The following is a 60948-nucleotide window of genomic DNA, read 5'->3' on the forward strand; positions in this document are numbered from 1 at the left end:
TTGAAATAAAAAGTTTCTCTCTTGCGGACTTGAGAGTGAGAGAGGTTGAAGAAAGGACGTGACGCTAATTCTACAGTCCTAGTTGGAACCACGGCTCAGCGCCTGTTGGAAAATGAGGTGATTGTATTAAAGATGTGAATGTAGGGCTTGAAGACGCTCATGGCCGGCAAGCCACCCATGTCGCTTACGATCATCTTGATCACCTCGGCAGGCACTTCACTGTGTACTTGCTCGTTCTTGTAGCCAGTTATGTTATCGCATGCGGGATGACATAACACGTTGTCCACAGCGTCGAGGCTATGTCGACGTCTGTATTGCCGCGTATCAGCCCCGAAAAGTTGGAGTGGCTACCCCCTGGTGGGAGGCCTGGGTGACGTCACGGCAAGGACTTTTCGAAGCCCGTTGCCCCGCGCCTACACAATGATGCTCACGCTTCGTGCGCTGTTCCGCTGTTTGCATGCACTCGCTTTCTGCTCGTTTCAAGCTGCACATGAATGAAAAAAACAGAATCGGTAATGTTCCTGGTAAAATGATAAATGTTTACTTTTGCTTCTGCACAATCACGCGTTCAATCGTAAGTAATGTGAAAGGGGTGAAAGGGTCTTTGTCGTGCTGCTAACCTCTATGAGACATTACATTCCTGGCCATGGCAGCCGCATTCGCACGGGTGTGAAAAGCAAGAACACAGTTCTGCTTGGGTATAGCAAACTCATGGGCGCATGGTCATGGGATTTTGTGACGCAAGACACAATATTTACATTATTCGGTTGAGCTATTCATGGGTGATTCCTGTAGAAGATATGACGGTTTACTCTCCTCTAGAGTTATTTGTATATGAAGAGTCCGCATATCTAAGGACACTTTTGGTGGTGCTCCAAGACCACAGTCAAGATCTGCGCACGCTTGCATGATCAAGTGTCGCAAAATACCTCGTAACCGCTCGCCCTAGAATACCACCATTGTGGCTGTTGTGTCTGTTTTTTTTTGTGTGTACCTGCCTACTCAACACGTTGTTCAGTGTCATGTTTCTCTCGCAATAAATTTGGAGCTTCAGTTCCCTGAAATTATTGACGTTGAGTGCAGCTGAGGTTATGTACGGGACTCCGGCACTGATTGTTCCCATCCCGGATTTCTGATACTTTGGCACACATATGTTCCCATCCCGGAGTCTATGCCGAGTTGTAATCACATTAGCACCACTTAGCACATTTTCCATAACACTCATTTCTTGGTGTACGCAACAAAACAACTATTTTCACAGTTATTCTGCCGTTAGGACGGAAGTCTGCCTATCCTAAGCAAAATTATGCAAACTTTTTACAGCCTCGATAACTTATAGCACAGGACTCTGCTTATAGTTATGAAACCTTTCCCTCTGTATCTTGAGAGATTTGCGTCATGCAAGTGATGAGCTATCACTGTATCGCTAAAGGGCGGGTATGAGGACGGCGCAGAAAAAAGAGACAAGTGGCAGCCGAGGAGGAGAGTCCTTGCCGTGACGTCATATCACTGCGATCGCAGCGACGCCAGTGTTCGTTCTCGGGGCTAATAGGGTGTATTCACTTGACGTCACCCGCAAGGTGCGCTAGCATCGACCTGAATGCCGCCATCTTGGCTGGCTCGGCGGTTCGATGCGCTTTCGGTGGCAGTTTTTTTGGTGCACGTGTGGACAGATTGATTTAAGGCATATACGCACGTGCATAAGATGAACCTGCACGATTGCGCTGCCTGGAAAGTGTGCAGCGGCGTAGACCCACTCGAACTTCAAGACACTCAAATCCACCGCAATGTTGAACTGCTGCCGGGGGTCGACTTCAGCGACATACTATCCTGTTCATGCGACAAGTTTTGTGCCACGTGATCAACTAAACGCTTACAAATCCATGGAGGGTCAAAACTATCTTAAAAGCGAATGGGTGCAGCAGCCGGGCGTGATGGTTATCCCAAACAAGACGATATCGGTAGCCAGAACGGTAAACAGACATGATGCCATGCTGGCGTTGTGATCGTGCCGTAGACACGGTAACGGGATGTTATGGCAAGAAAAGGATCGCAGCAATTGCTGCAGCGGCTGTTTCATTAACCATTGCGTACCCGGAGCGTGTTCATGTGTAACCGAGTGATCACAGCCATTTAGTGCAGGCGTACACAGTTTTGCCGTACAGCATGATCGCTGTCGTCGGAAAGATAAGCAGACTTCCCGGTTATGTCTAATCATATTTCTTCTGTCGTGCTAGCGCGAGTGAATCCGGTAAACACAATAACGCAATGACAGGGCAGGAAGTATAATAAGTGGTTAATGCGGCGTAGTCACTCTGCCTCGGCGGTCTTCTGACATTGAACTTATAGCACCTTCGGTATAAGAAACTTGCCGAGGCAACATTCTGGACCTGCAGGCTTCTTTTTCGAGTGGTTGTTACAAGCAAGTACGACACAGCTCATAATAGTCGCAGCTGGCTGGCGTGCAGCCACGGCACGTATCGCCTCACCGCACACCCAAATACCTTATTCAAATACTTTTCTAGCAAAAAATGCGCACCGCGCCCTAAACGCTTCTGTCTGTGAGCCAAGAAGGGCGGCTTGCACTGCTGAGACCATCGACACTTCTCTTAGGGCGCGCGCCGTGAAGACAGAGAGCACACTGAACGTAGCCTGGTACTGCGCTCACAAACTCGTGAACGGCCGGACCATCCAGATGGTGTCTGCTTGGCGATGGTATCACCCCTTTGCACATCAAGGTTCAGCGCATGCCCCTTATAGGCCTACGCTGTCGGCGCACTTAACGGCGTCCCCTGCACACGTGGCGAAGTGAATTTCAAACAATTTGGAGTCACCTTCGGCCAACACGCGTCCATCATCCAGCCTCGTAAGACATGGAGAACACCAAGTCATTCTGGCGGATCACGTGGACGAGTGGATGGTAGTCGAGGGTCTTCCAGGGGTGTTGTGTTCATCTCCCTTGCCTTGCGTTTCAATTAGTTTCTTTCACTGTTACAGTTTTGAGGCTGAATCGCCTGTTACGCATACCTGCATAGCATGACCTGTAGTATGCGGCTATGTACCACACGCAAGATGAAATATCCACGAAGTGAATGATGATGAGTGGGCGAAGCTCCGGAGGTAAACCTGGTAAACCATGAATCCTCTGTACATTTTGCCCACTCGATTTTATTACATCGCTCACCCTAGCGTACGTCGCCGCACTAAATCGAACGATTGCCTTCAACCAATGACACGCGCCATATGTGACATCATTCCTATTTTATAAGATCTCGCGTCTTTCATCAACTACAAGTACCGCTTTCTAGTTTATAACATCTTGCATCTTTTCATCATCAGCTACAAGTACCACCATCTAGTAAACACTACAAGAACTAAACAAGAGGTGGCTACATACAGGCTACAGGGGACGCACAGCCCACGCCCTAAGGAGCTTCGCCCCTAAAAGGTTTGATGTATGCGACAAGCCATTGTTATTAACTTCATGACCAGTGAATCATGTTATAACTACGCCACTTTTGTTGGAAATAAGTAGGCAGCTCATAGTCAATTGATGGAGATAGAAGCCAATCAAAACACCCAGCCATTGTCCCCATCTGACAAAGTCAATTCTAATCACAAAAATGGCCACTTTGAGTCGCTGTAGTTAGCAACAAAGATTTCTCCAATGATGTAGCATAACAGTTTTTGGTTTTGCTGCTTCAGCGTTCCCATGTACAAGAAGCAATGAAAACTACAATTGGCGTTACAGGGCCTCTTGAATGTAAGCACATGTAATGGATTGACGACTATCGTGTTTCAAGTCAGAATGGGTACATTCACTAAACTGTTGAATTCGCAAACACTTGGTTCTCAAGATTCCGAAGGTTGCTGCAAACTCAATCGCTGTTTGCCTTGCCTCATACTAAGGTGAGATGGCTATTTTAAACAATGACAGGACAGAAAGCTCACATCACCAGAGGGTTTTTTCTTTATTCAACAGATTAAAAGAATGCTGCCAAAGTGGCACGTCTCAATGATTTAGATTAGGGGAAGCTTTATAATAAAGAATGATATGTGAAAATGTATAAAAGAAACGTAAAACATTATTACCGTCATTAAAAATACACTCATTTAGCATGCTAAAGCTCCTTGGTTTTAAGTTACAGAAGCATGTTCACAATTTATAACCAGGATCATTGCATGCTTTATGAAAACATGAAGCGTATCCCTCGTACCAGTTCCATGATCAGAATTGAACTCTAGAGATAGCCAAAACCACATAAGCATCATCACTCTTTTTAATCATGTAAACTTGTCATGACTCCTATCAGATAAAATCAAACTGGGAAATCCCAGAGTCATGTCCACGCCTAATAGTTATGGCATGCATACGTTGAAATGGACCTTATAAGACATGATATTGAGGGTAAATGTGATGCATGATGGACGAAAAAAAAAATCGTCCCTAGAAGTGGCTTTTCATTAAGATAATAAAACTAACATGCGACAACATATGCGTCATGTATTTCAGCCTCACTTAATAGCCAAGCAGGCTGCACATAGTATTTACCAGCACCAAGTGATGGACACTGGGTGCTTCACAGGGGCAGTCTCGAAACAGGTCAGTGCAGACTTCCACAAGTGAAAAAGAGTAGATGTCATAAGAAAGACCCTAATAAATGCCCACACGAGCCCCCTAGAGTTCCATTTCCCAGTCGCGCCGCTCCCGCCTTGTAGGACTGCCGGGGCGCCGGAAGTTTGTTTCCCTTAGCGGTGGCCTGCTGGTCGTGGAGGTGTTGTGTGCCACCACTGTCCGGCGGCTGCGTGTCACCACGGGGCTTTCGCGAGCTGCAGCAGCGGCTCTGTTAAACACTTCTACGCTGCTCCGCACCATGCCTGCGTTACGCTGGCGAATCTGGATGATGCTCTCCCGCTTCGTCGAAGGAGATGGCTCAAGAGGAAGGTCTGGCAGTGCGAAGTTGAAGTCGTCGTTGCATGGGGCCGGAGCTATGCGCCTGCTGGGTATTTTAGTGGGGGCCGCCATTGTCATCTTCTCCTGCAACGCTGGAGCTTCGGTTGGAACAGGAGCAGGTGTCACCGGGGTACGCAATAGACTCGACTCCGGAGCAACATTTGTAGAGTCTGCGTCGAGGCTTTCGTCTACATCCATGGGCTCGGATTCGTCCGCCACCTTCTCACAAAGCCGAACATCTGGATCTTCCTTCGGCACTTCCTCGGCAGGTGTGAGTGGCGCCTCGATAACTGCCTCCAGGCGAGAGTGTGGCTCTTCAATGCTGCCTCCTCGACGAGGCTGGAAGTTGCAGTGTTCTAGATTGGTGGAACCCGTGGAGACCAGCTGAGATACGAACGCTTCCCTGCGTGCCTTGACTGCGGCGAGGTGAGCCATCGCGGGTGCGTTGAAGATGCATTCGCCTTGCGAAGTGAAACGCAAGCTGCTCTTCAGGTTTTCTTTGCCGACAGGTGGCCTGTGTTGGCTGCCTGCGTGTGAAAGTAATAACACGACTGAAGTGTCAGCGATTCGTTAGAGGGGCACCACAACATTATGACCTTTTACAGCATAAATCTGCAATGTCGCAACAGACATTCCACCGCCTTTTTGCTGATGGGCTGAAGACTGTGCCAAAGTCAGGGTTTCGTGGTTGAGCATTATGTTCGAATTTACCCCACGAGTGAAAATTCTTGTCATCAAATAGAAACAGTAGGCTAGAAGAGGTGGAGAAAGAGATGGCAGCATTTTATTTCAAATTGATATGCAAACCATAGAACCAACATAAGCAGGTGAACTTGTAAGTTTTTGCACTATGATAATTTCAATGTTACAGTGAATATTAGAGACAGATTGCAAGATTGAAAACCAAGAGCAGAGGGGGCAGATTACAATGGTAGTGCAAAGAAACAGCACACAACAAGGCAACAAAGATGCAAGAAGCGAAATTGTGAATTACCCAATTAAAATTTTACTAAAGTGCTACAAGTCTGCCCTTGTTTTCGTTAACGATATGTATCCCTTCCATTAAGTGCAGTCATTGCGAAGAATTTCGTTAATTCTGTGCCAAATCGTAACTTAGATAGCACGTGACCGCTACCAATTGAAGCGCAATCAATGCCGATTTGGATTAGCTTGCCGTTTGGTATGTTATTGCGGAATGTTTGTGAAAGACATGAAGGTTCGGTGTCGAAAAGATCGCACTCGAGCACTGAACCATCAACAGCATGGGTGATATGAAGTTCACATTCACGGCCGGGAGATCTACAATGATGAAAATTCGCCAAGCTTATGCATGACAGCGCACTTGCAGCAAAAGTGAGAGCTTTCATAATAAAACCACAAAAAATTTTCAATTTATGGACGAGGTAGTAAATGCGATACCTGTAGCAAGCTCGATAAACACGACATTTTTCCCAGACAGGAAACTTAAGCGCACTTGGTAAGAACGGGATCGCACGTGCCATGTTGAGCCACGCGCGGCCGGAACCTCGCTGGCGACGCCGATACGCTGTAGCCGCATTAGCGCCAGTGCAAAGGCTTATCCGTCGCAGAGGACACCTAGCTCCTCACTAATGTAAGGACGACAAAGCATTTTTCACACCTATGGAGCAACAGAAGCTTCTATATACCGTATTAACTCGCATAATCGGCGCACTCGCATAATAGGCGCACCCCTAGTTTGGTCGCGGAAAATTCGATTTTTTTAAATTTCCGCGCATAATAGGCGCACCCCGAACTTGGCCGTGATCAGAAACGATTCTACCCCCAGCAGTACAGTTGGAACGCGGTCCCCGTACCCTGAAGAAAAAAAGAAGGCAAATCGACGAGCAAATAAAAAAAATTCGAAGTGCAACGACCTAACCAACGTGTTTGTCGAAATAAAACTTGAAAAAAAAAAAAGCGTTCATGAGCGAAAAAAAAAAACGGCTGTTCCATCAATTACTGATACCCCCTAAATCGCCGCGCTTTTTGGAGGTCACGTGTACAACGCCGGGGGCTCGATCGCCATCACCACCATCAGAGAAAAAGAAAGAAACGCCATTTTGCAAACGCATTTTGCAAGGCTGTACACCACCTGGATAGCTGGAGGACAACATCAGCTGACTACAGGTGGCAAGATTAAGAGGCCGCCTGTGGAAATGCTGTGTGCTTGGATCGTGGAAGCGTGGCAGGCGTTCTCCGACGAAGTCGTCAGGAAAAGCTTCAAGAAGACGGGTATCTCGAACGCACTGGATGCGAGTGAGGATGACATGTTGTGGGGTGCGGATGATTCGGACACCGAAAACGAATCCCCGCTCGGCGAGGATGAATGTGTGATCTCCGACTCGGACTCCGAATAGGGAAAAGGAGGAACAGCTACGAATTTTGTGTAAATAAATTTTACGTGTGTGTGTGCAGTTGACGGCTCTCGCTTGTTCATTAAAAGGTACGTAGGTATGTTTGTTTTATGCTGAATTAATTGGTAAACGATAAAGTCGCCTTTTACTTGACAAGTGTGCAGATTTAAAGCGCGAGAACCGAGATGAAAAAATTTTCGAAAATTTTACCCCGCGTAATTGACGCACCCCTAACTTCGAGCCGGATTTTCTGAAAAAAAAAGTGCGCCTATTCTGCGAGTAAATACGGCATATATTAGGATAGCAGGAAAAACAGTTTTCAAGAGAATAAACAAAACCCAAGTGGAACCAAAGAGCCAGCAACCATACTTATCATTTGCACCAGACACAAAGCTTTGCCTACTTTGCTTCACTTACTGAAGTGGATGACCCGTACATTCTTATTGCATGGAACAAGTAAGGCTGATCTTTCAAAAACAGATTCACCTTTATTTAGCTTTACCTAATCCTGGCACATTGTAAAATGCACAATAAAACTGCACAGTCTTCGGCAGCTGCTCTCAAAGCACATTAAGAGTTTGAGTTACGTGGCTTCTTTTGAGATATAAAGCACAAATGGGCACTAGGGCAGAAAAATAAACATGGTTGATTCCTCTGTCACAGGAATCAGTATAACGCAAAAGTAAAATGTGTGCTTATCAATTTATTAAAGTGTTTACTGCACAATGATATAGAAACCTCAGTCAATGTCTTGGTGTTTGGCAGCTACAGCACAGTTTACCGTAAATGCACACACATTGATGCTCGGTGGTAAGTCTCCATCCCGACGATTAAACAGACCCTTGTGGTAACTGTAGTAAACTGCGAGGGCGTAATCAGAAAAAGTGATGCGAGAGCCATGTTGATGATCCAACACATAACATGCAATAAGGTTGCTAGCATGTGACATATGAAAGAGTCATTGAACATCACCGCTGGCCGTAACGAGGGAAATGCAATGCCTGCCGCATGTCTCCTCTGGCCCAGCCGTGACCTCACTCTGGGCGAACGTAATCAGGAAACACTGTTTTACAGCCAGGAGAGGTAGGCGCACGTCGAAAGGCTATTTTTGATAGGGATGGTTGCTATCAGCAACACAGACACTTGGGCTAAGGCTGTCATTTCGCATTGTTGAAATGTTGAGAAAACTGACAGATTCCCAGAAACAATACTTTGCAGGACCTAATCGTGGAAGCCATGGTCATGATGCATTACATCCCTTTTTTTCTTCCAGAGAGCGACCCCACCTTGCCAATTGGCGTCACTCCTTCTCGTGGTGTCGTTTCCCCTTCCGCATGCACTTCGGTCGATTCAAATACTGTCATCGACTGCGTCATGTCAGTGATGTCCGAAATGATGAATCGAGGCAAGTTTCGAGAAGAAACAGATATACAGTCGCCGACCGATCTTTCGGACTTCAATAATTCGGACTTGTTGGATATTCCAGACTTCGTCAATGAACCGTCAAAAGTTCCATAAACCTAATGCATTTTTCTACCAAATTTTCAGAAAAATTTGCACTTGAAAGTTGAATTTGTCGAACCAAATCACTCATTTCGAGTGGAGCCACCAACCGACACGAACGCCGCCATGTTGAATTTTCAATTTATGCGGCTCGAGTAGGTTTCCAAATAGCTATTACCGCCTCCGAGATGGGAAAGCGCTTGCCGATCTCAGAGGTAAAGCCCCCCCCCCCTTTTTCAATGTGACAAGAGACACCATTTTTTCCTTTTTAGTCAGCACTATCCTCATTACAGAGTACGGGGATAAGCAAAGCGAGCAATGAAGGAGTAATTCTTTGTTCATTCTTGTGTCTTGTTGGTTAAATCGCAATTCCGCACATGTTGTGTCGTGTCACATCGTGACACTGTGCTTCTCGTGTGTGCGGCATCGAATTCTACAAGCTCGATGCCATGGCTCTGCCATCCGAGTTATCGTGAGAGCCGAGTTGTGTGAAGAAGCATGGCAAGTACACGACGCCGATGTTAGAGAAGGAAGCAGAGATTGTCAAGCTTACTGCAAGTGGGCATTTCCAGCTTGATGTAGCTGAGGAATACCTCTCTAAGCAAACTGTGTCCGATTATGTGAAAAACCGAACTAAGTTAGTGACAGCAGTGGAGACCTCAAGCAACAAATCCCAGAAGAACAACAGTAAGGGGGTTCACCAAGCCCTTGAAGAAGCCCTGAAGTTGTGGTTGAAAAGAGTTCTGGCCAAGAACTTGCCCCTGTCAAGAGATTTATTAAAAGAAAAGGCCGAGGCATTCGCTCTTAAAAAGAGCATTGAGGATTTAAAGTTTATGGACGGACGGGTTTAAGCGGCACAGAATTTTGTTTTAAAAATTGAGCGGTGAGAGCGGAGCGATAGATTGGGTAGATTATCGTTTCACCAAGCTCAAAGCCTAGACCAACGAATATGCACCTTCAGACACCTTCAATTGTGACGAGACAGGGCTATTTTCAAAACGCTGCGAGGATCACTCTCTGGCATTTTCAGGTGACCCTTGTGCCAGCAACAAGCTCAGCACAGAGCGCAACACAGTGATGGTTGGTGCCAATGAAAACCGGAACAGAGAAGCTCCTTTTTCTTGCAATAGGAAAGACGCGACACCCAAGATGTTTCAGGGCAATGAAAACCCTCCCTGTCGGATGTGACAGCAATTCGAAAGAGTGGATCACCCAATCTTTGAGCAGTATGTGTTAAGACTTGAGCGCAAGTTTGCGCGTTGTGGGAATTGAGGCTAGCCCGCTGCCATTGAGTGGGCTTTCCCGCCTATTTCTGCCGTTCTCATGTCCCGACATGGGTCCCCTCCTCCACTGTCTGCCGTGCTGGGAGAGTGAGGAGTGACATTTAACCCCTCTCACCCGGTAGCGAATGTCGACTGTGGCACCACGCGCAAAGTCTCTCGGAACGTTTTGTGCGCGTCGGGAGTGAAAGAGAACCTTTCTGGTCTCACAAGGGCTAAGCACGCATTTCTTTTCTGACCATCGGCTCCCATTGTTTGGGGCTCGTTAAAACTTCGCCGCGGGCACAAGGCGTTTTTGGCGAACGCTTGCCTTTTGTCACCCTTTCTGAACGCTAGGCCGAAGAGCGGCGCGGTGTCCTAGTGCATGGCCAAACTGCCCCGACCCGTATTTCTCCGAAGCCAACGCAAGTGCCTTTGCTCTCACTTGAGCAACCGGGCCCTTTGTCCCCGTGTCCCCGGAATCACTTTGGCCCACAGAGACGCACTCGCAGCACCCCTGTGTAGTACTTATAGCCCGTAGCGTGGATAAGCCCATTTGCTTTCCCGCCGCGACTTTGCAACGGGCTCTGTACTGTGTTTTGGTGTTGCCGCAGTCAATAAAGTGTTGTGACCTTGAGCAGTACTGTGTTCTCGCCACTGCGGCTTGCTAAGACTAGACCCACGCTAGTGGCCGTACTCCTTTGGGATACGTGTACACTACAGAGGCACCCAACGCTGCATCAAAAGGTCCATTCGATTCGCCTGCACCACGTGAACCAGTTCACAGGGTGCTGCACTTAGCAATTCATTTCAGCACTGCAGCAGTGACGACCTCTGAACCCTGCCATTCGTTTCAAAAGGTGCAGAAGAGATGCAGCATTAGTTCACGATTTTCATGCACCTCCTACGCTGATGATGCCCGCTTGGTGCAGCCGCGCGTGCAGCTGAGCAGACGACGCAGCACTTAGGCATAGGCGCCGTACCCGCCTCTACTAACGCGGTGTGTTTTACCAAGGCGTTTGCGCCTCATAAACTGTCCACATGTGCGGTTTGGCATCTTTCAGTGTTAGCTGAACGGTGTAAATTAAGCGAACAGAAATAAGGCCTGCACCTTGTTAGCACATTGTCATTCGTTTCGGGGGTCGCGCGATGCCTGCACCGCTGAACTCGCGCTGCACAATTTCTGAACTTCGCGTGCACAGCCATAAACCAGTTTTAATTGGTGCAGGTGAATCGAACCGACCTAAAAGCTCCAAGCTTTTGTTTGCTCTTAGCGAGTTAGTTCGCCTGCGCAATTCAGGCTGGTTGCAACATGCCTGCTTCGAGGCATTTTTTCCGCTGACTTTTTTAGGCGAATGCCGCGTTGCACAAAGAGGCCCTCGCCTCTATCGACAAGCACCCTTCGGCACCCGTCTGTGTCATCACCCCCTTTTATGGTGAACACACAACCAACGTGGTAGCTGACGCGCTATCTCGTGCCCTCTGTCCAACGTGGTAGCTGACGCGCTATCTCGTGCCCTCTGTTGTCTGCCGAGACCCTTGATTCCGGTGCAATGGTCGCTCGCGGTGCCTTGGCACATGCAAGCGTCGGGGGCGAAAAAGCGGCAAAAATGGGGAGTCCCCATGCGGACAACCTTAGCTGCTATCCAGGTAAGCGGTGCACTGCGTAGCGGCCAAGCGGGGGAGCTTTTTGAAGGCCATAGTGCCGAGAGCAAACCCGTGACGCCGTGCATGCGGCTGTTGCTGTGATCCTGAGTGGGCACGATACCAAACTCCCCCATTTTGGGAGAACAGGAATCGCTTTCAGCAGAGAAGAGCTTTTGAAGGCTCAGCAAAGTTATCAGTTTTGTCATGAAATGTGTGACGATCTCGGAGAGATGGAGCGCCGTGACACTGCTTGTCCTGCAGCGGACGCTGATAGCGACTGTCTCGGAGGGACGGAACGCCGATACGCTGCTTGCTTAGCCGCGGGCGCGAATAGGTGGGCTCGAACGAGCGTGTGTTGCCGAGTCCCCAGCGAATTCATATTTGCTGGACCATGAAGGGCTCCTGCTAAAATATATAGCCACTGACAACTAGTCCATCAACCCGTTAAAGGTGGTTTTGCCCAAAAGTTTGAGAGTCGCAGTCCCGCGATCCTCTCACGACGAACCCATGGCCGGTCACCTGAGTAGCTCGAAAATTTTTGGAGAACTGAGCCGCGTTGTGACCTGGCCCGGCATGAAGCGCGAAATTTTTCACTATTGCCGTTCTTGCAGAGTCTGTCAAATGGCGAAATGAAGGGGTGGCAAACCGCGTGGTCTGATGAAACCGATTGTCAGTGAGCGTCCGTGGCAAGTGACCACCTGCGATCTAATGGGACCATTTCCCAGAAGTAAGCAGGGGTTCATTCAGCTGATGGTAGGTGTTGATCACTTTTTGAAATGGGTGGAATTGTTTCCTCTTCGGAAGGTGACAGCGTGAGCGGTGCTTGAGAAGCTGCAGGAAGTGTTTTGCCGGTTCGGTTTCCCGGAAAGGCTCATCACAGACAATGCTTCGTATTTCACCACTCGGGTGTTTGGTGTCACGTGCCGTTACCTCGAAATTGATCACTGCACCACTTCACCTTACCATCGCCAGTCCAATTTGATGGAGCGTGTCAATCGTATGCTCAAGATGCTGACGTCCTTTGCCGGAAGTCAAAGGGATTGGGCAGACCATTTGAGTGACTCTCGCATGTTCGCTATTCGAACATGCGAGAGTCGCTCAACTGGTTTCTCGCCCGCCTTCTTAAATTTTGGAAGGGAGTTGGCAAATCCGGTGACCAGCGTCATTCAATGCCAGCTCAGGGACGAGGAGATGCAGGCAGACTGCTCCGCTTACACGTAAACACTTCAGGACAGGCTTTGTCGAGCTTTCTGCAAAGCAAGGCAAAGTTTGGCATCAGCCAAGGCTCAGCAGTCTGCCCAATATGACTGCAACCATAGCAACCTAGTTTTTGAGGTGGGCGATCATGTCCTGAAGCGTTACCACGTTTTTAGCGATGCCAGTAAGAGGTTCTCAACCCTCGCTCGCTTCTAAGTGGCTAAGTCCGTACCAAGTGGAGGAAGCCCCGACTCTACTCGCGTATTTGCTGAAAGATCCCCATTCGGGAAAACTCGGCCTTGCCCATATCGCAGACCTGAAACCCTTTGTATCACGGTCTGACGAGCTCGCGGCAGCGCCCTGCGGCACTTCGCGCAAGCAATGGAGCACACCCGGGGCGACAGACCGCATTCGGACCCCGCACCGGTATATACTGAAAAAGCGGCCACCTTTGTGATTTCGTGCCGAACGGCGGACTTCTCCACAATTGAAGGCCTTCAGTTTACTGTCTAGCCTCAGTATTGGTCAGTTTCCTTACGGCCAGTTCTTGTAAAGTCAAACCCACCCAGTTTGCTGCCAGTGTTTCTTTTTTTTTAAGTGTTCATGTGTATTTTACGTTTCATGTTTTTATGTTCTTGTAGCCAGATATTGAGTGTCATTCTTGCTCTGTTTTACTTTTTCTTTCATGTTTATATTGTCTGCGGTGAAGGGAGTTGTGGCCTTGAATATTGAGCTATGTGTAGAGAGAGACAATGCATGCTTTGCGCCTTAGCTCGAGCAGCCGTCGGCAATGTATTTGTGTACATGCATGGCACTTCAGTCCGTGCCCGTGAAGAGCGTGCATCGTGGTTTCATCTCGTCGATGTGGACACTAGAGGTGCTCGAGGCACTGACCTACTGACGCTGTGCTCTGCTCTCGGTAGTCGTCTAGAAGCCCTGCTGCCCCTTCCACCTTGGTTCCTACGCGAGGAGCACTGACAACAGCTATATGCTGCCAGCCAACGCCAGGCAGCCAATTTCGGTTCAGCCTCCCTGATCCCAGGAGAGGCCCGACTTCCCAGCGAGGTTCCCCCGTCTCCATCGAGAAATACGGGGCCTCCAAACGACCACCAAAGCAGCGTTCGTCGGACTCGCGACTAATCAAGAGCAGCCACGAGCTATCAAAGAGCCACCTTCCGTGCCTCTGACCTCGCACTCGGGCATCGCACCCTGAGGACATTGTCACGCTTTTCTACCCTCCACGTGGTGGACGCTATCCCGCCTTAGCACCATGAATACTACCCTTACTTCCCTGTGCTCCCTTTCGCAAAAATTTTTTATAGTGTCGTGTTTGTTGCGTTATTAATGTTTCTTCTTTCATCATTTAGCAGGAGTTTCAGGGCTGCACTGAGGTTAGCTGTTGCTCATAGCAGTGTCATTTTAACTGCATGGGTAAAGAGCGGCTGCCTTTGCAGACCGGTAAAGGAAAAATTTAGGAGAGGGGAATGTGGGAATTGAGACCAGCCCATCGCCTTTGCGCGGGCTCGCTAGGACCGGACCCACGTTAGTGGCCGTACTGCTTCGGGATATGTGTACACTACAACGTCAGCACAGAAAAGTTATCCGTTTCATAGAAAACTGCGACGCGCATGGGAGCATGCCTAACCACGAGGCCATGCAATTGAAATTTTTGCCACTGAAGACAGGCCAACTCCAGCCTGTCTCAAGGCGACATCAGAAATATCAAAGCACACTACCGTGCCCGCCTGATCAATCGTACCGTGCTATGCCTTGACAGAGGCAAAGCCTACAAAGTCAACATCCTGGCCGCCATCTATATGCTAGCCGAGGCATGGAAGGCGGTGAAGCCGGAGACCATTGTGAATCGTTTTAGGCATGCAGGTTTCGGTGACACTGAAAAGACCGAGGCGGATGATCTGGACATTCGCGATCTGGACAGAGCAATGAATGGCGGTGAAAACTTAATCTGCAATCTGCGAAGTGGTGGAGTGGATTTTCCTGCCACAGTGACAATTCGGGGCTTCACTCGTGCAGACGACGATGTTTCGTGCACTGAGCCCACAGAAGACAAAATTCTGAAGCAGGTTTGCCAGAGAGCGGCTCTGATGACGACAACGAAGGTGACCGCCCGCAGCCATCGGCGGCACAGATCATCCACGCGGCGGCCTTCATAATGGGCATTTACGGCGAGGATGTCACCCTGGCGCAAATACAGGCAAATGCAATTTCTGTATGCAATACAATACAGGCGTAAATGCAATACAAGCGTAATATGAGGCAAGATATCATCAAGGACTTTTTTAAGCTAGCCAGAATGCAATGAATTTCACTTTTTGGCAAAAACAAAGTTTTCGGACTGCGATTTTTCGGACCATTTCTTGGCCGTATCCAGGTTCGAAAATTGGTCAGCGAGTGTAGCAGTTGCGGTTGGAAAGCCTCTAGAAAATGTGGCAGTGGTGCTTGTCGATGGCATGCCTGGCATCGTTTGTAGGAGACAGAGAGGTCTTGAGTGTGACTTCCGTTGAACGAATGTTTTTCTCTGCCATAGAATCATGCATGTTTTTTCAATGCATAGGTTGAAATGAAGCTTACCAGAAACAAGTTTGATGTCTTGGTGTAGGGCGGCACAGAACGCTTTCGTATTAGAAGAATAGAGTGCCATTCTACCCGGCGAATTTGGTGAATTTGACGTGTACAAAATCCGCCTTTGGAGTCACGGGATGCCGAGACAGTTTTGTAGCATGCTGCAGCCTTCCCCAGAATGCTGTTTTTGGGCAGCATCAGCAACAAGTTTGTTATGTGCATCAGCATTTTTCCATGAAGACTAAAAAGCACATGAAGAAATGTGTGTTTCGCAAAAAATTACACAAAGAAGATATTTTCCTTGATCTGCACAATTACTCATGTTCCTTTACATGTCCTGCAGGGAGCTTTGACTGTAAAACTCAATGAATCCTTCACAAAGGTACTCACTTTTACATTTGATTTGAACTGTGTATAATGTGCATTCATGTCATTCCAATTGAATCACTTCTCAGAAGCTAGAATGTCTAGCACAGAGCTCAAGACAATCTTTTTCAGGGGTACCTATACGTTCAAATGCGGCCCCGTTTAGAAAATTTAGTTTGCTCAATTCATTTATTAATACACTGGGCACTTTTTCAAATACATTATCCCCTTCTGCCACTCCATACACCAGAACACAGCGAGCTCAGTGTGTGCCGCCATATTTAGGAAGCACGTCACGCCATTTGTCGAAAGCGCGGCAAAGCAACACCCTGGACTTCCGTGCTGGCAGACACTTGGCAAATGAAATGCGAAACTTTGCAACCCAAGTCCAGCCTTAAGCATGTTTCGCGCTTTTGCTATCTCGGAAATTTTTGTCGAGTGATACGTCGAGAAGACCTTTATTGACAGTCCAGAATGTGTACCGCATGTGCAATGCTGCCTGCAGAAGCTACTTGCTCAACCTGAACAGCGGAAAGCATGGCTACCCAATCAACCTGCCACATGCTTTGACTGTCGCTAGTGGATATTTGTGCTTTCATCCAACACACTGTACTTATAGAATCCTGTTCCGTATTGCGCCCATGCACCGAATGTGCTTATGATTTTGCAGTCATGCCTGGCACTTTCAACACACGCGGCGCAAAAGTGCCAGCCAGAATAAGATCTTTTAGTGCTACAGTGACGCCGGCTGAAAACGCAAATTTGCCTAGCGACAGTCGAGGAGTGTTGCATTTATACTGCACCGAAAGCCACGCTTTCTACTGTTGATGTTTCTTTGCATTACGATAGTGTGTCGTTACATTTGTGCGAAATGTACACAGTGCGAGTATGCACACGCTATTCTTAATACGGTAAACCCTCATTGATTCGAAATATTCCCGCAGTCTCATATTTTGTAATGCAAGTCCGAACAGATAACTTGAAGTGGCGGTCGGCACCATTGTGGTTAATTCGAAAACTTTGGGTGGCGTGTGCCGATTCCCAATCCCGATTTCACCTAAATTCTAAGGAAACGACGGCCCTCTAGGGCGAGAAGGCCCCACAATGTAGCGATACTAATGAGTGGCAGCTGAAGCACCCCAGCCTCGCTACTTGCAGAGCAAAAACAAGCAAGTCTCGTGGTCAATCAAAATGTGCGCCTGTCTGAAAGACCTGCTTTACTGCACCACAGCAGGAACACGCGCGCAGCATATTGAATGTTTCTCACAACGTCAGCGTGTCACGGTTTACCCAATCTTTCGGAGATTGTAAAGAAATTAATTAAGGGTATGCAAACCTCCGATTGCCAATTTATCCGACAACCAGCGGACTTACACTGCTGGCAGAGTTTTTGCCTGCAACACCTACTTCAAAAACTAGAAGCCAAAGTTTCAATAATCATGTTTCCCAGCCAAAAGACATTGCAGATTTCGAAGCATTCACCAGCATTAAATAATTTTACCAGAAAGAATGGGCTCATTGCGCGAGCATCATGACGTGCTGACGCAATGAGCAGCAGGAGACATGCCGCCCGCGTGTCACTACTGTGTTGTAGTGAAGATGTCTTGTTCTTTGCAGGTGCGCATTTCAGTTGATCGCGACAGTTTTTTTCGGCAGCAGCAAAGAACCTCACAGTAAAATTAAGACCAGGCATTGCTGGGAAGCATAACCCTTGGAGCCGGCAAAACAGACAACCAGCCCCGATAACATTGAGTTCCATGTTGCTTGCATTGCATTTTTTGTATGTTCTGGCAGCTTAAAAAAACCCGCTTAATTAGAAAATTTTTTGCAGCCCTAGTGACTTAGAATTAAGGAGGTTTTACTGTATCTAATGTTATTTGTACGCGGTCTGCGAAACAATACAGCAGTAATTTGGCACCACATACTAGAAGTATACTGCATGCAGATTACTACTGTAAAGCCAAACAGCTAGTGTCACGCTTAAATGCATTCAGTAAGTGTACTTACTTGTACACTTCTACTGGGCTCCTAGTTTTTCCTGTTGATTTCAATTATCCACTGGTGCCAGTGCTCCGCGTTTTTCGTTGCAAATGGAAAGCAGCGCCACCCCAAACACCGCACCGGCCCAATTCCTGCACCATGTAGCGATCTTCCCAATGAACAGTATTTTTCTTTTGCGCCGATTGTTTCGCATCGAAAGACAGTGCAGTGGTGCCCAGACAACTTCTTGTAAGTGGAAGCGGTGTCAACTGGTGCTTTTTTGCATTTCAAACTCTGAGAGGTGCCACTTGCCAAGTTAACTTGGTGCAAGAGGTACACAGCTCGGCAGTTCAGAACAAAACGTCGTCCGAGTGAGAGAGTATGTCGCCGGCAGCCTAGATGCGAGATAGGTGTGCTATGGTCTGTAGAGGGTGCGGGAGGTTCTACTCCAATGCTTCTGAAGACATTACTGCTCCCTAGGTGGTGCAAGAAGCTTTCGTCTAGGCACGCAGTGACCTGCTGGAAACTAGTCTGGCGGGAATCGATTGATTGATATGTGGGGTTTAACGTCCCAAAACCACTATATGATTATGAGAGACGCCGTAGTGGAGGGCTCCGGAAATTTAGACCACCTGGGGTTCTTTAGCGTGCACCCAAATCTGAGCACACGGGCCTACAACATTTCCGCCTCCATCGGAAATGCAGCCGCCGCAGCCGGGATTCGAACCCGCGCCCTGCGGGTCAGCAGCCGAGTAGAGTCTGGCGGGAAACAACCCTGCTTTAAAAGCTGGAAGAGTGTACAGCCTGTGAGGAAAGCAGAGGCTAGAATACTGCACAGTCTTAGTAATTAGCCTGATACTGCAACAGTCTCAATAAGTTGGAACATTTAGGTGCACCAAGTTGTTCAGTTGTCAGGAGAGCAAGTTCCCACAAACCTGTGCTAGAGTGCCTCCTGGTTCCCTGCCCGTGTCGCAATGGACGCGGGGACGGCAACCCCGTCCGCAGGGAGTTGGGCCGACCACGGCGGAGGTTGGTCTTGATCGACGATGTCGTGTTGGTGCCGCGGAAGAAGTGCACCGTCTGTGGTGCGGCTGGCTCAGTCTTGGGCTCTGGTTGTTTGATGGTGTCGGAAGAGTCACTCTCTTCCTGGACTGCAGCAGCTGCAATGACCACCACGACACTTTGCAACCACTGTCGCATGCAGGACAAAGAGGAAGGCATGCCATGGTGCCAGTGCACATTTTACAATAAGACCTCAATATAACGAATATGAATATAAGAATTATTGGTTATAACAAAGTATATAAAAAATAGCTTTGTATTAGGTACAGTGTTATAAAATTTTTACAACAAAATTTTGGAATAACATACTTATTTTCTTGTAAGATGCAACTTTTTTTTTATTTAATGAGGTTTGGGTATATTTCTAGGAGAACCCCTCACCGGTCCTTCAAATTTTACTTGCACACCGGAAGTTGCAAGGTGCTGCCCAAGAAAAATTTTTGCAACAATTTGAATTTGCTCAAAATACAGTAGACTTGATAACTCAAACTACAGGGAACTTCGAGATTTTGTATGAATTATAAGAAGTTTTCATAGATAAGACTCGGGACAGCATACCAACTTGTGCTGAGATATTTACCGTCTCCCAGTGCTTCAGAAAGATCATAGACAGCTCTACATGACTGCCAGTGATGTTTCAGACAAAGTTGCATATTACACAAAAGTAACTTCATTATAACCAAAAATTTGTTATAAAGGTATATCCTTTACATTATTGCAACAATGTTCTTCATTTACTTTGTTATAACCAGCATTTCATTCTATCTGGGCTCATTACATCTGGGTTCATTATATATAATTTCAGTGCATTCCACGAGTTCCCGCGAGAGTAAGAAAGGCCATTTTTAGCAAGGGAAAGCAATCAATGCAATAGCGAAAAATTGGTTATGTAGTCAGTATAGAACCCCAGCTGCCTTTCCGATGCAGGCGATAATGCTTGTGACTCGGTTACTTAGATTTAGGTGCACCTTATAGGACCCCATCTGGTAAAAATTTCTGAATCCCTCTACTCCATCACCCCTCATAATGATATCATGGTTTCAGGACACTAAACCCAAGCAGTTATCAAAAATCCAGTGCGGTGCACTTCAAAAGGTGCCAGTAGTCGCAATATTCTCGAATCAGGGTTGCCATGAAAGCCTACCTTTTTCCAGAGGATTCACACTCGCAGGCACATTGGCATCTCCCGGCTTTGGACCAACATTGTCCTCCACCTGCAATGGCTGAAAAGCGAAATGTTTGCAGGCTTTGTTTTGTTATGTGTTTTTTTTGTTGGAAGAGAACAAAGTAACACAGTGCGGCAGTGCTGTAACAATGCAACGTTCTTCAGACAGCACCGAGATACGAAATGAAAAGCAGTTATAGAGCGATAGAAACCAGTGTGTACCCATGCGTTTTCTTGCGAGCAACAACTAAGAGAATTTCCACATGCCAACACTAACAGAAAAGGAATAGACAGCACAAGCATTCACCTTCGCATCGCTTCACCTGTGTCTTCCATCGAAGTATCAGTGATAGTCCCACCCATTTATTTTTTTGTTTAGTTTCCTATAAAATACAAAGCTCAATATAATATTGGCTCTTCAACACGTTGAGTGCAGCATGGGTGCCTGTTGGGTCACAACCTGTGCTCCTCCTATGCAAGCGTGATGTTCCGAGCAGGCATCTGCTTGCCGATGTGATAACTTAATCAAGCATATAGGGAGAAATCTCGATACAACGAATCTCAAGGGACTGCTAGAAATCATTCATTATTTTGAAAGTCGTAGTGAAAGTATTAAAGATATGCGCAAAAATGCGTAAAGGCAAATGCGCGAGTCACCTACCTGTGCTGTGCATACATTTGTGACGTTCAAATAAGCACGAGAAAACAAACAAACATGAATATTACAAAAAGAGTGCATGTTTCTTTGAGGAAGAGGCAGCCTGACTATGGGCAGCTAGACTACAGAAAGACGAACTCGAACTGTTAAGCGTGCGCATCCTTCTTACGCACTGCAAATATCGGCGGTCAATACCGATCGATCTTTTACGTTGGTCCGTGCGTGCTGTTTCAATGTCAGCTTCGCACTCGTCGCCATTTTCTTATCACGATAAATGGTATGGATCTCGCCACTTGTCAGCAAAGCTCACATGCACGCTTTGTCCTGGCACTGAGCGTAGTGTTCGAGTGTTAGTGCAGTACACGAGGGTTATCAACAACTCCATTCATCAACAACTTTAGGTGACTCGCATCGCATTCTTCACTGTCATAGCATTCTTTTCGTGGTGCTTCCGAGCTCATCTTGAACATTCAACCACCAACAAAAAGGCTAGAAAGCTGCTCGCAGGTCAAGCTGCCCGACGAAAACAAGGGTGACGGGGCGAAGCCCAATGTGAAAGACAAGTCTGCAAGACAAGTTCCAGGCGATAACGATGAAGATAGGGCTATCGCACATTTGAAAAGGGTGGGCAGATAGAAAAAAACGCTAGTGTTCTGATGATGATATTGGCAGCTACGGAGCTGGACACTATTTTTTACAGCCGCTAGTAGCTTTTTTAAATAGTTATTCGTTATTTCGAAATGTTGTGAAAATGCAATAGGGAAAAAATTCGATACATTATTCTGGAACATTCTGTATCCTGAAATTCGTAGTACTGAAATATTTTTACATTAAACCAATGAGGACTTGGAGTGAGATTTTTGAAAAAGTCCTTAATGTGAAAAAAAACCTTCATACTGAGGTTCGCTACAGCGAGATTGTACTATATGCAGAGGTAGGATTCCTGTTGCAAAAGGTTATAAATAATCAGAAGAAATTTTTCTGGTGCTATATGCCATTGCCCACCGGCGGGTCCCTCCGCACATAAAACAAGACCCCAGAAAAGCTTAACGTGCAAAAAAAGGTAATTGAATTGCCTTGCTATTGATAGCGTCGCAAGTATACTTTTACGAGTTTTTATATACAATGAAGTGTTAACGTATGATCCAAAAGTTGTGGGCATGGATCACACCTGCTGAAAGTTTTTCCCCAGTCCACATTGCTTCATTTTCATTTGTGTCAATTATTAGATTACATTTGAAAATAGCCTTGCTTACATTTTTCTGGCCTCATTGTCCTTTAGGTTCATTTAGTTGCGTCTCACAAAGAAATTACCCCTGCCCAAGTTCCCCTCCATTCGTTGCAAGCAATGCGCACTCCTACAGCAGGACAAGCTTCGGACACTCACCGGCAGCGAAGCAACCTCCTCGCGCAGTTTGTCGAGCAGCTCGGGAGTGGCACACGCCTGCTGCTGGTGCCGGCTGAACGCCTGCCCCTCCTCGCGCTTCGCCCTGTCGGGAAATGGCACACACCAACTTCGAAGAACTTTCTTTCTGCCCTCTTCACGATTGTACAGTTTCATAACAGCACATTAAAGAGACATCTGGCGCAAGTTCGTCACTATGGGTGCTGTGATATGTCGGGCTTCAGCCAGCGTGGGATTGATGGGTAGTACACAAGAATTCGCCCAGGCTTCATTCTTTCAGTTCCGGGTGACCTGCACCCACTTTGTCAAAAGACAATGTTCAGTATTCCCACTTCGTTGCCTTAGTCCTTGTTTTTTTGGGCAGACCAAATTGAATCGGCTCACCAGGTTCACGATAAGTTGCTGTAATTCAAAACAGGCCAAAAGAAAGTATCCCAGGGAATCCACAAGTGCCTACAAAGCCACAAGCACAAAGACTAGGCAAACTTGTGTGTACTCAAACCTCGATATAATTAATCTGGATATAATGAAATATCTGTTATAACGAAGAAAATTAAAAATAGTCTTGCAATAGTTATAGTCTTAGATCAAATTTGCGGCTCAGGTGCAATTTTGTTATACTAATGAGGTTTGAGTGTACTATGCTTCATTGCCATGGCGACATCGAACAGGGAATGTTGCTGGCGGCAATGTTCTGACCACAGGAGATTTTTTTCTGTGCAGCCTCTTCACCAGCGACAAGAAATCTCTGCTAAACCATTGCTCATCACTTAAAGGCTGTACATAATCCTGGAAGTGTCTGGGTGAAATTTCCCTAACATGCCTCGCACTGTGTGGTATGTATTAGATGCAGATGAAATATGCCTGGCATGTCCTTCATAGGACATTTAAACTTTCATCTCCAGAAGACATCTGAAGACTAGACGCTCCACACACATTGGGACATGATAAGGTCATCCCATGGGCGGAGAGTTTTCGCCACATACTATAGAGATGAACTGACAGACATCCAGACTGACCTCTTCTCTCTAGTGCCTGCTTTTTCAAAACACACTACGCTAATACTGCTATAGCAAAACAGCTTTGTTTGACTAATCAAACAGCAAGATCAATATAAAAAAAGCCGCACACTGCAACAGAAGCAAAGCTGATTAATCCTGGAACCTAAAATACCACAAACATATAGAGAATTAAGAACACTACACCCAGGCAATTAGAAGGCATAAGCGTTAGTCACATAAAGTCACACCCAACACAAACACCACTTTGTTCTTTATAATAGTACATATTTTGAGTGCATCTTGATATCCATGGCAAAAAATATCCGCTTAAATTATGTGAAAGAAAAGTGAACACTGGACCCATGGTAATATAGAAAAGAGCTCCGAGCCCACATGGCAATGTACAGCACCATGCAATGGAGTTTTCAAAAAGCACTAGCGTCGAAAAAAACAAACAAAAAAACACGAACTAATAAGCAGAAACAGCACAACTGCACCCAGCCCCTAAAAAGCAAACAACTCCCCACTACCTTGGCACAAGCGAGGCCCGACAACTATGAAAACGCCGTAACAAGTTAGGCTTACGGCACAGTGCAACGCATTTAGATGTGTCGCAACAGAATCCATAATTTTAACAGTCAGGTTGTCCATTCTTGCTGAGAAAGTTAAACTATCCGGTGGAAGAGCTTATCTGACTCAACATGCATTTACCTGTAGCGACGCACATCTATTGCAAGGCACATAGCTCGCATGAGGGCGTTGGAACAAAAAGAAAACGTGGCATGCAAGCGAGGCGAAGAAACAAGACAAGGTAACTCGAAGCCGATGGATACGAAGTATACCTTCCAGAACCCCGGGAATCGCGAGAGAAGGAAAGCCTGGAAGAGAAGAGAAGGCTTTCATGGTGAATAGAAAACTAACCTTTCCATCGACCTGTAGATCAAACACAAACCTTGACAACACAAATTTCAATAAAAATGAAATGCTTTCCATAATGAAGTATCACAGTTCTAATAACTATCTACATAGACAGAATTTTTACTTCTATGCAACAAGGCTTGTTCATCTACAATTTCACTACAAAGGAACTAGAAAGAGTTTTTCTTGTATTGGTACACTACTCGCACACCAAAAATGCCTAACTTGCTGTGGGGAAGGCACTCTGCAAGAGATAAAATTTGCGAAAAAACGGGATAGGTCGTGAAGCCACTTTGAAATCCCCCGCCACCCACACCAGCTGCCGTGACGAAATATTTTGCCTGTCTACTGGGGTACCAAGTTCACAGCGGAGCACCACACGAGTTCTGGTGTATTGAAAAAAAAAAAAAAAACTGCCACCTACCAGAGCATGCGTTTCATACACTCAAACATCATAATAACAAAATGGCATCTCACAGAAAAATGACTTTATTGTATCAAGAAACCATTATAAAGGCACATTCATAACATTATCTATTTGAAGGCCATTCTCTACTTTGTTATAAAAGATATTTCATAACATCTATATTTGTTATATTGAGGTTTGAGCACATGTAAAAAACTTTGACGGTGCCTAGTGTGATAGTGCCCCTGTCACATTTCTCACTCAAAGTTCGCAAGCTGTACTTTTCACAGGGAGCTCGGGCTTCAAGCTCGAGGCATAAGGTCGAACCCAGGTCCCATGCGACAGTCTGTGGTCAAGCCTGGCTTGGACTTTGCTCCGTTTTCTTAAAGGAACACAATGAAGCATCGGATCAGTTTAAGCTGATATGGTTCTTTGAGAACCATATCAGCCTATATAGCTGATTTGGTTCTGAGAATTTTGATACGATTCATTTCACCATCACAGGTTTACTAACAGAGGAGAAAAGCAAGGTTCTAGTTGCATTACTAAGTATCCACGCTGAAATCTTTGCACATGATGTCGCGGATTTCCAATTGTATTTGTCAAATTGTGGGGACACTGGCTCAACAAAATTTTCTGTGGCACCCTCGGAGGTCAATGTACTTCAGATTTAGCAATTGGGAACTGCATAGGCCCAGTAGACACTGTCAGAATCTAACGCCACGACGTCTGTTGTGTGAAAATTGAGGTGGTGGTACTACCCACATTTTTTTTTTTTCTGCATCTTCCTGATGCACAACAGCATTTTATTTATATTGTCGCGGTTCAACGTAAGCAGACCGCTGACACATTGAGTCCGAGAAGCGATGAAGTGTTTTTATGCAGCAGCCAAGAGCAAAGACAAACAAAGGAACGTCGTCATCTTTGGTCAGTGTCCTTTTTCACGAGACTGGCGCGCACATCGTCTTCATTCTCCGTCTATTTTGAGCCCGGCATTTGCATCCCCTTAAAAGAGCATCGCCCCCATGTTATAGCTGAGCTAGTCATTCGTGCATAAAGTCACTTTGTGCAAGGAACGGTGCTTCGCAGAGTCACTTTCTGACGTATGGTTTAATGCGCACTACGTGCACAAGTTCAGATCAGTGCTGGCAACGCCTTGTACAGTTTGGGCTATCCGGGACGAACTCGTAGGTAACGTCACTTAGTCGTTGCAGCATTCAAAAGGTCCGAAGTATTTCATGAGCAACTATTCGGATAGCCCCGTCTTCGTACAGGCATCCACACCTATACCCTGTCCCCGTTTTCGTACGTTACAGGTTACGTAGGTTATAGCGACCTGCGTTGTACTCTTGCTGTTGGTATATTCGCATACGTGCGAGCTGCCTGGTTTCCTCTGCACGCTGAGTGAACGCGTCAACACTCGTTTTGTTGTCATCGCATTCATGTGGCCGCATCGTGTCCAATATCACCCTTGCTTCTCGTCCGTGAACAAAGCTGAATGGGGTCATCCGTGTGGTTCCTTGTTAAGCAGTATTGTATGCAAACATTATGTAAGGGAGAATCTCTTCCCAATTTTTGTGCTTGATATTCACATACATTGAAAGCATGTCTTTCATAGTTTTGTTGAGCCACTCGGTTAAGCCTTTGGTTTGTGGATGATAGGCTGTCAACTTACGGTGAATAGTACCGCTGAGCACCAACACATGATCTAAAAGTGCAGCCGTGAATATGGTTCCGTGATCCGTTATAACGACTGACGGTGCACTGTTTCTCAGCACAATGTTCTCTATGAAGCATTGGGCCACCTCCTCTGCTGTGCCTCTCTGGATAGCTTTTGTCTCGACGTAGCAAGTAAGGTAGTCGGCCGCCACTATAACCCGGCGGCTACCAGCACTAGAGGTGGGAAGTGGGCCCAAAAGGTCCATTCTAATCTGATCAAAAGGCGTTGGCAAGATCTGGACAGGGTGTAACAAACCGGCTGGTTTGGTCGGAGGTGACTTGCGCTGCTGGCAATCGAGGCAGGTCTGAACATGATGCTTCTAGGAAGCGGTGAGTCTAGGCAAGTAATACCTCTCCCGAACTCTGCCCGGATTTCGTGTGTAGCCTAAATGTCTAGATGCGACCTCATTGTGGCACGCTCGCAATACCTCAGAATGAAGAGCAGTAGAGACGACAAGCAGGTAGGTGGACCCGTCTGATAAGAAGCTGATTTTGTAAAGGACATTGTTTCGTACAAAGAATGACGATAGTCCTCTTTCAAAGGCTTTGGGCACGTTCTGGATTTGTCCTTCTAAATAATTAATCAAGCCAAGTAGCTCAAGATTGTCATACTGGTGATCTGCGATGTTTGAAATGTCGAGGATTTTGAGAAATGCCGTCTCTTCATCAAGAGAAGCAGCCAATTCTATTGGTGATCGAGACAGGCAGTCAGCGTCCATGTGTCGTTTTCCCGAATTGTACAGCATCGTCATACCAAATTCCTGTAGTCTAAGGCTCCAGCATGCCAATCGCCCGGAAAGATCTTTCACACTTGTTAACTAACACAACGAATGGTGGTCACTGATATCCTTGAATGGGCGGCCGGACAAGTATGATAACTGCCCACACCACGGCAAGGCATTCTTTTTCAGATGTCGAGTAATTTACTTCTGTGCGTGACAGCTCTGCTAGCGTAAGCGACCACTCTTTCCTCGTCGCCCTGGCACTGCACAAGAACAGTTCAGAGGCCAACATTGCTGTCAGTAGGGGCTGTCTCATCAAAATGAGCAAGCACGGGGGTCGTGTGTAGACGTTGCCGCAAGTCATTGAAAGCAGCTTCCTGTTCGTCGCCCTAAACAAATGCAACGTCATCTCTCGTGAGATGAGTTAGAGGCGACGCAATGTGTGCAAAATCTGGAATAAACTGCCGATAATGTGCGCAGAGACCCAGAAAACGCCTGGCTGCCTTTTTATATGATGGTGTTGGAAACTGTGCGATGGCGGCAACTTTCTCGGAATTTGGACGAACTCCTGCGTAACTGACAACATGGCCAAGAAACTGTAGTTCCTCAAAGCAGGAGTGGCATTTCTCCGGCTTGAGTGTCAGGCCTGCGGCCCGTATGGCCTGCAAGATCACCTGCAATTGTTCAAGGTGTTCGTCAAACGTTGCAGAAAACACAATGACATCGTCAAGGTATACTAGGCAGGTTCTCCATTTAAGCCCAGAGAGCACGGTATCCATGAGACGCTGCAAAGTAGCAGGCGCCGAGCACAAGCCAAATGGTAAGACTTTAAATTCGTACAGTCCGTCTGGCATCACGAAAGCATTTTTTTTTCACGATCCCTGGGGTCGACATCAATTTGCCAATATTCACTGTAAGTCCATAAAAGAGAAGTAACGTGCGTTTCGAAGCCGGTCGATCAAATCATCTATGCGGGAAAGCGGGTACACGTCTTTTTTCGTCACCCAATTTAGCTTTCGATAGTCTACACAGAAACGCAGGCTGCCTTCCTTCTTTTAGACTAGAACAACAGGTGACGCCCAAGGGCTTTTAGACGGTTCAATCACGTCGTCTTCAAGCATTTTCATTACCTGCTGTTCTATTGCTTCTCGTTCTTTTGAAGCCAAATGGTACAGAATTTGATGGATTGGTCTAGCCGTGTCCTCTGTGAAGATTCGGTGCATGGTCAAGGACGTCCGGCCAACTTTCGTGGTCGACCCAAAACAGTCGTGTAACTCTGCTAGCAGCGCAAAAAGGCGTTCCCGCTGTTGCCTAGTTAAAGTAGGGTTGACGTCGAGGTTAGGTGCTAGGTCATGTGGGTATTGTGTAGGCGTTGCTTCGAGTGCTGAAAAGCAGTCACAAACATCTTCCACCTTGTCAAAATATGCAATAGTTGTGCCTTTTAGAAGGTGCCGTCACTTGGAGGTGAAATTGGTCAATAGCGAGTTCGTTTGGCCGTCAGTGACATTGACTATTCCTCATGCTACTGAAATCGTGCGAGTGAGAAGCAGCGAGGTTAGTTGGTCGGCAACTCCTCCACCGTCGAACGGTACATCACATGCTACTGAAACGAGGGTGCATGATCGAGGCGGCACAACTATGTCGTGGTCTTTGAGACAAAAGGATTTGTGCTCTGGTGATGAAGAATCAGTCAGATGAGCACTCTCGTAAAACGAAACCACGCAATCTGGGATGTTGATTACTTGGCCATGCTCCCCGAGAAAGTCCATTCCTATAATTAAATATTTGCAGCACTCTGGGAGAACGATGAAAAGTCGCAACAAAGGAGGAATCTCCTATGCAGACTCTTGCTGTGCATCTTTCAGTAGGGAGCACCAAATGACCACTTGCTGTTCTTATATGTGGTCCTGTCCACGGCCTTTTTACTTTTCCAAAACGATCGGCCAGCTTGCGACTTATGGAAAAATCAGCACCCCTATCATCTAAAGTCGTCACTTGCTCTCCATCAATAAGTACATTGAGGTCGGTGCTCACCGTTTCGTTGCTGTTAATATCCGTCGGTGTCGGGTCGTTCTGTAGCGGCAGTACTGGGTATCTTTTATTGTCTTGTGGTCGGGCTGCGACTTTACCCCGAGAAGTCGCGGCCTTTAGTTTCCCCGGTAAGGGCTGGGCGACCTTGTTCCCCGAAGGTCAGCAAAAGTATGTCGATTCAATGAGGATGTCTGTGCAGGGGATGGAGAGCGTGACCAGTGAGCCGAGTTGGGCTGGCAATTGGGAAGCAACTCGTGATAGGGAGACCACGTCGTTGGAGGTTTTCGAAAACCAGGGTCATCATGGCAAACAATGTAGTCGGTGTTGGCACGGCAACCGTCGTACCCTAGCCGAGACGAGCGAAGAGATGTGTCGCAGTGCCAACAATAGCGAGCTATATGGCCGGCACCACCACAGTTGAAGCAGAGGGGGCACCAATCGACAGTGTGCCAAGCGTCCGTTTTGAGAAATTGTGGGCGTTCCATGTCCTCTTACGGTGGCGAGTAAAGTGTGGCAAGTTATGGCTGGTAGCATGAAGACATTAGAGACATGGGCCGACGTCTGAAAGCCTCCTGCAAAGGTTGCGACGACGATGCGGCAGTAGGTGGCTGGTAGTATGACGCGATAGGCGGGACAGATGGAGGACGGCGGACAGTGTCGGTGTAACTCATTTGACGCTGCTAGCGACCGAGATCAGCTGGTGAGAAAGCGTGCCCGAGTTCGTCGCCAACGAATGCGGCAATGGCGGTCATTGGTGCATCTACTGGCGGTGTCCAAAGCTTCTAAAGTTCTTCTCGAACAATATGTCTGATCAGGTCACGTATAGAGCCCTGATCAGGTCACGTAAAGAGGCGTTGATTGGGGTGGTGGTGGACGAGCAATCACACTGTCACCATTTTTGGTGCAGAGCACGCTCAATGACAGTGGCTTCTATTATAAAATCGGCCACGGTAGTTGGGGTATTGTGCACAAGTCCGGCAAACAGTTGTTCCTTCACGCCGCGCATAAGGTAGCGCAACTTCTTTTCTTCGGACTTATTGGGATCAGCCCGACGACACAGGCGTGTCATGTCTTCAGCAAACATTGCCACAGTTTCGTTAGGTTTCTGAAGTCTTAACTCGAGCAACTGCTCAGCCTGCTCTCGACGGTCGACGCTAGCAAAGGTGTCAGTCAGCTGCTGACGAAACTCATCCCATGTAGATATACGGCCTCCTCGATTCTCAAGTTACATGTGAGCGCTGTCATCGGGGGTGAAGTACGTGCGGGTGAGCTTCTGTTGAGCATTCCACTGGTTAATGTCGGCAATACGTTCGTAATGTTCAAGCCAATCTTCAACATCTACATGTGGGGCACCACTGAAGCAATCAAGTACAAGTGGCTGAAGAAGCGTTACCTAGGCTGGATTGGAAACAGGGCTGCCTTGTATCCCTTGGACCACCAGTGGCTGGCTGGCGGAGGCCATTGGCAGAGGTACGAAATGCCTGGTAGAATGAGTGTCCAAGGAGGTCAGCTCAGGAGACAGGCCTAGCAACCGTCGACTGAAGCAGTGCACTGTAGTCGTAACAGGTGACTGCATGTCGGGACTTGAAGAACGGCTCCCAGATGGGGTGCAGAGCATCGGTAGCTTGCAGTCCAGCACCTCCACCAGTGTCGCGGTTAAACGTAAGCATACCATTGAGACGTTCAGTCCGAGAACAGACGGCATGTTTTTATGCAGCAGCCAAGGGCAAAGACATAAAAAAAGCACATAGTCTTTTTTGGTCAGTGTCCCTTTTCACGAGACTGTTGGCGCACACATCGTCTTCGTTCTCTATTTCAAGCGCGGCAATATGCATTGAAACATCTTTGGCCATCAAATGCGCAACGGAAGCTGCAATGACACTGTGCATGGAGTTGTGGCTGAATTGGTATGCAGAGCAAACCAAGTTGTATCCACAAACATTGCAAGCGAGCTTTGTTTTCTCTGTAATATGACCCTTGGTCCATGGATGTGTTGGCGGCCTCAAGATAAAGGTGCACATATTGATGCTGTGGCAGTGCGATGTTTGGCACAGTGCGATCGCCAGTCAGTCTGGCACAGTGCGATTGCTTCTCAGTCTGGTAGAGTTCAGTGCCATATATGATAATTTTACTAGAATGATGCAGTAAATCAAGCTTGGTGCACTTCCTAGCAGGAGTGGAATCGCTGAGATCATTTGTTTCATACTACCATAGTCAGAAAATTTTTAGCACTATTCACTACAAAACATTCCTTTGGCTACCCCACAGCTACCATAAAAAGGACGACCTTCGATAACTCTTCGATATAGCCAAGCTTCTTAATGAAGTACCTATTTTATTTACTTATACTAAGGTTGAGAAACAATTTATCTGAATACAGTGGACAGTGCATTTTTTAATCTTTACATACGCGTGAATGCACCCTATTGTACCAATCGCCAGTATATAACCACCAACGTTTTAAAACATTACTGACAATCATTCAGCAATGCCCAAGATACTGCTGCGCCCCTGAGGAACCCTAAGAATTACAACACAAGTTGGCATGTTGCCCAAAGTTATATTTGTGAGAACTGATAAGACAAACAAAATCACAATTCCTGATGCCCCTCTCCGAGTTTAGATTATGAAGAGCCTACTGTAGTTCTGTTCAGCAACAAAAGCCTGCATTCAGTACACAGCCCGAATGCAGGCGATCCGAGACACCACGGGAGGAACAAACCGAGGACAGCTTGAAGCCAAATAGAGCTAATACACATACTGCATGACGAGGCTCGTCACTTATGGTTTGTCACTTGTCCCGTGATAAAAGCATGCAACATGCTTGATGCGAGTGCAGCCACTCTTTAGGGTGCCCGTGACACTAAACTCAATGGCGAGTTTGTGTCATTTTTACAAAGCTATGTACAGTTCATAGTGTTGCACAAAGTGGCGACGAACTTACCGACGACCGGCATGGCATGCTTAGGGTGTAAATTATTTTTTAAAAAACAGGCCTGTGTGGAAGGTGCAGCACAGTTGCGGTGAATGCTGGAAGAGCAGTTTGTCCAGAACATTTTTCGAACACTTTTGAAGCAACTACTATTACAGGTACTTTTGTATGGCACCTACTACACCATAAATCATAATTTTTGTGTAGTGGGGATGCGCCCCCTTAATTCTTCAGAAAAGCGTGGTACCCACTACAAACTTGGAAAGCACTTGGAAAGCATTTTGTTGACTCTGTGGCTGACAACAAGGAAGAATTCTGCCAGAGGCTTCTGTAATGGGTTGGAGCATGCAGCTAAGTCGTTACACAATTTGCATTGTGCGATACCTGGTTGTTACTTTAGTGTTCCAAAATGCTTTATTACATGCATTACTGTCATTCTTTACAAGACATGAAGACTGCACACAGTCAATATGCAAGAAAGTCTCAAGTACTGTTGTATCTCAATGGAAGAGTACTGGGCTGCCACGCAGAAATACCGAGTTCGATTGCCATTCGGTCATCAGCGTTTTGCGTTCATTTCGTTTTTTGTTTAGTTCATGTGATAGTGCTTCCAAACTCCGACTACAACAGACCACTATGGTGCCATAATCTGCCCTTGTTGGGATCTCATAAGAGCTTCCGCTATAAGAAAAATTGCCACATTAGTAATAGTGCTATGAATCAACTTGCCGCATTACCATGACATGACACTGGGTGCACCACACCTATCACTCTGCAAAGAAGATGCACACCTTACACGAGGAGTTTCGCTGACACTGTATCGCAGCGGTTGTTAACTGCACTGCTCTACGCATGCCCATTCTTTTTTTTTTTCACAGATATATGTACAGCACTCCGCTATTGAATCACTGTTGAAAGTCAGTGCTCTTTTATATCTGTTTTTTGCTACCATAGTTACGCTGTAACTACTTCTAGGTTGCACTAATTGTATATTCAGTTATGCCCCATCGACTTCCAAGACCTTACCCCAAGCCACAAATGAATGGCACCAGTGCAGCATAACACGACTGCTGCACAATATAGTGCTGAAATAGGAAAAAAAAAAGGACGCTTGAGCTTCTTTTTCAAGTGTAGAATGCAAGAGCATAATCGGGTCCCGTTCGGGCTGCCTTTCTAATTGCTAACCTGACCTCACTTTTAGGTTGATGCCTCAACTGTGCCACTAGGAAAGGGACGTCTGTGCATTTCAGATTAGCCACTTCAAACTGTCCTAGAATGCTTACCGCATATAGGGTTGCTAAGTGCCCCCCATACATCTGCAAAACAATGCATGCAATCGCTAAGCTGCTTGTTTTGCTATTGCTGATAATGATTATTTACGCCCACACACTTTGCAAATAGCGGGCCTTTCAACTGAATTGATTATTGGGCGAATTACACGTTTCGATGCCTGGTGCGATCCTACACTTCTGCCACGCAGTATAATATGTGTGAAGGAGACTCCCCGGACTATATGACCTTCTTGTAGGGCTTTTATAGCAAACAGTTTCAAGAAGTGGCACAGCTCTGTGGTTCGGGTTACTGTTGGTAGCTACTTTGCGACCATGTCTGGCAGCAAGAAGTTCACATCCACCCCTTGGCTACTGCCTGGCTACTATGAACTTCCATTTTGGCACACTTACTGACAATTTTTTTTTGCATTATTTCAATACAAAACAGCAAGCATTTTCGAAACAATAACTATCATTTGCAAGCTTCTCTATCACGTTGGTCTTAGCGCGAACATGTGCGTACTTCTCCCGCCAGCGAGCTAGTGCACATTGAGGCACTCTGCGAGTATTCCTCAGTCTATAAAATACACACACGCACATGTATGAAAATGTGTGGCTATATAGCCCACTACTGATGCCAGATGCTAATAATGCTTAAATGACGTGCGTCTAAGAGTTATTCGCAACAAAATGAAGCTATTGTTGACCTTCGATCAGATTTCCCTGCTGGAAGCTGGACTGGTATCATTGTAGCTCTGTTACGATTTCGTTCTGCGGCTTCAAGACAAAAAAGCTTCAGCATTTATTGTTCTTGCAGAATTCTTGGCCCAAAACCTGCTTTTGCGAGAACTCTATTGTAGACAGGCTGTATGCAGGCACACTAAATGTACAATGTGTAAATTTGCAACTAACGTGCAGCTTAGAAATCAAGGAAGAGTGAAAAATATTGTGTTCCTTATACTCAGTTTATGCTTAATCAGAATTATGATAATGTTGAATATTAACAACTCTACACACATTTTTTTGTTTGGCGAAAAATGTGGTGCTAGAATTGAACGGCATGGCTATTTCAAATATGTTTACCTTGAGTTTGGCTTCTTTTAAAATCTACCCGACAGCAACCCTGTCTATGGTAGAACTACTGCGCCATGCTGAAGCCCTGGATTCATTTCACACTCAAATCGAACATTTCCATTGTTTATCTGCATTTACTTTGAATTTTTCGCAAATAGACAATGCCGATTGCTGGCTTGCAACAACCACAAAATGTCGAGCAAGCACTCCCCCTCATTTTTGGGAGAACCAAAATAAGCCCCCATGACCAGTCCGAGAGCAAGCAACCACCTCCTCAAATCTGGTCCAATTATCCTTCACAGTTAGGGGGGAGGGGATGGGGCTTATTGCTTGGCAGTTTGCGTTAAGATGCAGACGCCACGATTCTGGCAGAACAAGCTCTTTTTAACGCCGTCTTGTTAGAACAAACAAGGCAAAACCGGTCATGCCACTCGCAAGGGACGTGCCTTTTCCAGGGAGACAGTCCGCGAGGCAGGAGCTCTCGTGGCTTGCGGCGCTTTGAACCCGAAGGAAGAATGGGCACTGCAGTGGTGGAATCTGGCACCACGGCGTCCATCTCTCCTCCGGGCTCCTTGCGCTGAGTCACCAGGCGCCGCAGCTGGTTCAGCAGCACGCATGCTGGAACCAGTAGAGACATGTCAAATATGAACTAATGACCGCTACACTTTCTTGGCACAAGCATTGACGAGAATGAGACACGTGCAGACTACCTTAAAATCTAAAATTGTAAGCTGCTACAGCTCGCTTTTGCAGTGCTGAAAACTTGCAGCATATCCATGAAGTGAATGACGAGTAGGCGAAGCAGTGGCATCATTCGGTGTTATCCTAAATCACCTGTGACAGTGACCACTCAAGCATGTAAATAAGTGCCAAGTGGTGCACAGTAATACAGGGTGTCCCACACAACTTGGGCCAAGAATTAGAAAATGAAAGACACTTCAGTGGCGAATTGAACCAAACGCGTACTACTCGTACTAGCCTGTAGGTACTCAGGCTATTTTTTATTTCTATCCATACTAATTAATTAATATTCATTACCTATTTTTTAAATTATAGGCTGGAAACCCAAAATATGAACTCTGAGATGTACAGCACTCTTAGAAACCACCAACTAAATTGTTTCCTGTACGATACGTCTAGCGCTGTTATTTTTTCCGCGTTGTAAAGAAAGCCTATGACAGCACTTTAGCAGTGCGCTCGCGGTCCGTCCCACGACTTGTTTTCACATTTCACGGGCTTTCTTTACAATGGGAAAAAAATAACAGCGTGAAACGTATCGTACAGGAAACAATTTAGTCGGTGGTTTCTGAAAGTGCTCTATATCTCAGTGTTCGTTCATATTTTGGGTTTCCAGCCCATAATTTAAAAAATAGGTAATTGAGAATTATTAATTAGTTTTTGAAGAAATAAAAAATAACCCCAGTACCTACAGACTAGTGCGAGTTGTATGCGTCTGGTTCAATTCGCCTCCTAAGTGCCTGTCACTTTCAAATTCTTAACTCAAGTTATGTCGGACACCCAGTATACAATGCTTATTAATAATAACTGGTATGTTGTTTTTTTTTTGGCTACGATTTTTATTTTGCCTTCATTATTACTGCTTTGTGGTACCGGATCCAGCCTGAAGTTGGCAAAAACGAGGCTGTGCACGCTTCCGCGGTAGTGATGGTTCGTTGTTTCTGGTCGTGCTAAATGCACAGTAGAGCATATCGAGAAGTTATATGCCGTACTGCACAAGCCAGTCGTTGTCCATAACCATTATTTTCATCATCGTTATCATGGTGTATGGTGGATACGTTGCATGTGCCGCACCTGATGGCAGAAAATTAATCTGTGGTGTGGAATGCGCTTGTTCTTCGCCATGGTCATTGTCATGGCCTATAGCGGGTACCATGCATGTGCTGTATCGTGATGACAAAAAGAATGTGTGGTCTGGACGTGCTAATTCATCATTGTGACAATATCATGGAATATAGAGGGTACCTTGCATGTGCTGTGCCGTGATGACAGACAGGTTTGTGTGGGCAAAATTTAATATGAAGATATTAAAAATAAAACAAAGAACAATGCCCTGCCTGCTGCAGCAAAGGTTTGCAGGATACCAAATTAACCGAAAAAAAATGAATAGGACAAGTGTCAAATGGTAATTTTAAAGAAGGAAAGAGCGAGAGGAAAAAAGAAGTGAAGTAGAGAGCACCCCCATCATTACGAACCACATCCACTAGAACGAGCGAGGACCTCAGCAATATACTGTACAAAACCATACAACACAAGACAAATAAATATTCAGTCTTGACTTACAAATTTTTGACTAGCAATTTTACCCTTCCCTCATCCCATACCGACACCCCCAGATTCTCTCCATAAATATATGTGCTTGCATAAACGTCAAATACACATACATATATCTACCTATATATGTTCTCCTATATGCATATATATTCCTATTGTACAATCACTGTATTACACATAAAAATAATGCGTTTTCTGGAACGCGCTTGTCGATCATCACAAGCGTCATCATCATGGTGTACAGTGGGTACCTTGCATGTGCTGTGCTGCAATGGCAGAAAGAATGTGTCGTCTCAAACGCGATTCCTCATCACCGCAAGCGTCATTATGGCATATAGTGGGTACCTGAATGCACTGTGCCATGATGACAGAAAGCGAATGTATGGTCAGTAACATGCTCGTTCTTCATCGTGGGTATCATCCTCATGACGTATAGAGGTTACCATGCATGTGCCGTGCCGCGACGGCAGAAAGCGAATGTATGGTCTGTAACATACTCGTTCTTCATCGTGGGCATCATCCTCATGACGTATAGAGGCTACTAGGCATGTGCTGTGCCGTGACGGCAGAATGAATGTGTGGTCTGGGACATGCTTCCTTATTGCAAACGCCATCGTCATGGCGTACAGTGAGTATCATGCATGTCCTCTGCCGTGATAGCAGAATGGGAATTTGTGATCTGGAACGTGTGTGTTCTTCATGATGGTTGGCATCATCATCATGGCATATAGTGGGCAGCTTGCATGCGCTGTGCCATGATGGCAGAAAATAAATGTGTGGCCTGGAACATGCTTGTTCATTCTGGGCGTCATTATCATGGCATACATGGGTACCTTGCACATGCTGTGCCGCGATGGCAGAAAGAGAATGTGTGGTCTGCAATGCGCTTGTTCTTCATCAGAATCATTGTCAGCGGCTGCAATGCCGCGCCAGAGGAGAGGCTTTTTCATAAGCTGCTTTGCACCTAACAAGTAGACACCCTGGTTTATTAACAGCTGCCTTCGCTATGTTTGGCTTACCCCATAAATATCTCCGTCCGTAGCAGGCTGCACACGATGAGTAGGCGAGGATGGATAGATAGACACACTCAAATCTCGTTATAATGAAGTTGAAGGGGAGCCACAATTATTTCAGTATATCCGTTATTTTTTATATCCATTAAAATAGTTTGTGGCAATGTATGCTCAGATGGGCGCACACCTATAAGCATGCAAAGAAGAAAACCATCTCGCGGTCCGATGTACCACTACGCGACCACGCATGCCATGGAAAACAAACTCAGTCGAATCTTATTAATTAGAACTTTCGGGTAATTCAAACTCGCCCCGAGGTCCCGCCAAAGCTATGTGTATTCCAATGGGCAAAAACGCCCTGTAATTCAAACGTGCAAGCACTTGCGACGATTAATTCGAACTTATCGCGCTCTGAAAATGCTCTCAGCACCATGCTCAATCCCGCGGCGGCACCTCTCAACGCTGCGCGCGAAGACGGAAAAGAAGAAAAAGAAAGAAAAGACTGTGGCCGGTTGTTTGCTCTCTCTCAAATGCCGATCTGCGACATGCCTCTGCCACGCTTCTCCCTTTTTGGTCTCTGCACGTACAGACCCTTCTCCTTTCAAGGCCTCGAATAGAGAGAGAGAGAGAGAGATGAAAAATAGAAAGAAAGCTGTCGCGGAGAGTCCTCTTTTTTGGTGCAGAGGGTAGCAGCCATGGTAGCAGCAGAGACGCAATCGTTGCAGTCGCAAGAGGGAAATCGCTTTACACCGCGGCGGCGCTTCTCAGTCATGTGACCCGCTGAGTGCTTCCTGGGTTCTTCTCCGCTAGCTGTGTGGAAAGGACGGCTCTCTAGGCCGCGCGGGGCGTGACTGTAAGGTCGATGCGAGAGTTTTGAAAGAGCCGCGCCAAACGAGCGTCAAACTCCGCAGTAAACGATATACTTAACACACTACGGTCGTTTTTTTTATAGACTAATTTAGTTCGTTATATCCAGTTACCGGTCAATTTTACTTCGTTATAATGAGGTTTTAAATGCATGGTTCTCAATGAAGCTTTCAAGGGGAATTTCATTTACTTTGTTATATCCATTATTTCGTTATATCCAGTTAAGTTATAACAAGGTTTGAGTGTATGTGGGGTTTAACATCCGAAAACCACCACATGATTATGAGACGCCGTAGTGGAGGGCTCCGAAAATTACGACCACCTTGCATTCTTTAACGTGCACCCAAATCTGAGGCGCGGATGAGCACTCCACTTGATTTGTAATGAAAGTGCCCCAATTCTTCTCGATGTTTGTACTATGTTGGACCTGTATTGTCCGTATTTAACGTGCATAATTATGGCTATGCCAGTCTGATAGTGATGGCAGTCAAATCACCCTGATGTTGCATTCCAGGAGGTGTCTTCCAAGATAGGGTGTTACGAAAAGCACGTCATCACATAATTTTCATATTTAAAACCACTGTCAAGCTTCTTATATGTTGGACTTGACCACACCAAAATATGGAAGAGGGAGCGCCTTGAATTTATACTTCTCCTGCTTCCCTTCTAATGGAGAACTTTGCACAGGCCTACGTTTCTGGGTACACCCCTGCTGGCTAAACAGCCATCTCTATGCGGGATCCCCGAACTTACCAGACTTCGTCTTCTGGCGACCCTCGCGGCCAGGCAACGGCGGCGGGCTGGAGCCCACCAAGTGAGAGGAACCAATGAGCACTTCCACCAGGGAGACCACGCGGTCCAGGTCCTCCCTGTATCAAGCAGCACACACATCTCATCGTCTAAGCAATCCAATTACATTCGAACTTCCTTATAACAAACTTGCAACTTACAAGAAAATGTGCTTGTTATATCCGAAAATTGGTTTATTCCAAAGGCTTTCTTGCATGACTTCTTCGTTAACTTCGTCATAACTGGCATTACATTCTATCGAGATTTGAGCGTATATCACTAAGGGGGCTAACATCACAAAAGTACAAGCACAACAAGAGTTCCATGTTGCTGGACATCATTACATGACCTGGTCCACAGCTCCAATGCTCGATCTCAAGCCAGGTTGATGTACATTGGTTAATGTGTGGCGTTTCTCACTCCTATGTGACTAACTATAGAGAATAATTGAGGGTACCTGATAACTTCAACTAAATTTTGCCCAGATGGACTGAAAGCCACAAAAAGAAAGACAAAAATCGAACTGAGGAAAATAAAGACATAAGGCAGAGAAAGATATAGCAAGGAAGAGAAATGCAAAGGAACACCATAAACTGACCAAAATTGAAAAAAAGAAAGACGACAAAAAAAGAAGCCCACAGGAAAAACATAGAGGAGGACATACAAAGAAAGAAGGATACGGAGCGAAACAGACACATAAAAGTTAGAGAAAACAAACCAAGACAGACAAAAAACAAAAAAAAACAAAGAGAAACAAGCAGAAATAGAATAAGAGAAGCAAGGAGGGCCGCTCAGCTGCACTGTTTCTTCAGGCTTGGCAGTGCTGCTAGTGTGAAGCTGCCACAATTATTACGATTTTTTTTTTACCGCGGACTCGCAAGACACAGTGCAAAGACCACTAGCACATGGCCTCTACCATTTCAATAAGCAGCTGAGCATTGTAACCACTGAGGCAAAGTGGCTGCTGCATCGCCTCAGCTCCAACACAAACGCAAGCGAACTTTCCCACCAAGAACGAAGACTAAGTAAACAACTACAGTAGAACCTCGACAAACAGAAATGTGTCCAGCCAAACAAATGCCTCTAACACAATTGGTTTCCTGCTGGTACACTCAAACCTCATTATAACGAAGTTGCATTTTACATAAAAATATGTTTGGTACAACCAAAAATGCATTATAAAGGTGTATTCCTAACATAACACTATTCCAAGACTGTGTTTATTTATAGTAGACACGCAATAATTGAAGCTCCGATTATTCATACTTTTGGTTATTTCACACAAAATTCAAATTTTCGGTTGGCCCTCTATTCTTTCAATGTATTGAAAGGTTTCTTAATTTGAACATCATTCGGTCATTTCATACTTTTTGTGGGTCCATACCAGAAAATATCTGCTGCTTTCCCACTACTATTTAAAAACTTGCATGCTTATATAATCCTGACAGTCAAAAAAATGAAAAATAAGCACTTGAGGCCATCAAGGAAAGAGGCTTTGCAAGTAAACAAATGTTTGAAACGAAGCACACAGATGATAAATCGTGATGCTTCTCAATTGGTATAAAGAGCTTTGTACAGAAGGCACATACTCATAGCAATGAAGCGGTTGGCAATTCACGATTTCTTCAAAAGTTCTTATCAGCAGTAAATGGCCATTAAACTTGTGGACTTTACACCTCTGCTTTCTGTTCACTGTGTGCAGTTAGGGCTTAAAAACACTTCAAAAAATTTTAATTGCGATAAAGTTTCATTTGATCAAGCGGGCGTGTTTCAGCAGCTACTTAATTTGAACGAAAAGAAGGCTAATGGACCGGATGGAATACCAACTGTGTTTTTGAGGCGGTATGCGGAGTGGATGTCGTTTTACTTAGTCATTATCTTCGAAAAATCACTCTTGACACATTCGCTTCCAAAAGACTGGCTGAGCGCCATTGTGAAACCGGTATTTAAAAGTGGCGACAGGATGCTTTTTACCAACTACAGGCCAGTGTCTCTGACGTGTGTTTGCTGTAAGGTTTTTGAACATGTCATTGCCAAACAGATGGCTATTTTCTTGGAGACAAATGGGCTGATATGTAGGCAACAGCACGGGTTTAGGCAAGGGCTTTCCACGTTATCCCAACTGATTGAAACTCTCCACGATTTTGCCGCTGCCGTAGATAACAGAGAACAAGTCGACGTGATATGCATAGACTTTGCAAAAGCCTTCGATAAGGTCTCCCACCATAAATTGCTCTTCAAGCTCAAACGAACAGGCGTAAACGAAAATATCCTGAAGTGGATTGAGGCATACTTAACGAACCGCAAGCAGTTGGTACGAATTGATGGGTTTGAGTCTGAATCACTTGATGTTTATTCCGGTGTGCCCCAAGGCTCCGTGTTGGGCCCATTGCTGTTTTTGGTGTATATAAATGATGTTGTTGACATTGTTAACCCTCCTGTAAAAATTAAATTGTTTGCTGATGATTGTTTAATCTATGCCCCAGTGACGTGTGTGAATGACCAAATTGTAATTAATGATTGTCTTGATAATTTTGAAACATGGTGCGATAAATGGGAGATGAAAATAAATTATTCTAAGACAACATATACGCATATAACTACCAAGAAACACGTTTTACCATTTACGTACAGCATTGGACCTAATTATTTACCGCAAGTGTGTGCATTTAAATATTTGGGAGTGCATATTACGAATGATTTGAAATGGCGTGCACATGTCGAGAATGTATGCTGTGCCTCTTACAGAAAACTGCGTTTCTTGCGTGCTAAATTACCGAATGCTACGAAAGACGTCAAGCTGCTTGCATATAAAACATTTGTGCGCCCTGTTTTAGAATATGCTTGTGCTGCCTGGAGCCCCCACCAAAAGAATTTAATAGATAAACTGGAACGAATTCAGAGACTTTCCGCGCGATTTATATGTTCGAAGTATAAAAGGACTGATTCGGTTACCGAAATGTTAAAACTAAGTGGTTTGGAATCTCTAGAAATTAGACGACAAAAGCAGCGCCTAAAAGTATTTTTTCAGATATTGCATGGTCAAATAAAAATAGATAGAACAATTTACGTACACCCGCCGCATAAGCTCAGCAGCCGGATCAATCATGACGCGGCAGTTCGCCCCTTCGGTGCTCGCACGGACGTCTTTTGCAAATCTTTTTTCCCTGATGTTATAGAAGCGTGGAACAAATTGCCGCGACATATTGTTGAAAATTCTGACGTTAAAAAATTTGAATGTGCTCTTGATGTTTACTTTGCCGAGCAATGAATATGCTATTGTGTTATTGTTTAAAGTTGCTGAAAATATCAATGTCTGTATTTACTTTCCATATCCTATGCTTCCCTCCCTGTAATGACCCTCAAGTGAGGGTTGACAGTATAAATAAATAAAATAAAAATAAATAAAATAAAAATTAATGCCTAATCATAATGCGAGTTGTCACCTCACCCAGAGTCGTCTATCTGAGAACTTCTGATAATTCAAACCTTTTGATAATGCAAATAAAATTCAGAGAGCCCTTCGAGTTTGAAATAACGAGAGTCGACTGCACTTCCTTATAAGATATTTCATTCAATCTGGGTTCGTTATATTGAGGTTGTTTCTCGCTGCCTTAATCAGACCTCAGTAAACGATAAACGCAACACATCTTCATGGTTCCTTCAGATTCCATTTAACGAGTCTAGTGTAGTTGAACAAGTCTACTGCTACTTCAACAGACACACACAGCAAACTGAATGGGATCTCTCACTGCCTCGTGGTGCCAAATACTCTACGTTATGTGCACCACCTGTCAGAGCACGTGATTCATTTGTGAATCGTCCATGACATTATACGCAGATATTTCGGAGAGAAATTTGGAATTAACCTGAGCTCAATTTTTTCCTCTGAATAAACCACCAATGGTGAATTCTCAAAGTACAATTTTCAACATTAACAATTCATTAGTTTGAGTTTCCTCTTTGATCCCTATTCATTAGCTCAAGCCAATACATACTAAGATTGCTGAGAAACATTCTCATCACACTAGGAAATAATATTTACTAAGAAGTTGTCACATTCCAGTAATAATAACATGGTTTTGGAGGGTTCAGCACTCCCTTTATTTCAATAAAGAAAACTTCACAGGAGTTTCCTTGACTGAAAGGTGTAGAGAGGCACGAAGTTCAAGTAGAAAACCTGTCCTATCAAAGGCAGTTTAAGCAGAAATTCTTTTAGCAACACCTTTAATCGCAATCAAGGCAGATTGGAATGAAGACTATCACAATCTATGCACCTCAATCTGGCTTCATGATCACAATTTCGCCAATGTCTGCACCAAACTCGATCTGAATTAAGCTGTATCGAGTAACAGTGAATCATCTGTTATAGCGACTGAAAAGCCCGACCTGGATTGACCCTGATCGTGATAACAGGTGCTTCCGTATAAAATCTTCGTTTGCCAAGAACCTACCAAATTTAAGTTTAAGTCTGCTGATCTTTAACAGGAGCGAGCAAAATACCCTTAGTGGCACCACGGAGACGTTTATAGATGCTTACACCCGGCACTAGATTACCCCGTTTAGATTCCGACAGTGCAGGTACCAATATTTGCAGAAACCAGGAGTGTTTCAACGCACCTGTTGGATCCCTGCACTGCCGAAAAGCAGCAGAGAGTGGGCGCCAGAACGAGGGCGAGGTTGTGTGCTCCCATGCGGTTGAGAGGGTCAGCCGCCAGCCGAGTCAGGCCCGACAGGAGGTGGCGCAGGCACGCCAGCCGCTCCTCTGGCAGGATACGAAGGCCTAGCAACACCGCCTCCAGGCCGTGCTTCACTTGGCACCTGTTGCCCCAATGGCACATCAATGTCCACGTTCAAGTCAAGTTTATTGGTACACTGAAACCTCGATACAACGAACCGGGATATAAAATTATCTGCTATAACGAAGTAAGACAGCAATAGTTTTGACATATATACGAAGTGTCGAAATGTTCATAATGAATTTTTGAATACAACGAAGTATTTTCATGGCAGATGTGACTTTGTTAAAATGATCTTTGAGTGTATCCCCTGCAGGCTTGAATTATGATGCACTACCTACAAATGAGTCAACCTCACATTCCAAGACTCAATATTACATTCCATGTTGCTTTAGTCACTAACAAAAAGTGAGCGTTTCGCAGTTCAACCCAGATTAGTGCTTATCAGCGTCATATCGCAGATTAGCGTTTCCGCATAAGCCTTAATATTGTGGGCTTGGTAGATGTACTTGTCGATATGCTCATCCACAAATACATCGAGTGAGATACCAGGTCGTACAGCAGACTCGCCAAATGTTTTGAGGCAAATCTTGATTTGTCTTCCCTTCTACAAGAACTCATCGAGTTGACTTTCTTTATATATAAGGCCAAATTCTGTATACATGAAAGCAGATAAAATTTCACAGCAAAGCTCCTTGCCAGCGACGCCCCTGCCTCATTGCAGATTTTATAGGAATACTGTACATGGCTCCATTTTATATTCCTCATCTACTTACAAGATTCTACCTTAAAGGTGCCCTCCTGCAACACTTCTTGAAAAAAAAAAAAAAAACACTGCCAAGGCTCCCGAGAACATGCGAGCAAAATATTATAGCGCAGCCCACCCCCGGCCTGGAATTCACAATTAATTCTCGAAGCCTACTAACTATCGCTTTCTCTTCTTTTGACAAACGACACTACTTGCTCAAAAACACTATGTCCCAAACCCATTGGTTTACTTGAGTATTGAAAGCTCGTTTGTTACTGGGACTGCCACCAAAAGCCATGGCTTGTCCACGGGTGTGATCGCACTGAAGAGCCGCACATTCAAAGGAAAAAAATAAACAAGTGCTGAAGGCCACAAGGTGCACGTGTTGCTTTTTCTTCCTCCATGCTATCCCTTCCTGCTTAGGTTCCAGTGCTTTCAAGAGGACAAGAGATTGCAGCAGGAGACAAATATTTGACTCCATTTATAGTAGATGGATTCCAAAAATGTTTGCAGCAGTGAATTCATGGGGCAATAAGCTCCTTTAGTGAATCCTTCGAAAAGCGTTGCGGGGTTTCTTCGAAAGGACACTAAAGGGAGACACTAAGTTAAGCAAGATTGAAAGATTAGGCTGATGTGACAACTAGTCCAGGAGAAATCAGTGTTTGTATGCAAAGAAAGAACGACATTGGAGTGGCACCCTTCATCATGCAATGTGGGCACCTCAATAAATAATGTCAAATTATTTGTTTCAATTGCTGAAGAGCTAACAGATTAAGGCGAATTACACAAAATTTCGACAAATGCATGCCAAGCCAGAATTGTTAGTGCATAATACATGCATGGTGTTCTCGAATGTACAATTCCTGTGGTTCAGGTGGCTGCACAAGGAGCGCATTCTAGAACAAACTAGTTGCGCCCTCATGTTATGCAAGGAGAAGTCCCAAATGAAGAGGGAGCATTCGAAATGTAGCATTGGTGAACACACTGTCCCCCCAGAAGTGCCGTGCCGACAGTGCATTTTACAGAATCACCCTTACAAGAAGAGCATCTTGACATTGGCGACGTGATGTCCTCGATCAGCGCGGGCGTTTTCAATTCAGCAGCAGCACCATGTTATCAGTGGGCATTTTGTTTGCAAAAATTCACTTACTGGCACAAAGAACGTAGCATTATACTCGAACACATGTAACCAATCAATCCAACCAAGCTTAATATACCCCACCATAGGGTCCATAAGATGTGATCATGAGGGTTGCGATGAAGGCTTGCTGGTAGCATCTTCAGTAGGTTGCCTTGCCAGGTAAAGACTGGACAAACATGGGCACTAGGCGCACGAGAACATTCCAGCACTTGGAAGATTCAAATGAGTACGAGTACTACATTGTTCCAAGTCGAATTCGATAGGAATTTAAATTATTGAAAATGTCAAAGTATTTGAAGTGAACAAGAGTTTGAGTGATGTCAAATTACATGAAACCCACCGTAAAGATGGTTTCACTTCAGCGAAGGACTGCTGCACCGCGAAAACACCTTCGAAAAAATGTGCATTGCCACGAAGCCCTATTTCAAGGTTCAATGAACATAATACTAAAAGGTTGTTGTACAAGGTTATACCCTCAAAGGTAGTACATTTTAAAACTTGATCCATTTTATGGATTATCACTTGCATCTTACTGAAATTGAAGTATTTCTACTTTAGTTAAAGCTGCTTTCACTTCAGTTTGAACCAACAAAAAAAAAATTACAACCCAATATGCCTTGTTCAAGTTTTTTAAAGAAATATCATGCAGGTTAGTAGGGTCATGATAACTATGCTCATTTTTTAACAATATGCAATGTATAACATTAAAACAATTACATTGAAAATTATTCGACCGAACCACTATTAGCTTCATATTCACTTTGAACCTAAAATTTCCTATTCACGCTTTCCTAGTAGCGCACACAAAGATGTGCAGGGGTCCGTGTGAGCCTATGTTTGTCCTGTATTAACTCAAACTTCATTATAACAAAGTTGAATCTTGCAGGAAAACAAGTTTGTTATATCCAAAAGTTCGTAGCAAACATGTATTCCTAGCACTGTCTATTGCAAGACTTCATTTACTTTGTTATAAGTGATATTTCGTTATAGCTGGGTTAGTTATATCAAGGTTTGAGTGCATTTACACTAACACAAAACCGACTGCAGAAGTGAAAAAGAAAGGAGACATCACAGGTCCAACTGATCTAGCATTCCCATTCTGAAAACAATGGTCTCCTTTACCTGAGCAGCAGCTGAAGAAGAGGCTTAGGCAGCAGAGGCTCAGGCAGAAGTTGCAGCCACTGCTTCAGGAGGCCAGACACGTCGTGCACGGGCGCAGACGCCAGAACCACAGAGGCGATGCTCAGCGAGGCGCTCGTCTCCAGCGAAGACTGCGTGGACAGGGAAACGCCAAGTTAACGGAAAAGTTTTAAAATTGATACACATTGTATTGAATCACGGTTGCACGACGCTACAACCATGGGCTGTGTGCGTGGCTACAAGAACATTTTGACAACTAGTGTCGTACTTCCAATTACGCAGACTAAAAAGGAAAGAAGAACTGAAGTTGGTCTGATTTATGAAACAAACCCGATGAAACCTATTGACAATAGAGTCAAGCAAGGTATAGAGGACATTATTTGCTGTCTTTACTGTGCGAAAACCCAACACTCCGGCACATTGTAGCAATTCTGCATAGACCAGTATGGATGATATCCTACGATAAAGTAAGCAGTCACTATACCAATCGCTTACGCACCTAAGTCTTTACGATTTTGTGCTTGTGTGCTGGCTACAAAAATCCAGGCGGTATCTCTCGCTTCGGTTGCATGCCTTGTACTCAAACGCTATCGATGCGTCGAAGAAGGCAGCAAGCCCCTGTTGTTAAAAAGAGCACTGGCACAAAAATTTACATCTCAATTCGCCTTTTGCAATTAGAAGCTAATATCCTGCCTATATTAGGCAGAAAGCTCGCTTGTTCACTACTCATGACTGTTAATCAGTCAGAGTGTTCCTATAGTGCGCAGTCGCATTTTCAGTTTGAAAGACAGTCACGAGAGGTGGGACACCCAATGGCTTTCATGTAAACATAGCTGGCCAAGTGAGAACGCAAAGGTCCATGCACATGAGCCCCGCATAAACAAACTCTTTTCAAAGAAGGCTCCTCCCAGACATCGCAAATATGTGCGACACCCGAAAATTGACCCCAGAGGCAAAAACGTGATCCTTCGTAGTCCTGTGCAAGTCAAGTCCGACCTTTCTTTTCGTTGAAAAAAGTTTACTATGAGAGAGCGATTGCAACGATCGTAGCAGCCAATCAAAACTCGCCACAAGTGCCGGTTGGTTGTTCACACAAAAACCAAAGGAGTGTTCACATGCAGCGGTGCGACACTCACTTTAAAATTGATTTTCAATATGTTCTAGGCTATCTTATGTGTTGATATTTTGTAGACGATGCACACATATCACCACAAATCCCACAAGTTACATCGACTTCAAAATTTTGTGCCACCACACTTTTAAAGGGCCCTACAAGACTTTTTGAGCATGGTCAGAAAACGCTGCCCATCGGCAATGGAGGTGCCAAACAACACACGAGCCAAATACCTACTGTAGCGCAGCATGCGACCTGGAATTAGCAGTAAATTTTCAAAGTAAGCTAAATATTGCTTTCTCTTCTTTGCGCAAATGACGAAACAAGCTCAGAAATTGCTCATCACAGCCATTGCATCAGCCGTTCGCGAATTTAAGCAGGGCGAGCTCCAACGTTACAAAAACTGCTGCGATTAGCTGCGACTTGTACCACGTCCACACGTGATCACACTAAAAAGCTGCTTATACGAAGAAAAAAGAGAAAAAGTGCTCAAAGTCACGATGAGTGTGTGGCACATTTTCTTTCGTTGTGCTATCCCTCCCTGCTTAGCTTCAAGTGCTTTCGTCAGAACGAGAGAAGAGAGAATGCAATGGCAGCGTTTGACAAATTTTCGTAGCTCCAGTTGTGCTGGACAGATTCCAAAACTTTTTGCAATGGCAAATTCACGAGGCAATAAACTCTTTTCGTGAATCTATTTGATGGCTACTTGAAAAAATGTTGCAGGACCTCTTTAAGTTAGTCGGGTTTTCGCGCTTCTCAAGAATCTTCAAGGCATCATGCAGTAATTGCGACATACATGCAAGGGTCTTAAGCTCGACAAAAAGTACTTGCCACCATTAAGGACCAAGCCTGCAAACTACAGATAACGTGCCCAATGCTCTACCTAAAGGAGCTGTGGTGAATGCTGTTCTCCAGTCCACTATGTATATTGGTACTTCAGTTTTTGTTTAATCCTGGTGGTGTTGGTTAGTGCTGCTGTTAGACACACCTCTGTCAACTAGTGTCAATCAGCCCGAAGTCACTTTACGAGCTGCAATAGTAATAATCGTGAAAAGAATACCAATACACTTTCCATCGTTACGTAACAAAGTTTACAATCACTTATCACAAGCCGTTATAGCAAGGGTGTCGACTTGATTTTTTCAGGTAGTATGCGAGGGATCATTAGTCTGCTGTCTGCTCGTTAAAAAGCTAATGCGCTACATCATGCAAGCTGGCAAAAGAGGAGTGTTTCATCATTGCTGCGAACGGTGCTTACAAACATTCCCTGTGCTTGCAAACACTACTCCACAAAGTGATACTGTAGCTCAGTAGGTGAAGAACATTAAGCGCGTGATCCAAAGATTGCAGATTCGATCCCCTGCCATTTCGTTCACTTTGCTTTCTTATATTTTATACCACAATTGCTGCAATACAGTCAACATTGAACAATAAGCGTCCTCTAGAACTTCCTTGGCTTAGTTACTGGCTGGTTTTTATTAACAGTGGGCCAAACAAAAAAAAAACAAGCCATGAAAAATCCCTATCTTTACAGGCACATAAAAAAGTAATAGTTCACGATGGGTTTTTGCAGTTTCAGCCAAAATCAAACAAAAAAGATCCAATCCTTCTATAGATGTGCTGCCTAAACCTTGCATATGCGAGCCAATGCAACTGACCCTGAGCAGCCGCTGTCTGGAGAGCGAGCCCGACTTGCGAAGGATTCCTTCGGTGGACGCATGCGAAATGAGCACGCGCAGGCTCTCATCCAAAAACCTGCGCACAGAATAACAAGGTATTAGTATGGATATTCACTTAAACGCCCAAAAGTCCTCCATGGGAACATAATATAGAAGAAGTGGCAATCACAAGCAAAGCAAATGTTTGCCGGAAGACAAAAAGATAGACACCATAACTGGTCTCTAGACAGAACAGAAAAAGACACCATTTTTTGTAGCATCTCAAGTCCAGCAGTGGTTGCACATTTATGCAAGCGTGTGGTCACCAGCCCGTCGAGAAGTACTGCTAAGGCAAATATGAACATCTGCAAGCCCGCCCTACCGCCGTGTACATTATCCCGACGAGTCAACACAGTTACACGAAGTTTGTGAACTCTGTGTCCTGAATGCAGGCTAAACCACAGAAACTGCGCATTGTTGGCTAACTGCATCACAAACGAATGACAGATCTGCCACGACTAGATCACGAGTTGCTGTCTACCCGCGACATCACTGCAATGAGACGTTGCCGAGAAGCCGCCCCCTCAATATCGAAACTGTTGTGTCTGCTGCTGTGTCACGGACAGACTTTCCACTACGCACGCGTGATGTTCTTTGCTCTGTTCCCTTCCTCCCAACCCCCTCACCACAATCTTATATTAACACACTACTGCAGATAATAAACATCATTCTTTGCTCGTTTTCAAAGCGTGTGGACATGTGTTCCTTTCGTGCCGTGGCCAGCAGGCCAAAACAGAAACAGTAAACTTGACAGAAACCAAACATTCTGTTTAGAGTAGCGGTATTAAAAATTATTGAATGCATTGTCAGGCACAGCAATATTCATTTAGGGGCGAAGCTTCTTAAGGCGTGGGTCTGTCCATCCTCTGTTGTTGTACGTAGCCACCTGTAGTGGATGCGAGATGGTGGTACATGGAATGTTCACTAGATGGACAGACAGACTAGCAGGTGAACAAACGGATGCGCAGAGTGGGTATGTGCCACAGGGGATGCAAGATGGCAGTACTTGCAGTGTTCACTAGAACGCACGGACAGACAGACTAGAAGACGGACGGACGAATGGATGGACGCATGGACGGACCCTTCGCCTCACTCATCATCATTCACTCCGTGAATGTGCTGCGATTTTTTTAGGGCTCTCAACACCTGCGTTTTATGGAGAGGAACAAGTGGAAAATATTGAAATTCATGTCAGTACTATTTTAAGGAACACAATAATCCAACTACATGGGAATTTGGGCATTGCATTCCTTGGAAATATGGTTACCAGGACCAGGAATAAAACCTAAGCGTGTTGCTTGTGAATCATGATAGGAACGGCACCAACGTAAAGCATGGGATGAAGAGGGGACACAAACTATGATACAAGCACTGACTAACCACTGTTTATTTCCTGTACTCGCCACATTACAAATACACACTAACTATCATCTAGAAACTGTTCCCTTGCGATGTTAATGCAAGTTCATGCGTGGCAAACGGCCCTCGTGTCGTGGTACTTGTTCCTTGTTTGTCCCGCGATTTACGTTTCCACTGTTCCCACCATCAAAACATTACGCTTAGCAATGCCAGTATTAGGCTGGCAGGCCTTGCGACAGGCAGGCACGCACACAGGCAAGTGGCACTGGCTACTACTGCAGCAGTGCCATTGCACATTGAAGCAAACGAGTCATGTGAAAGAGTAAGCCACCTACCAAGGCACTGTTAGTCCGGCCACCAGGTGCGAGGACTGCTGCGGCTGCTCCAAGATGTCCACGCCAAACAGCGGCCACCCGTCCGACGTTGCCTTCACAGAAATTGCAGTACGTGCAAGCTCGCTCAACCTTTTGCGTAGGCTCAAAACACAGCGATGATAAATCCTCGAATAGGGGGTGTCGCTGGGCTCTGGCGAGTAGAGCCAATCAGAAAATGGCATTTCCAGCGCCTTGGCGAGGTGTACTCGAGCGTATTTACTGGTCCAAGAAGTTCACCCTAATATCAATAATCAAGTTGTTGGCACTTAACAGAAACCAACTATGTGTTGTCGAAGAGTTTCTGGTGTTTCAGCAAGACAAGTAGCAATCATTGGCCCCATCACTTTAACAGCAATGCTGTTAAAACTTCAGATAAAATGAACGACCACAAAAAAATTATCATCACGAATTCGTACTTGCAAAGAAATTGGGCAAAACCAACCACTCGCCACTTGGTCTATCAAAAGTGAAGGATGAACAGTTAACGTAAGAAATGCTTGTGAAGCGATCAGATGTCAGCAAAACTAGATACGAAAAATGCAGGAAAGGGTTTCCCGACGTCATTTCTCTAGCTGCTCACACGAAGAGGTGCTCTCTGGCTGTCACAGACGGCGATAGCCAGCCACCTTACGCACTTGCCCTAAGAAGTACAAATCGGCTAGCAGCTAACCATCACGTTTAAGAGAAAAAAAATTTAAGCGCACGAAAAATGGTGAGGACTAAGAAAGTGATTAGCACTCTTCTGTCAAATTCTTAGTTCTGTCTTCGTTTGTCATGCGCTTAAAAAGCCTTTGCTTTAAACATTATGGAATTTGCATTCGTTTTTCTTGACGCAAAACGCTTCTGCGATCTCTCTAGCCAGTTATCGTTGTGCAGGCTTTGATGAGTGGTGTGCGTCGCTTGTTCGGCGCTTTAGCGTGACACGTCTCACGCTCGCAGAACTTACTGCGGAAGCTATGAAGACACGAGACAACACTAAGGCTACACCCCCTTAACACTGCTAAATCAATAATACGGCAAAATCCGACTTTCAAACAACGGCCTACCTACCTGTTTGCCCGTAGTCGGTGTTCCCTTGAGGCTCGGAACTCGGAAGCCCATGCGTCGGAGTTCGTTGGCGGCTAGCTGCCTCTCCGAGTCGGCGCTTTCTGCGACGAACATCGTCTTCAAGCGATGGTTTGCGGCTCTGCGTTTAAGCACTGGCCCGAATATTCGGCCCCTCGCGGGTGGTCAACGGGCGTGCAGCAGTCGGCCCGTTCGCTTTTTTCAAGTTTCGTGCCAAGCCGGATGTGACGCCCGTGTTCCGCTCAAAATCCGCAACGGCTTTTTCGCGTTAGTGCTGACATCTTGCCACAGGTAAGTTGTGTAGTAAAAGTGTATAAATTTTTATTCTTCGCTCACTTGCCACGATACAAAAATAAAAAAATACGGGGTTATGTTCGATATAATTACTATAAAAGCTCGTGTTGTTAACACTGATGGTCTCGAAGTTTTAGTTGCTAGTTTTAGAGGCTATGCGATTTTGCGTTGCAAACACCGCGTTTGTTTAAGGGTTCATACACGGAGGAAGGAAACCTTTCCTTCCTCCGTGGGTTCATACGTCTAAAAAAAAAATGCGTGGCCTACGTATTCTCACAGAAATGCTTAGAGTGCCACGGCACTCAAGGTCTGTTCGATTCAACTGCACCTTGTGAAACAGTTCACGAGGTGCTGCACTGTGCCATTCGTTTCAGTGGCGTAGCATTGACGACCTCTGAACCCTGCCATTAATTCCGAAAGGTGCAGAACAGATGCAGCACTGGTTCACAATTTCCTTGCACCTCTTGCGCTGACGGTTCCAGCTTGGTGCAGCCCCGCGTGCAGCTGAGCAGACGACGCAGCACTTGGGCGTAGACGCATTTACTAACGAAGTGTGTTTTGCCAAGATATTTTCGCCTAAAAACTGTCCGCATGTGTGGTTCGCCATCGGTAAGTGTTAGTTGAACGATGTAAATTAGGCGAACATACATAAGGCCTGCACCTTGTCGGCACATCGTCATTCGTTTCAGGCGTAGCTCTGTGCCCTCACCGCTGAACCAGGCTGAACTGACACTGCACGATTTCTCTGTAGTGCAGGTGAATCGAACGGACCTTCAATTTAGTAAATGTCCCGTCCTCTAAAAGTGAAATTAAAAATGTAAAAAAACAACGTTAAAGCTGCCGTATCAATAATTTAGTTCATGTTTTTTACACGAATATTACAAAAAAGTTGGAGTTGACGCACTAAAAATTTTGTGCACTACACCAAGTTCAATTGCACTACACCGCTGAACCATGGCCGAACATGCAACAAGGGTGATGTCATCGAGGCCGACGCGACCGGAGAAAGGCGAGCGCCGCTGGCGGTGTGGTTAGCGTTGGGGGGTCGTGGACCTCGTGTTGTCGAGGGGCCGTCGCAAGCTCAGCTGTTCCCGAAGGCGGTGACGATGACGTTCACGTGAGAGACGACGTTCGTACCGGAAGAAGTAATGCTGGGCGCGATGCGCGAAGCCGGCTGCGTCGGTTGCCCGCCGCTAAACGTCGTCGGCACCGTGGTCCGCGCGTTCGGTGCTCTCTTCTTGGCCTGCGCGTTCCAGCAGCAACTCATGGCTTCGCTTTACATCTCCGCCGTCGTCGTGGCCCTCGCCTGTTACGCCATCCACCGTGCGGCCCTGCCTCGCGTAGACGACGCCCTCGCGGCTGAGGTGATCCTGGGAGTCGACGGCGGACGTGGTGACGGCGACAATGAGCCGCTACCGCTGGTGTTCGCGCACAGGGGTGGTGGTCACGACGCGCCCGAAAACACCCTCGCTGCCATCCGGGAGGCCAAGCGTAACAACGCTTCGGGAATCGAGTTCGACCTCTCCTTCACGCACGACAGCGTCGCGGTCCTTTTCCACGACGACACCCTGGAACGCACCACAAACGGCGAGGGACCTCTAGCTTCGATAACCTTCGAAGCCCTGCGAAAACTAGACGCCGCCACGAATCACCCGTTTGCGGACCGCTACGCCGACGAGCGCGTGCCGACGCTCGAAGAAGGCGTCGAAGAGTGCGTCCGCCTGGGCCTGCGCCTCATCCTGGACGTCAAGGAGTACGACCACCGAGCGGTCGCCCTAGTCGATGAACTGTTCCGCAAGAGACCCGAGCTCTACCGTCGCGCCCTGGTCGCCTCCTTCTACCCGCAGTTCATCTACGCGCTGCGGCGCCAGAATCCGGACATCGTGACGGCGCTCACCTGGCGTCCTGGTTTCGTCGCGTACGAGGACATCGAGAACCTCAGGCCCCGCTTCAAATCGTCCTACACGAAGCACCTGTTGGCCCGGGTCGGCGACTGGGTGCTCGACCGGGCGCTACACGGCGGACTGCTTCCGTACCTGACCGGCGCCTCGGCTCTGCTGATCTGCAAGAACGTGCTGAGCGCGGAGTACGTGAGGTCTTGGAAAGACCAGGGCCTCCACGTCCTGGCCTGGACCCCGAACCACCCGGCCGAAAAAGAGTTCCTGCGGAAAGTCCTAAGGGTGCCCATCATTACTGACACCCTGCGGCACGCGTAAAGACGGTGTTTGACACCTTTTTAGCACCCCTTTTTACAGCGCACGTAATTATTATTTTTTTGTAGTGTAGTCTCCACAAATTGCACGAACAAGGGAGTCTAATACGATTGTTTCACCAGTACTATTTTAATTGATTAGTGTAAAAAAATGTGGTAAAAAATTCTAACTGCACAAGGGAACTCTGTTGCAATCAAACTTTCTCAGTGTGGCATGTTGCTCTGCTCATATGACGAACATGAGAGTATAATACAATTGTCGCCCCGCCGCGGTGGTCTAGTGGTTAAGGCACTCTGCTGCTGACCCGCAGGTTGCGGGATCAAGTCCCGGCTGTGGTGGCTGCATTTTCGATGGCGGCAGAAATGCTGTAGGCCCAGATTTGGTGCGCGTTAACCCCAGGGGGTCGAAATTTCCGAAGCCCTCCACTATGGCATCTCTCATAATCATATGGTGGTTTTGAGACGTTAAACCCCACATGCCAAACCAACAATTATCGCAACTGTGCTATTCCTATAGAAAAAAAGAAAAAGTGGATCCCGACAGAGAGCAGAGTGGAAATCAAGATTGCTCTTTGTGTCACCTTTTTTCAAGATATGACATTTTCAGGTGACTCACAAGACATTTAGTTGTGCAAGCGTTAAATCTGGGCACATTCTTTTGGTGTTTGGCGTACATTGTTTTTGCTTATTTTGTACACCAGGCAGCTTGAATTGGCCAACTAACAAGCAACCTACAACTGAAAATTCATGTCCTATGGAGGCTTAGTAAATTCATGGTAGAACCTCTGGCATGTACTTTCAGAGCCACTTTAGTAAATGTTTTGCCTTTGGATAAGGCAAAAAAGGGTGACCCGTGCTCCAGTCTTAGTATTAGTACATTGCGAGATTTAGCTAACTGATTATGCTAAGGAATAGCAGAAGGTAATTAGTAGCAGCAGTGTAATTTCGTCGTAGATTCGCATTCAAAGTTTTGTGGATGTTTGAACAAATGCATGGCTCCTATAATGTTTGAACAAATGCATGACTCATATACTCTGTGACATGTCAAGAACAGTGTGGCTTTTTTGCCATCCAGCCAATGGTGTTGCGGCGGCTACGTGAGGTACACTTTGACTCCTCTCCTGAGTGCAGCACAGAAGCAATGAGCTGTGACATCAGGACGAAATGGCAAAGCCAATGGATGATGGAACATCCTTTGACTGGGAAAAACCACACTATTCTCGACTTGTGACCGAGTGTAGTAGTGGTAGTTGAGTGTGGGTGTATTTATCGAGGAACAAGGCACACATAACAGAGAGAGAAAGAGGCTTACGAATGTACTTTACTGCGTTACTGTCGCATTATTGGTGTCTAGATTTACACTGTAAGATGTTTTGCCTGCACTTATAAAACTCTCCAATACTTATCAATAAGCATGCACACTGAGTAAAAAATCGCCTTTGTTTGGCAAATGTGATAAACTGCCTTCACTGAATTACGAAGTGGACAATAGTGTTTTGGAAACATGCCTGCAGTTGTGTCGTATGCTGTCTCTATGCCACGCACAAGGTGATCATCGTAGATACTCATATTCATTTATCATTGAAAAGAACTGCAGATCTTATCACAATGACGTGTTGATCGCCTCATTCACTGTGGACCAGGCCAGTAGCCAGGAATTTTTTTTCTTTAAGGCAGCCCACTTGCTTAGGGCCTTGACTCTTTTGGAAAGTCTCGTATTTTCAATAATTTCATTAAAATATCAGTAATAAGAAATTCAGGGCGGGGGGGGGGGGTAGGCCTCTAGAGCATCCCCTCCTGGCTGCTAGCCTGCTGTGGACTATCTGTCATTCACCTGCCATACGCATCTCATTTCAATACCTTGCTGAGATTGGCATGTTCACACATTGCATGTTTACGCTCTGTAGTTTTAAACGGGAAAGCTTCATAGATGAAATGTTGCAGCGGAATGCGGCAGCTTTTCCTGTAGCTTACATTGCGGCCAACTCAGTATGTCTTTATTTAACGTTAACTGTCTATAAATCATTTGACTTGTTTAAATACCTTGTCTAGAATGGCATCTTCATTACAGTTTGCATGTTCGTGCTTGAACTATATGTAGTTTTTAAATACCGAATATCCATAGTTGAAATTGCGCATGGCATCCTGTGGAATGTGGCAGCTTTTTATGCAGCTTGCGTTGCCGACGTTGCAGCCAGCTCAAACTACGGCTTAACTTACCGTGCGCCGCCTGTCATTCACATCTCTTGTTTGAATACCTTGTTGAGGATGGCATTACACTTTGTATGTTCATTCCTAAACTAAGTATTTAAATTGAAAAGCTCCGTAGCTGTAATTGTAACTTTTCGCGAAATGTGGCAGCTTGCGTTGCTGACGTGGCCCCCAACTTAGTCCGGGCTTACATATTTATGCACCGGTGATCTCTGCAGAACCTTCTGCACTTTCATTGACACATCGGGGTTTCATCGCTGGGTACCAAAGTACACGATGAGAGGGGGTACTTGCAGCTTGCTGAAGTACCTTCCTTGCCATGTTGTGTAATATGCTATTGGGCATTTGTAGGTCTTTTAGGGCATATGTATGCACTTTTATATGGTTCGATTCCTCACATTTGATGTAAGAAAATATGCACAGCTCTTTTTTTTTCTGATCTAACACACATACGAAAAAATATGGAACAGGATGCATGTTTGAGCTCACTAATAGCCTGGTAAATAAATGCTACAAATGCAGAATGTTACAGGTAACGGAGTGCTAATCAGAGACTGGTGGTTTATTGTACTGAGCGCACCACTTGTGGTTGACAATTAGCATAAAACTCCATGTGAGCCGGTTGATAAACTTAACACGCTAAATAAAACACAAGGTGTCTTCAAAACAAACGAGACACTCTACTGTCGACAGACAATTAATTGTGCCGAGCACAATACATATGATAGTCGAGATAATGTGTTCCATTCTTTTGTAAATGCATCATTCTTGTGCTATTACAGAGTACGAAAGGTGTCTTTGCATCATTATCAATTTTCTTAAGTATTTGGTTGCAGGGGTAAAGGTGCAAGGACGATCAAAAGTCTGCACGCTATACTGCCATATGAATACATGTGATAGCGGCCTTCAAACTTTTGACACCCCCATGTAGTTAACATGAAACCAGCAAAATAATTTGGCCACATTTTTGCAACTCATTTCTTTGAGTCTTAGTGTTGCTTCTATTATGTGTGCCCGTAATTCAACTGAAAAGTAGTCCATTTCCAGATCATGTGTTGCCTACTTTTTGGATGCCAAAAAAAGAGGGTTATTTTGGGTTATGTTATTGCATAAAAAACAACACATTTACGGGATTGTTGTGGCACGAAAACTGCTTGATTATCATGTCCTCAAAGTATGTACTTGGCAAGCAACATTTCTTTTTCACGAGGCAGTTGTAATACACCATGTCACAGTATGAGCATTCGGTTAGAGCCAATGGTTGATTTTACAAAATTTATAAATGGAGCTAAAGCAACATTTACAATGTACAGTGCATCCATAAAGTCATTGTGCACTTACAGCAAATCACTGAAACAATGTACAAATGTAAACTCTTCGTCATTTATTGGCACTCCGTTGTAGACATTACATATTTACATGCCCTTTGGTAAAGGATTCGAATTCGGCAGGCCACAAACTTTCTCGTGTACGTTCAATCTTGTGGGCATGGGTCGCTGCTGCACAGTTCGTGGTGCTGCATCATCACCTCCACACAACATACTGCAAAAAAATTAGAAATTTCGTGTTATTTGGTGAAAAGTTGGTGTTTTTATCTTGCTCATTTTCGTTTTTTTTTTTTGCCTTCCTAGAACCTTTCCAAAATGTACCATGACGTTATAGCCACACTGTGGTGGCCTAGTCCTATTTTAAGCTTTATTGCAAAAAGCAAATCCTCTGCCCGCACCACCAGAAATGATGGATGTGTCTTTGTGACCTAATTTGAATGTGTTGTCTTGTGGGTTTCATTACTATTTCACAGAGAGAGAAACACAATCGAAATGGAAAGTTTCAGAGGAATGCATGCATGAAAAAAAGTGTCTTCAAGGGACCCTAAAGGGAAAAGAAAGTTGCATTTTTAGCACTGAACTATGCTTCTCATCTGCCAGATCGACACATATGCCCTTTTTGATGAGCCAGGAAAATGCTGTGTGCCAGTAATACCAGCAAGTGCTGAAAGTGCTGCTTCAGTAAATGAAACTGATTTTTTCAGTGTGACAGATGCAGAATTTCAAGGCAGTGGCATTAAGTAGTAGGCACCTTGAATGCTAATGAACAGTGTCCCAGAGGTACCTCCTGCTTGGTCTTCCACATGGAACATTCAGTATGCATATCATTACTCAGGCCCCAACTCTTCATCAGCAGTTGCTCTGCGCAGCATAAGCTTCCGTGAAGCAGCCGCAGTTTGACGTTTTTTTACCCGGTGTAGACGTAGCAGTGTTTAAGTTCTTGTCTTAGTGGTTGTCTGAGGAAATGGTGCAGCTTTATGCAAATTTTTGTTTCTTTTGCTGTGACGTGATCTTGTTTTAGTGCAGTGACATTTATTTTGTACAACTGTTGGTGCGCTCTTCCAATATTTGCGTTCCTGTTTATGTGGCATATTTGAATCATACAGAGCACTGAGCAAATAAATGACCAAAGCGTGCTGTGATTCGGTGCGTGATTTCGATGTCTTGGAGTTTGTGATAATTTGTCTTCTTTGGAGCGGAAGTTCTACTACGCCATGTCTCAAAAGAGCATTCATGGCGTCGCAATGACCTTCAGCCACCGAAGCGCTAGTGATGATATGTGACTTGATCCGCTGCTGAGAGGAATCTAAGCTGCCCTCGACGCTGCGGTACTACGTGACTTGGCTAAGGTTCAGCGGCTGCTTCGTCAGCACTTCATTGATAAGTCTCGCCGTGGACAGTGCGCCAGCGGGGCTTCCGTGCGTGTGCTTCGACGCAAAGGACTTACTGAATACGGTCGTCCAGTACGGCTAGACGGCAGGCTGCAAAACCTCCAGCAAGCACAAAGTTGTGTCTAAAACATTGAAGCGAAGGGAGAATGCAGATTAAATCTGAACATACTGACAGAGTTGCCTGTTGGTTCGGTAATTAAGGCTTTCACAATGCTCAAGCTAAACATGGGTTTATTTTCCGACATTTCAAAACCAACTTGGTTCTTTCTTCGGGGTAAGTGACAGCGGAGGTGTTCAAGTGCAACTCTTAGCTTCTTTGATGACGCCTTCCCTCCTCATTTCCAGCTATGCCTTCAGAGAAGTTGAGTTACACTTTGCTTCCACAGTCGCTTCGTCTGAAGAAGGAACCGAGTTGGTTCCGAAATGTCAGCAAGTAAGCTCGTTTTTGGTTGAAGCATTCAGAAAGCCTTACTTCAGATCTTATCAGCTCATCATAGACAAGGCAATAGAGAAAGAGATAGAGAAAGGTTTGGTGAAAGGCAGGGAGGTTATAGACAAGCCATGACTACTTACAGCTTCAAAGTCCGAAACAGTCTGCCTCAGTATTATGAATGCTGATAAAGCGGCCCACCATCAGATTTGCAGAAAAGACCAACTTCAATGAAACACTTTGTGCATAGTGCTTGCAAAGTCAGGCGGTACAAACAAGTTGATTAAAGAGTGGAATACGATCGAGTCTTTCTTTTTTTTTTTAATGCAAAGCATTTCTTAGCGAAATTTTGTGACTTTGGCCGTATCTATCTATCTATCTATCTATCTATCTATCTATCTATCTATCTATCTATATAGCCGCCTACGACTTCTAGCTCTCCTGGCCGTTCGGATTACGAGGTCTATACTAAAATTGGTATGGCATAACATGACT

At 45.5% G+C, this 60948-nt stretch overlaps 2 protein-coding genes across 3 annotated transcripts; one reads left to right on the forward strand and one right to left on the reverse strand.

The window, feature by feature from the left end:
• Nucleotides 1-3947: 3947 nt before the first annotated feature.
• LOC119165097 (uncharacterized) lies at nucleotides 3948-52819 on the reverse strand. Of its 2 annotated transcripts, XM_075872250.1 has the most exons (12): nucleotides 52573-52819; nucleotides 51484-51575; nucleotides 49730-49826; nucleotides 46940-47088; nucleotides 43810-44010; nucleotides 39154-39269; nucleotides 34675-34846; nucleotides 23998-24033; nucleotides 22137-22239; nucleotides 20071-20149; nucleotides 18800-19024; nucleotides 3948-5481 (listed from the first exon to the last, which is right to left on the reverse strand). In XM_075872250.1, the coding sequence occupies exons 1-12, from the start codon at nucleotides 52681-52683 to the stop codon at nucleotides 4679-4681; spliced, it is 2184 nt and encodes a 727-aa protein (XP_075728365.1). In that variant the 5' UTR covers nucleotides 52684-52819; the 3' UTR covers nucleotides 3948-4678. The 2 variants fall into 2 exon arrangements, with proteins under 2 accessions (XP_075728365.1, XP_075728366.1); XM_075872251.1 differs by lacking the exon at nucleotides 23998-24033.
• A 1038-nt stretch (nucleotides 52820-53857) lies between these two features.
• Nucleotides 53858-59801, forward strand: LOC119163889 (glycerophosphodiester phosphodiesterase 1). Its single transcript, XM_075872252.1, has one exon. It carries the CDS (start codon nucleotides 54030-54032, stop codon nucleotides 55095-55097), a length of 1068 nt encoding a protein of 355 aa, XP_075728367.1. The 5' UTR covers nucleotides 53858-54029; the 3' UTR covers nucleotides 55098-59801.
• Nucleotides 59802-60948: the final 1147 nt, after the last annotated feature.

This window comes from Rhipicephalus microplus, chromosome 8 (assembly GCF_043290135.1).
Source record: "Rhipicephalus microplus isolate Deutch F79 chromosome 8, USDA_Rmic, whole genome shotgun sequence".
Lineage (NCBI taxonomy): Eukaryota > Metazoa > Arthropoda > Arachnida > Ixodida > Ixodidae > Rhipicephalus > Rhipicephalus microplus.

Coding starts and splice junctions, on each gene's coding strand:
- LOC119165097 (XM_075872250.1), bottom strand. CDS start 52,683: ATGTTCGTCGCAGAAAGCGCCGACTCGGAGAGGCAGCTAGCCGCCAAC. Junction 47,089..49,729: donor CCAGACAGCGGCTGCTCAGG/GTCAGTTGCATT, acceptor CTGTCCACGCAG/TCTTCGCTGGAGACGAGCGC. Junction 24,034..34,674: donor GGACTGTCTCCCTGGAAAAG/GCACGTCCCTTG, acceptor CTTCTCTTCCAG/GCTTTCCTTCTCTCGCGATT.
- LOC119163889 (XM_075872252.1), top strand. CDS start 54,030: ATGCTGGGCGCGATGCGCGAAGCCGGCTGCGTCGGTTGCCCGCCGCTA.